This window comes from Embiotoca jacksoni, unplaced genomic scaffold (assembly GCF_022577435.1).
Source record: "Embiotoca jacksoni isolate LCO1_2020_lvr unplaced genomic scaffold, fEmbJac1.0.p SCAF_3, whole genome shotgun sequence".
NCBI lineage: Eukaryota > Metazoa > Chordata > Actinopteri > Embiotocidae > Embiotoca > Embiotoca jacksoni.
The window spans coordinates 5762662-5816026 of NW_027185381.1; the positions used below are offsets into that span (position 1 = coordinate 5762662).

A 53365-nucleotide genomic window follows, 5' to 3' on the forward strand; every position below is an offset into this window, starting at 1 on the left:
TTCTAATTCAAGAAGACACTTTTCCCTGACTCTGATGAGACATGAATATTTTATGTGTCATATGTTTTTCTTTTGACTTAGAAAAGTACTCTGTCTTGCTGGGGTTTTTTTTTTCATTTCAGAGAGCTGAAAATGATTGAAATTTCTTCCTTTGAAACTGCTTTCAGAAGTTGACACATTAGACTTCACTTTTACAAAACTCAAATTAGTAAGAAACAATCTGGCCAAACCTAGAAGTCAAATTCTTTTTGCTAAGAGATTAAAAGTGATGCATATTTTCAAGATTGCACATAAAGAACTGTAAACCCTTGTTTCCGCTGTCAGACCATTGTTGAACTGCACTTCAGATGGAGATCTGAGGCCCAAGGGCTCCATCAGCAACACGGAGAAGAAAGCTATTTTCAAGGAGCCCATTAAGAGGCACATTTGGACAGATTCTTTTGTTTTTCAATTCATTGGTTACTTTCGTACTTTTGCCGTAGTATAAATGCGTCCATTAAGTCCATTAATTCAATTCAATTTATTTCAATTAATTTAGCTTCAAGTCATAGCAAAAATTATAACATGGAACTTTACAATGGTCAAGACCTCACAGTATTACAGAGACAAACCCTACAATACCTTCTTGAGCTAATATTTGGCGACAGTAGGTAGAAAAAAACGTCCTTTTTAACAGGAATTAACTTCAGACAGAACCAGCTTCAGAATAAAAACAGAGCATTTGATTGGGAGAGCAGTGATGGCACAACCTCCAAATCCATAAGTATTCATTGGGTGTTACGGCCGTTAAATGGAACTTGTGAGGTTTTATTTTCAACATGAGAAGCCAGGAATGCTATGTGCTAGATATTTTATCAAGCGATTTGGTGATACATTCCAACAATCTCGGCTGAATGGGAAGGACAGGAAAATGTCCCATAATTTGGGACTCGAGAGCATTTGCACATTATGACAAGATGATAGCAACCATTGGAGCCTTGTGGTCACAGCTGATAAATAGCTTAAATACAGAGTTTTTCAATATATTTTTTTTATAATTATGGTCTCAACAATATGATGTGAACATTATAGCTGTTGACAAAAGAGTTAATCACCTCCTTTTTTAACTGAATAAAAACTATTTAAATACAGTTACATCACCTGATAATGTCTTACAGACATAGCTTATTACTATGAAATTACATTTATTACATATCAAACAAACAAACAAATAAATACAAAATAAATCTTAAAATAAACAGAGCAACAAATATTAGAAATTCTGGCTGGTGCCCTCTTGCTAGTTCCCAGTGGTTTGGAGCTGGTAGTGACCATATTTGGGCAAGCTGGGGGGGAGCGAGCGGGGGATCTGACTGGAAACCTGGCGATACTACGTTCCGTCCATCGATAGCTGTAACACAGCAACACAGGCCTGCCAATCAAACAGACATACCCCTAAAACACGTTTTTTGAAGCATATTTTATAGTTAATGCCGGGATTGTTTTAAGATGGACCGCCACAAAACTAATAAGAAGTAGCAACTTTAGATAGCATTTTGTCCCCACGAATGAATTAAAACATGCACACAAAATACTAAATTGAGGCCACGAGATACTAAATCAAGGCTACAATTTCTTATTTTGTGAGCACATTGCAATTATCTCTTGCGCACGAGAAATTAAATTGTGTGCACGATATAATTTTATATGTGATGATATCATTATATAAAGAAAAGCACAGCACAACAAGCTTTCTCTTCTCTACATGAAGTGCACTGCACCGGCTTTCAGTTTCAGTTGACCATCTGTGAAGTCAATAGCATCCTCAAATTGCATATTGTCAACAATATAATCCACAAACTCTCAATATCATAGTTAATTGCCTTTTACTAACCTTAATCCTTTGCATTCTTTGTATTACAGCTGTCCTTAGTTAACCGAGTTGTTAGTCAGACTGGCTGTGAAGCCTCGCCACCACAGCCAGTCTGATTATTTTTAACATATTTAAAGTCACAAAAAAGGCTATAACAGACACTATACTAAGTATAAATACATTGAGTCAGTAAACGATTGCTATTATCGTAGCATAAAATGTTTTCTCGCGGCGTTGATATTATTGACAAAGATGTCGGGGTGTTTTATCACTATGATCTTTGATGTCCGTATTGTCTGTATTAGCCTTTTTGGTGACTAAATAGCTGATGTCATCGATTAGTCAGACTGGCCATGGTGGCCAAGCCAACAACACCTAATGCTGTAGTGCAAGGGATGCAAAGGATTATTGTTAGTAAAGGCAATTAACAATGATATTGCGAGCTTGCTGATTATATCGTTGGCAATATATTAACTTTGAGGATGCTATTGACTTTACTGACGGTCAACTGATAGTTGAAGCAGATGCAGTGCACTACTTAGAGGAGAAAACCTGTTGTGCCGTGCTGTCTCCCTCTAACTTATCTCATGAGTGCAAATTAATTAATCTCTATGGCCACTCCACTATTTAAATACTTACATTTCCATTTATGTATTTACTATTTATTACTTGTTGTCTCACTGATCTAACTCTCGATTTATTTCGTTGTCATATTTATTAATGTCATTATTCATTTAATATGGACTAGAATCACATTCCATATGTCAGTTTTAATTGTACATTCTTTTCATGGTTTTTCCAGAGTGAAACAAACTGGTGTTGAGTAAAATATATTTTCTATGTTTGGTTTGGCACCATTCCTTTGGTTAAATGAGCTCATTAGAAAATCCTAAATCAACAAAAACAGTCTCTGTTTATTTACCTCAAACAGTCAATATCAACTGTTAAAATGTCTGCAGCTAGCAGAATACATAAAAACAATGTATTTGTAGAGTTTGCCTGTAACTGTTTGTGAGGCATGCATTCACCACACACACACATGCACTCACACACACACACACACACACACACACACACACACACACACACACACACACACACTCGTGTTCTCCTGCAGCACAAATATACCTCACAGTATGAATACTAATTATGACTTAAGTGTCATCACTGTTGGACAGCCAATTAAGAGAGTAATATCTCTTGTCCAATCCCCAGCTAGCTCCTTGTTGAAGACCCAGTGAGATTTTAATTGCTGAAATACAACCACAACAGAGTATAAATTAATATCAGCACTTGTGGTCACAACCTTTGGCCAAAGTCAGTGGAGGGTAAAAGCTTAATGTCCAAAAATGTCAGAGGGTTTGTGAAGAAGCCCTCTTTTCCAGTTTTATTCTATGTGTATAGAAATAAATCTCATGCAATAAAGACAAATCACTACAGGCTGAATTATGTTTTCTTATGCGTAGTGTAAACAATGTCAATTTCCACTTCTAAGTTGTCATTTAAAGATTTCTAACTGAGTCTAATTAAACAATTGCAGTCCTAAAGATTTAGGTCAGAGAGATTCATACTTGTATGCAGAATAAGTCACTCATTCAGGACACTTCAATATTGCAACAAAATGCCATAAATCAACCAAACTTAAATTACTTTAAAAACCAAATGCCTCGACAAAGTGTTTGCTGGTCACTAGTGACTCTTAAAACAGAATTCTAAGATGATCACTTGTTTTCTGTTCTTCTGTGAGGTAAAACAAAAAATGTTTTTTGTGTTCAACAAAATTCCTGGTGGACCGCCGTGAATTTGTTCAATTGTTGCCTGAGTGCACCTCAATTTGTTCGTGCCAGGCAGGACAGTGGGAGGTCGCTCTGTCTGGGTCAGAATTGAATCTCAAATTAATGCACTGCACCAAGCCTCAAATAGCACCTTTTTTGTTTTTTTTTCAAAGAACCGTGGCCTTGATCAAATTTCCAGCATATTCAAGCTGTAAAGTAAAAGGTAAACAAAGGTGATTAATTTTCAGTCAAAGAAAATTAACATTTTGAATCTTTTTCTTTCACTAAAATACCTCTTGAGCGTGGTGTACAGTAGCTCATTGGATATAGACCCGTGTGCTTGTGAAAAAAGGAATGAATTAATGAAACGTGGTGATTAAAATTTTAGCAGCCACAGTAGTTTCAAAGGGTGTTTTCATTAAGTCTGTATTTTTTGCCTATTAGTGTGTGTGTGTGTATGTGTGTGTATGTGTATGAGACAGCGAGAGAGAGACACTGCTGGCCTTCAGAGACCAGAGGAAATCCAGCAAAGAGCGACTGCCCTGAACATCTTGTGTAAACATATATGAGCACATGATGTGTGTACCTCCAAACGTAAGAGAACCCTCCATGACATGATTGATTCTGGGCTCTAAACCTCATGACTATGTAACACCAATCATTAACTTAAACTGTAAAAATAACTTAAAACCTCTGCTGAGAAAACAAATTTGTGTCGTTATTTATGTTATAAATACGAAACAGCAGTTTGACAAAATTTTCTCAAAAGTAAAACTATAACTCTTGAATGTCCAACAATTAAATTTGTCCTCATAACACAAACAAATACCCAATGTAACTTAATTTGGTTGTCTAATCACGTGTCCTCCAATAAGGTCTGAAAAAAGATTGCAACATAAATGCAAATCGAACCAGTGATTTTTTGTTTTGTTCCGACCATAGACTGCAAATAAAAACTGTCCGTAGACTGCGATGATGAAAAGGGGAACCAACACGGAAATGCGTTGCTGTGCAACACTACTGAGGGCCACCATGGGCTGGCTCCAAAAAAAAAACCTTGTTTTAATATGCAAGACAAATTCAATACATTTTTTATTAAAGTCATTATTTGCTAAATTCAATCCTTTTGATCAGTCCTTATGAAAATAATTACAGCATATTTTAGATATTGGATTCTAAAGAGAGGTCTGTTTGGGGGCTTGCATGGTTTGATTGACATGCCTGGGGTGCCATCAGGTTGCTGGTATAGGTGGTCATGTTCTGAGTACAATCGACCCCTCGTTCCTCCCCATCTCAAAACTCTTGCCCAAATGTGGTCACATCTGGCTCCAAAAAAAAAATCAAGATGGCAACAGCCAAAAGGCCAAACTCAAGGCTTCAAAATGTCAGATCACAACAATCAGGTGATATCACAGTGGGTTGCCATTTGGCCGCAGTCAGTATAACCCACTATAATGTCAGGAAGATGAGTGAAGTAAACCAACTGAGTTTATTCTTTAAAAGAAATCAAAAAAACAACTCATAATCTAGCAGGGCTGGGGTTAATTTTTCTCATAATATTACTTCTAAGAACTACAATTACTGCCTGATGCATTCCAGTTTCCCTCAGTTGTCAGCGCCTTAGATGAATGATGGGATTTTTCTGTACAGTTGCACATTAGTTCATCATCATCACATAAACAGGTAATCTGTCTCGTAATCAATAAAGCTAAGTTTAGACTCCTAGCCCTCAGGCTGTATTTTGAACTTAGTCAACGGTTACACACTGTACATTAGACATTTGCGTGATCTTGTAACTTAAAATATTACGGGTTCATAAGAATAGTGTAACATAGTTAAAAGTTGGGTAACTAACTGCTTGTTATTGTGGCTTGCGTGAATCCCACTGCTCAGCAATGACCCTTCCCTGTTTTCTAGTCACTCGGGGATTGTAGCCTCAAGCTAGCTTTTAGCAAATAAATCTCAGCACAGAACCCACCCGAACCCAGATTTGACCCAACATAGGTGGTTAACATGATTGCTAGTTTGTAGTGAGATACAGATTTTGTGTTCTGTTATCCGTTGACGATCTGAACTGTGTTTTCTTTTTCTTTTCTAGAGATTATCTACTTTTAGCAGCAGATGTATAAACACGCATGACAACAATTAGACATATTGCTTTTTCGCTTTCTATTACACGACAAGAGCACACACGCACACGCACACACACACACACACACACACACACACACACACAAAATCAATTTAGATCATTTAAATCAACCATTTTTTTCATTGTCTGATTTAAAAATCCCCAAAAATCCTGACACAAACTTGAACTTTTACTTGCCTCACCCTAATCTTTAATCAAGTCTTCACCCTAAAATTGAATGATAAACAGTTTTTTTGATGTACTTCTTTTCCCCCATATGAAATTAAATCCAATGTCCCAATATGACTGTAAACAGATTTGTGTCCCCATAACATGAGTAATACAAGTACACACACACACACACACACACACACAGACGCATACATAGACTTTCCTCACTCTGGTCCTCAGAGCCCCCTTCCCGATTAACAGGCCACCACAGCATGCATTCTCCATTTAGGGCTTCTGTTCCACCCCACCACCCTCCCCCACATACACTCAGACTCCTCTTTCCTCTCTGTCCATCCAGCATCTCTGAGGATTTGTGGAGAGACTGTTTCCCCTGCAGACGAGTAGGCAGCAGAATTGTATTTGTTTTTTCTGTAGCGTTGCCCGTAACTGCAGACAGCAGCAAACCGCTGGGCCACGTGTGTTAACTGTCTGTGTCCACAGTTATGACCGAGTATATCATGTAACAGCCTCAGCATCCATCGCCTGTAGGTTTTATATGTCCAACAAGGCTGATTATGTTTGACACTGCTTTGGATTGGCAGAAGCAATTTCTGGTCTCCAGGGTACAGTATATATATATTGAGTGGCATATTGTGTGATGCTCTTTTTTTTTCTCAAACTGCACTGGTTGTGAACAAATACCATTTAAAAAAGGGGCCTTTGTGTTTTTTGAGTGATTTATCTTATTTTTTTTTCTCCTCATCCAGTCATTTGATTTGTATTAGTATTAAAATGTTTTTTGTGTTTGATGTTCTTTGAATTCAAAGATCAATTCAAACACAGTATGTCAAAACAATATATTTCCATTTCCACATTTTATGATTATAAATGTATTTATATGAAAATAGTAAAAAGTAAAAGTAATAATGATAATAATAAAAAAGTAAATTTCCCTCAACTTTTCTGCAAGCATTAAATGTAATCTTTTCTGTACGGTATGTAACTACCTTTGTCCTAAAATGACTCCCCTAGTTAAACATTAATAATTATGTCTGATTGAGCTTGCCCTCTTGGAGTAGAACTTACGTGTGTGTGTGTGTGTGTGTGTGTGTGTGTGTGTGTGTGTGTGTGTGTGTGTTAGTGTGAGTGTGAGTGTGAGTGTGAGTGTACAGGTATTTTTCACTCACACAGGAGAAATAGAGCTGCTGTGTGTGAGGTTGTGAATGCTGTAATACTGAATAATGAATGAATGTGTCTCTATATTAAGTTCTGAAAGAAATGACTCAAACTTGCCCTTATATTGTTTGGATTTCATCAGTAAGTCAATGTTAAACAGATGTTAAAATGAGAACCTGTTGTCATGAGTGTGCCTTAAGCAGTCCAATGACAACATTTAAAAAAAAAAAATAATAGTTTAATAGGATGAAATGATGACATTTTATATCCAAAAGGTGAAAGGTCAACACTTTTCTTATCTTTATTCAACACCATGACTGGGGAACAAGGGGAGAGATTGTGATCATATTTAACATTTGGTCAGATACTAAATTAGTGACATTATGTCGAGTGGTGAGGAGGACCAACTGAAACCTGCTTTAAGGGAAGGGACCATTGAGTTCTGGAAAAGTGTGCCAATGGAAAAATACACATGAACATCACCCCATCCCTTCCACACACACACACACACACACACACACACACACACACACACACACACACACACACACACAGACCTCTGCTCAGCCAGATTTATTGTAAATGTCACACACCAACATGATAATGACAGAAATTGACTCCTACAGTACTAAGACCACAGGCCAGTCATTTTCAACAATGAACATTGTGTGCACTGTCTCACACACACAAACTCTCAGTTCAACCAAGTCCACAAACAAAAATATAATAATTTGCAATAGCGTTTTTCTTTTACTGTGCATGTTGCTTAGTGCGACTTCTGGCATTCCTTGCCTTGAACAATCCTCTTCAAATCTGGCTTGTATTCCGTTGTTGCCACTCGAAGCAATTCTTTCTCATGGGTGTCAGTCAGAACAGATCGATGCTTTGATTTCACGTGTTTCAGGGTAGAAAACACAGACTCGCAGACGTATGTTGACCCAAACATTGACAGTATCTTAAGCGCAGCCCATTTGACATTGGGGTATTTTTCCATTGGCACACTTTTCCAGAACTCAATGGTCCCTTCCCTTAAAGCAGGTTTCAGTTGGTCCTCCTCACAAAGATCGATCATCTCCAACTCAGCCGCGGCATCATCTGTGACTAGCGGGGCTTTCAAACAGTCCGTCTCCGCATTAAATGGCTTTTTAGCCCGTGCAATGTTCCAAGCCAGTTGATACGATGCAAGCGTTACGGTCTCTGAGTGCTTTGTACATTTTTTGAAAAACTGTATCTGCTTTTCTGCCTGACTTTTTAAAGTGACCAACTTGTGCTTGCGAAGTTCAGTCCACTTTTGGAAATTCCTGGTCGATGTTAGCGTGGAGTGAGCTGTAGTGGCGCTGAAGATTTGAAGCTTTGAAATGCGCTAATGACGCCTGACATATAAGGCAGAATGGCTCGCCATTACGTTCAACAAAAAAATATAAACTCTCCCACTCTGTTAAAAACGTCCTGTGTTCATCTTCATATTTTCGTTTTGCTGTGCATTTTTTTCCCTGCCATTTTGAGAGCGAACTGGACACAAATTGTTTACTCAAATGATCTTGCCCCTACTGGGAAACTTTGCGGTATTTTCATCTCACGCACATGCGCGTTTGACAAAAATACCGTATTGAACTCAAGCGAAGCGAACACGCACATTAAAAAAACCCACAAACACTACCTCCAAGAGACTTACAACTGAATGTACTGAATGTGTATATCCCAATTTTTTTTTGGAGGGGCAATCCTGTCCTACCTCTCTGTCTAAAGTATTTGCAAAATCAATAAAAAGATTTTAAAAGAAAAAACAAAACAAAACACAAACACAAACTTCGATATGAACGTAGGAGCCACATGAAACCAGGCAAAGAGCCGCATGCGGCTCGGGAGCCGCGGGTTGGCCAGGCCTGCTAGCTGATCGAATCTGGCACTAACCATGAAGCAGTGTCAGCTGTCATGTCTACAACTCTCCCAGATCTCCCAGAATTCAATTTATTGGGCAAGCATGTGAACAAATACAGGACTTCTTCAGTCAGTTCAATTCAATTCAATTTTATTTACAGCGCAAAATCACAACACAGGTTATTTCATAGCACTTAACACATTAAAGTCCTCACAACAGACCTTACTTAGAGCAGCATTATACAGAAAAAACAAACAATTCAACAATTCCCACTTAAGCTAGGAGGGAAAAACTCCTCTTTAGGGGAGAAAAAGCTCCAACAGAGGGAAGGGAAAACTCTCTCTTAATAGGAAGAAACCTCCGACAGAACCAGGCTCAGAGGTGCCTCGACCGGTTGTGATGAGCGGAGAGCAGAGAGAGAAAAGGACAGCATAGAGATACAAGACATGAACTGCTGGTGGGACCGACAATCACAGAGCAGAAACGTGCAGCTCCATGGCCGGAACTGTACGGAGAGGCAACATACAACAAGCAAAACCTATGGGAGAGAGAAAGCATGAAGTAAATGAGATGTCATTTTTTTTTTTTTTTTTAAATTTTATTTCACTTTATGAGGGGAAATTTCTTTGCTACAGCAGGGGGGCTCTCAGGGGGGAGCTGCTGCAACAGGCTGCCACTAGCGCGGCGCCAGGTAACCTGACCTGAGGTGCATGTTTTTGGATGGTGAGATATGAGTGTATAGAGAATGAAAGAGTGAGAGGAAAGAGTCTGGAAAGACATGCATGCAGCTTGCAAAATGCAACTTGACTGGTTGGCGTAGGTAACAAATCATGAAGCGAGAAGTCTTCTTATCTCTGTCTCTCACGTTTTCTGCTGTCACCTATCATGACCCAAAAAGCATTTCAACCTGGTGGCCAACATGTTTTATTTGGTCAATTTGACTTTCTTTTTCAGTTTTTTTTCCCTCTGTCTGTATACCAGCCACACATGACTTAATTTAATTTACTGCAGTAACAGAAAAATTATTGTTGTTGACCTCAGCTGCTTGACAGAGCCTCCTCTGCTGTGCTGGTGCCCTCTGATCTAACCGGGTAGTGACTTTACCATGTGTAAATCGTTCCTCTAAGACAGAGACAGGGGGGGGAGGGATGGGGAGTTGTATGGAGGGGGCAGAGTGTTTGTCTAAACCCCTCCACCCCTGCTCACACACCCTGACAGGGGAAATTACAACAGCACTGGTCTGCCCTTCTGTGTCAGAGACATTGTGCATGTTTGAATGTCTTTTCCAAGTCACTGTTATTTTATTTGTGTTTAAAATAAGATGACAATATTCTGACTACCGGCCAATGACTGTCCTCATTCTTTTAATTATTTCAACTATTAATCGCTCCCTTCAAGCTTATCATATACGTATATTTTCCCTCTCGATCTATTAAGGATTAAAGAGCAGCACTCGTTACCAAAACAGGTAAGAACATGTAGATATTAACAAGACAGGGCACTTCACAGATGTTTTTCAAATACAGTACAGCGCCCCCTCACATCCCTATCAAAAGAGACCCAAGAGCAGCATTGAGTGAAGATCTGTGTGATTTTCTAGCAGATGAAAGTGAATACTTAATTAACATGCTATAATTGCTGGCAGTCTCTCTTTTTATTTCAAGATGGAATGATGTGAGCTCTCCCCCAAGCCAAGGTCAGAGGGCCATGCCCATGCAATACATATTTAATGGAGAAAGACAGAATGTGACCATGTGTGTCCGGATACTTGAATGATACTGTATCTTAACTATCATCCACAGCTGCTGTTGCTCATTTTGGGTTGTGACACAAATTGTATTTTTGTGCATTCGTAGACAGCATTATTTATTATTTTCAGTGTTGTTATTGTGTTTTTTTTTTTTCCAGTTTGAAGAGTGATTGTTCATTTCCTCCACTTCCAACATAATTCAGTAGCCAAACCACAACTAGAACACACTCTACTTAACATTAAAGTAAATGGGCTACCTCTGCCTCATGTGCTGACGTGGTTTTGTGGCTCATTCTTCATTTCTAGATTGCTTTCAGCGTTATGCCATGCACTATAAACTAACCACCGCGCTGCTCCTTGCAAACGAAATCACAGGCGCAAACTCTCTATGGACTTAAAACGTATAAACTGAGAACGTTTCCGCTTTACGAGCAGCTTTAACAATCCACTAAGGCTGCAACAAGACAGTATTGTTGGATGGTGAACACCCCAAAAGAGTGTGGCAAGAAACGGAGCTGATTAAGCATCTCTGCCAATGATATCAGATTAAGCAGAGCTTTCAGGGCCCGTCCTGTGCTGGCGACATGGATTACCTCATCAGCTGCGGCTCAGTTGGTTTGGCAGCAAAGGAGCGTGTATAAACTGTGGCAGGAGATGACAGAAAACACTGCAGAGAAGTTTTCTGTAGAAAAAAAGGGGTGTGTTGGTGTTGACACTGGCAACGGTTTGACCCTCTGATTCTTTGTTTATTAAGCCAGGAGTAATTCTTTGGAAGCAGTTGCTTATCTAAATCCTTTAAACACATCATGTAATACTATTTATTAATTTTACTAATACAAAAGCAAAACAATGCATGGTCTCAATGTCATTGTTTTGTGTGGATGAAAAAAACAATCCAGAGTATAAACTCAGCATATGTTTTTTTTTTTTACAAAACATAATGCAGAAAAAAGATTCCGGGGATACATTAGAAATAGATATTTTTTTGACAAAGTTCAGTGCACTAATGCCAATATTCGGCCTCAATTACACATCTTTGTGACACGTGTCAAAAGTGTTTCAGAACCATGTTTGAGCTTTCATTGAAAAAAAATTGTTTTATTACACAATGTATATAAAGAATATTGGCAAATATATTGATATTAAAATGTATTTATTGACTGCCTATTATCAGTATTGACCCCCAAAATCCAGAATTAGTCAAGCTATAATTTGTAAAATAATAAGATGATTGAATTACTAATCACCATAAATCCATAGATTTAATTAATCATTGAGATACACTTATTATCTAATTCCCTATAGGTCCTCTGATTTCCTATTTTCCTAACTTCAAATTGTCAAATGTCTGTTTCTATTAGTGAAGAGTCAGATGTCATGCAAACAAGATTGATGAAAATAAGTTCAGCACTTTATTATTTTACACCTGAGAAAGTCAGATATACAATACATGCATGTTGTATTTTATTAATGTATTAGGATGATGTCAGTAAACCAAAGCTCAGTTTTCAAAATGTAAACTATGATGCATCAGTGATTCTGAGCAAAATTCCCAAACTGGAAATAAGCTTGAGTATTTTACAGCAAAGTGGTGATTTTTAACTGGACAAAACTGAGGCACAATTTAGAGCAGTCCCAAAGTGCAGCAGTAAACATCAGCTAAATGACATACGGTGACTGCAAGTACAACGCTCCTGCAGCTACTCCAAGACGTAATGCACATGTCACTGCAAAGAAAATCTGACAGAAAGTGTCCCATCCACATCTCTGATCTGACAGCGAGGGGACAATTAATTGCAGTTGCAAAGTATTTTCTTTGCCCATGTAGATCAACAATGTCTCAGGCAATTAGCCCACCATCCCCCTCTCACTGAGGGCTGAGGCCTCAATCCTGCATGTCCCCCTCTTCACATAATGAAGAGACAGCGGGTGTCATGTCTGGACTTGGCAATCTGCTACTGACATGAGAGTTAGAGTATTAAATGGACTAACTGCCGGCTTTACTGCTGAAGAACACCGGTGCCTGAGCCCAATCATTACCACAGCCCCAAACAAAAATGACATTTGTCTGACAATAAAATTGGATACTAACCTGTCTGAAAGCTGTCTCCATTTGCCTAGAACAAATGTTGGCGTCGGAAAACAGTTTGACACACTTTCCCCCTTGAATGCATAGAGAAGGCGAAGCCATCCTTTGGCTCACGGTAATGGCCCCTCATTGTTGGCCGCAAAGGATGTGGCGCTATTCATACCGGTGGATGATTGAAAAGAAAATTGAATCTCTTTTGATGTGATAAATGTGTCTATTACTGCATTTGCACACAAAATGTCGGTGGAAATTATAGTGGGGAGGCAGGGCTCAGAGGGGAAAATACATAGGGATGGCATATTGGCTAGCTTTGATTGGAGCTGAAATATAAATATACTGTACCGGTGGTGAAATGAGTCCAAGCTCCCTGATTTTTCCACAGGAACTTCACAAATGAAAGGCCTTGAGAGCCCCAATTGTAAGACTATATAAAAAGGTTAAATGTCTGCATAGCTCTCTCTCTCTTTCCCTCTCTAAAGAGCTATTTGATAAAGGACACCAACAACTGTTTGCCTTGTAATAAAAGAGAATTTTCTCCTTTCAAAAACTTCTGAAAGACAGAAAGAAGCCCGGGGAAGAAAGGAGACACTGTGTTTTGTGTTGTATGAAGTGAGGCACTCTGAAGGACAAATTCATTTGAAATTATAAAGACAGTTGGTGAAGTGGTTTGATGTACACATCTATCAAAATATCCTGTTGGTGGTAAAAACAAACAACTTTTTTTTTTTTAGCATTTTGCTGTTTTTTTTTTTTTTTTGCACAATATTGACCACGTGCACATCTTCTCGTACGAGTATTAGTATGACATTTATGTTTGGAAAGACATTTTACAGAGGAAAACAATAAGAACTAGCAGGTCACTCAGAGCGCAGACCTTAAAGAAGGCCAATCTTCTGATATGCAAAAACTGTGGCGATGTCAATGTAACTGTTAACAAATTCTTTACCACTGTTGATGAAATGTTCGTAGGACTCCAGGGATGTAGTTTCTGAACTGTTCACATGTATCCGCACAAGACATGTTATAATGTCCAAGTATGAGGTTGGGGTAGCAATACAGGGTCCTCATTTGGACAGGTTGCGTGGAAAAAAAAAATAGTTTACAGTGAGCATTTTTGCCAAATCATAGCCTTTAGCATCTCTGCTAAGTTTGTGTCAGTATAGAATTCTCTTAGTTTTCTTCTGCTTTCCCAGTTTGAAGATTTATTGGGTTGGATAACTCACTTGAAATCGCTGAATTGTGCCCCTCTGTTTACTTTTACTGCACAGCTGGATGTACTGTAGCTACCTCTAAAAATGGTGTATTGATGACTGTCTGAAACTGATTGTACCAGTTCCATTTTTTCACCTGAGACCACTGTCCGCAAGCTCTCCATGACAACTGCTGTATTAAGTTTAAGCAAGTACGCGTATATCCCAGTGTATACCTGGTAACTCTGAATGTGAATTGTAATATGGAGTCATTGTAATTTGAGAATAGCCTATGTTTTGTCACTATTGAAATTTACTCCCATCTACTGGATTTGAAGATATATGGCATTTAGTAGGCCAAACGGCTTTTTCTTGCATTTTTAATGAAAATAAAAAAATCATGGATGCCCCCATGATCTGGATCTGCTCCAAATTTAATAGGTTCTTCCTTGGCCAATGCTACACCCTTCCACCAAGCTTGATAAAAGTTGGGCTGGTAGTTTTTCCATAATCTGTGGATTTGTGGGAGGCTGTAGCTCAGACGGTAGAGTGGGTTGCACAACAATCAGAAGGTTGGTGGCTCAATCCCCAGCTCCTCCTGTCCACATGCCTAAGTGTCCTTGAGCAAGACACTGAACCCTAAGTTGCTCCTGATGGTGTACCATCAGTGTGTGAATGTGCTCCTGATGGCAGCACCTTGCATGGTGATCTGTCTCATGAATGGGTGAATGGAAAAACCATGTTAAAGTGCTTTGAGACCAAAAGGTGATAAAAGCGCTATACAAGTACAGACCATTTACCATAATCCTGTTGACAAACAAACCAACCGTAAACATAATCTCCTTGCCAGAAACAGATAAATAAAACAAATAGATAAAAAGCAGAGCTATAACTAAACATCACTTTAAAAAAAAATAAAAAAAATAATGCCAAAACATTGGCTTGTGTTCTGTAAGACTTTTTTGGTTGGAAAAAAGTCCATACTAGACATGTCCAACTGCAACCCTGTGTTTGGAAACAACATTTATATCTAACTGTTTAAGTTCTATATTTAGGAACCAACAAAACAGTTAAAAATATGTCAGATACATTTCCTCATTATGCTCATAGAAACTGTGATCTGCTCCCAACCACCCCCTCAAAACCTATTGTTAAAAACACACATGTAAACTTTCTATACTTTTGTTTTGTATCTTATTGAAAACTAGTAAAAAAAAATAAAAAAATACAAAAAAAATAAAAAAAATCTAATTATTGAGACTATCTAACTCTCTATAGCAACAAACTTCCGAAAAAAAAGTCCCCAGTAAATTCAACACAGCTCGGCTATTTTAAGGAATTTTTTAGCCCTTTTTAAAAAGTGAATATTCATTCAAAGTAACCATGGCCTCGAGAGGTCAGACAGAACTGAGAAAATAAATCACTCTTGGTTTTGGTCTTTTCATGAGATTTGTTTACAGTAAAAAAAAATATAGACTCTCGTCAGTTTTATCCTTTATACGGGAAAGCCCAGACTGTGTATAAACCACAACCTGCTGATGTTTGAATCACTTCTGATTTGTGCCTTACGATCCTTTATCCAGAAATCTCCGAAAAAGTTTTTGTTGACGTTCCCACAGGAAGGAAAAGTGAAGATCAACTTCAATCTGCAAATAATGAAATATTTCGCTCCTTTCTTCTACTGTTCACCCTCTCCTCATTTTATTTTCACATCCTGCTAAGTAGAAAAAGTTTGTGGTTCTGTTACTTTAATGACTTGAGTTAAAAAAGACCCATAATGTCAAAAAGTCAAGAGAAACTTCAGCAACATTAACTTGGTTTTGTTACTCTTTCATGCTTTCTTCAACACAACTGGTACTTTGTTGATCCTTTCATAAATGATTAATTTTCAAGGCTCAGAGGACTTACTGTTAATGTCTGCATTCACAATATTAACAATCATGAATAAATGGAGGAGAGAGAATTCAGACATACATTAAAGTAATCCGACTGAAAAGTGTCATAATAGTATAGGTATGCACGAGTTATTGTGTGTGTCATCTGTTTTTCAAACAGCCCACTTGTTCAGTGGTACTCAAGAGGTACAGACAGTAACACAAACACTGACTCTACTACTCTATTCTACCGCCTGACCCTTACATTTTTAATCAGGACACTCATCTCTCTTTCAATACACAACATCTTTGATGATGAGATGCTCTTTGATGGCAAGTGAATTTCATTTGCCTCTAAAAGCTTGCAAAGTATTCGCTTCAAGACGATCACCACATTCGTGACTTCTAGGCAATTACTGTAATGATGCAAAATGGTAAACATTGGCCCAACATCTAAATAATTTAACAGCCTGAAAACATGCTGCTCCAATGTTTATGAAATTCATTTTGTGTTTACAGAGTGATCATGTTGAAATGTTCCATGGCATTGAGCTAGCATGAGAGGTCATGTTTGAATGGACTAATTGTATGATATTTAAATGGAACTTTACATTACGTTATGACTCGGGTCAGACAATAGACTCTACCCTTTGAAGTTCTCAAGGGTGCACATGCAGTAAGCCAAATTTAATGCATCTGAAAAATATTAAGAGACTCAAACGTCCTCTTTTTTGCATGCATTTTGGTGTATGATTACTTCTCAGTTTGAATAAAGCTCAACAAAGTGTAAACTAAATTGTGCATTTGGAGTTGCTGCAAGTGATGTTTGCAGCAGGCTCAGTTTTAATGTTAAAACTGTGTTGTCAGGCATCAAGTGGCAGAGAGCTGTGCAAAAACTGACTGCAAGCTCAGTTTGTTGTGGGTTGAGCTTCATTTTGACATAAATGTAACAACGAATATTTGTATGTAAAATGGTTTACATTTTTTTCTTAAAGTAGTAAGTTTAAGTGCATATGTTTTCACTATTAACTTCAATTCTTATTTATTATTATTGAAGTTCTACTGACAGGCATAATCAGTGTTTCTTTCTTCCAGTGACTTTTCTCATTGACTTTCAGCTTAACAGGACACGTGCCTGCTGCAGAATTTACCAGGTTAATATATAAACCACAGCTGCTGGGATGAAGATGCCCACAGGAACATTGTCCCCAAGATAAGCAAGCCAGACTGCTGCTGAGTCACTGGACAGTCACGTGGACAATTTCAGTGACTTGCAAATACCACTGATGGCTCTTCAATTGTTTTGACAAATTAGATGTTAGAGATGTTAGAGGTTTAAGTCACCATCAACAAGACTTTTCATATAAGTTTGTTTTGTTTATGTTTTTGCTGTTTTGATATAAACCTCGTCTGACTATCCTGAATTTGGATCTGACTGGCTGTAGTTTGGATATTTTTTATCAATTGTTTGTCCTGTATAAAATCGTACAACAGACCTGCTGGAGAGGTCCAGGACGTTTACATTTTTCAAGGTAAAATTTATTTGCTTTGTTTAAAATGGACAGTGGGTTTGCTGTGGCTAGGAATCAGCTTCTCCATGTGGAAATCCTCATCGATGAACATGAACCTCGAAGAGGAATCCTGGACCTTCTGAGTGGACTACGTCCTCACTGGAAGGCACAAGACATTCAGATGAAGGCAAGTGAACATATGTGTTACCAATATATGGATTATCTGAAATTGATTATGTATTTTTATACAACTATGTTTTCAAAAAAGTTGGGATGCTATGTAAAATGTAAATAAAAACAAAATTGTATTATTTGCAAATCATGCAAACCCATATTTATTGGAAAATAAGAAAAAGACAACATATTAAATATTGAAACTAAGACATTTTGTTATTTTATAAAAAATATATGCTCATTTTGAATTTGATGCCAGCAACAAATTTCAAAAAAGTTGTGACAGGGTCAACAAAAGACTGGAAAAGTTGTGTAACGCTAAAAGACACACCTGGTTAAATATCTCACAACTAATTAGGTTAACTAGCAAAAGGTCAGTAACCTGATTGGGTATAAAACGAGCATCCCAGAGAGGATCTCAGTAGTGAAGATGGAGAAGGGTTCAGCACTCTGTGAAACTGTGTGGGTAAATAGTGCAACAATTTAAGAATAATATTCCTCGTTGTAAAATTGCAAATAATTCAAACAGTATTCATCTGCAGCACACAATAAGACATGCCCCTTTTGGTTGGTTGTAATGCCAATCACAATTGTGTTCACCCAATCACGATTTTGTAGGCATTATCTCACATACAGAAGTAGTTGGGAGAAGTTTGCCCTCAGGATACTCTTCTACCTTTAAGCCAGAAATGCAACGAGGCAAAACGGTTTTGTTGCCTAAAATTAACCAAACTGCAATTCAATAATGCAAATAATGATAAACACAAAAAAGGTTAACTTCATGAAGGGATTTCTCAGTTATGTTTCCTGTCTATGTAGGCCAAAAGCATGAAACATGATGAACATGTCCTAAATGTTTGAGCCAAACTTCTTTTAACATTATTGGCAAACAAAACATATTATGCATAGTTCTAAAGTGCCTTATATTGACCCCAAACCAACACAGTTGTTCAAAGTTTGAAATTATGTTCTGTAGCACCAAACCATTTCTGCTGCAAAGATATTGCTATGTTATCACACTAACGTCTAAACACTTTCATATACTGCATGTTATGACTATTGAAGACTACAATCTGATAGTCAAAACCATCCTAGCTGGTGGTCAGGATAGAATTGTTGTTGAAGAAATAAACATAATAAATGATTTTCAGTGATCAGAATGTAATTCAATCATAAAACAATTGCATTAAAAATAACAGCCATGATAAAAAGAGCAAAGGGTGGAAAAGAAAAGAGGGTATGGGGTGTTATGCCAGTAGTAGACAAAAAACTGTCCCAACTGCAATATCAAGGGAAGTCATCTTCAGAGTAAAAGCCCTGCAGGAATTTTTGTCATCCACTTCATGCCACCACAGTCTGCTGAGAGAGTGAAAAGAGATCTTCACACATACAGAGACCTAATTGTTGCGCTCACAGATTGAAAGGCAGGAGGGGGGAAGAAGGAAAGACACCTACTGAACTCACCCTCAGGCCAGCTGAAATACATAGACTCAATATGACATCCTTCAGAGCTTAATATCATTTTAGGTCTCTGCTTTCATCAAAACTAAAGCAAACTGTAACTGAAAAATGCCAATGACCACCCTCTTCTGAGATTTCCACTCTGTATGACGCTGCTGGAAGTCAGGAGCCTTTGAGAGGAAGGCGTCCTCGGACTTCAAGGAATGAGATGCCTGACAAACCACAACAGACAAAACTCATACAGTAATGTCATGATCATGATAAGTTTTTCTGTGCAAGTTGTTTAGGCCTGTAAAAATTTGGCCAGTCAGACTATCAGACATTTTAGAGGTTACGCTAAAATAGTGCTAGTTGTAGCTTTTTACACATTCAAGGTGACATTTATAAATTGTGTACTGTGTAGAGAGAATTTTGTATAAAAAGTTCATCATAATCTGTTTTTCTTGTGACAGTGTTCACAAATCCCTCAAATAAATACAGCATGGGTAACAAATTCGAACAGTTACTTTTGACAATTACCTTAATGTTTAGCATCAGATTTGTTATGGGTCTGCATTTGTGCCCCTGAAGTATGGTATGGTATGGTCCCCTTCATGATAGACAGCAGGAAGTAAAGAAAACATTTAAATACAAAAATGGAACATTTATGTCCTATTTACACTTAATTACAATAATATCTCACTAATAACTTCGTAAGAGATGATCCTGAAGAATATACTAATTGAGTTGTATAGCTGTAACCAAATCCTGAACCCAAGATCAAACTTAAGTCAAACTACTTATGCAAACCATAGGCGACTAAGTACAGCTAATCATTTACTCTTAACATGTTCTAAAATGTGACAACATGCCTTGCACAGCAATGCTAATAAATGTTAGTTTGTGTCTCAGGGAACTAACATTAACACAAATATATCTGGCTTGCATCAAACCAGGCAGATTTCAACAGTTGTTAAGTGAAGGGAGGACCATTCAGCTTGTAATCAGCGCACAGTTCAAAAGCCAGCATTCATGATGGTGGTAGGGTGCATTAATGCACATGGCGTGGGTAGCTCCGAATCTGGGAAGGAACCACTAATGCTGAACAATATATACAGGTTTTGGAGCAGCATATGCTACCATCCAGAAAAAAAATAATTCAGGGAAGGCCTTGCTTATTTCAGCAAAACAATACTAAACTGTATTCTGCATGTTTTACAACAGCATGGCTCTCTAGTAGAAGAACCCGGGTACTAAATCGGTGTGCCTGCAGTCCAGACCTGTCACCCATTGAAAACATTTGGCGCATCATTAAACAAAAAATAAGACAAAGGAGACCTCGAACTGTTGAACAGCTGAAAATGTATATCAGCCAACAATGGGACAACATTTCAAAGCTTCAGCAATTGGCCTCCTAAGATCCCAAAGATTTACAGTGTTGTTAAAAGACGTAATGCAACATTGGTGTAAACATGCCCCTGTGCCAACTTTAAAAAAACCTGTTGCTGATATCAAATTAAAAATTAGCATACACTCACCGGACACCATTAGGTACACCTGTTCAACTGCTTGTTAACGCAAATATTTAATCAGCCAATCACATGGCAGCAACTCAATGCATTTAGGCATGTAGACATGGTCAAGACGACCTGCTGAAGTTCAAACTGAGCATCAGAATGGGGAAGAAAGGTGATTTAAGTGACTTTGAACGTGGCATAGTTGTTGGTGCCAGACAGGCTGGTATTTCAGAAACTGCTGATTTCCTGGGATTTTCACACACAACCATCTGTAGGTTTTACAGAGAATGGTCTGAAAAAGAGAAAATATCCAGTGAGTGGCAGTTCTCTGGACAAAAATACCTTGTTGATGCCAGAGGTCAGAGGAGAGATGGCCAGGCTGGTTCGAGATGATAGAAAGGCAACATGAACCCAAATAAGCACTCGTTACAACCAAGGTATGCAGAAGACCATCTCTGAAAGCACAACACATGGAACCTTGAAGCAGATGGGCTACAGCAGCAGAAGATCACTCCTGTCAGCTAAGAATAGGAGACTGAGGCTACAATTCGCATGAGCTCTTTGGACAATAGAAGATTGGAAAAACGTTGCCTGGTCTGATGAGTCTCGATTTCTGCTGTGACATTCAGATGGTCGGGTCAGAATTTGGTGTAAACAACATGAAAGCATGGATCCATCCTGCCTTGTATCAACAGTTCAGGCTGGTGGTGGAATGGTGTGGGGGATACTTTCTTGGCACACTTTGGGCCCCTTAGTACCAATTGAGCATCATTTAAACACCACAGCCTACCTGAGTATTGTTGCTGACCATGTCCATCCCTTTATGACCACAGTTTACCCATCTTTTGATGGATACTTCCAGCAGGAAAACGTGTCATGTCACAAAGCTCAAATCATCTCAAACTGGTTTCTTGAACATGACAGTGTACTCCAATGGCCTCCACTGTCAACAGATCTCAATCCAATAGAGCACCTTTGGGATGAGGTGGAACGGGAGATTCACATCATGGATGCTTTTACAACTTTTACAGTTGTGACTTAAAATCCTTTAGAACCTGTGCTGCTCTTTTTGAGCAATAATGCAAAATACATAAACTATGTGTAATATCTAAGATTTCTTTGCAGTTATCTGGCCAAACTTGACAATCTTAGTGCAGAGCTTTAGGGCTTAAGTTGCCAGGAGTGTTGGCCTCTCCTAGCCTGAGCAACATCCACTATAAACAGAACACCAGCTATTTAAATTAGTGTGAATTGAACAGCAAGGCAGCGGGAGATAATCTCTTTTAAAAGAGAGTGCTGTATACATTTTTTGGGAGCTCAAGAAAAAAAAAAATGATGAAAGATAATGAAGATACCAGGGCAATATTTTATTAACCCTTTAAGCCCTAGAGGCCCCCCATTGGCCAGGAAAAAGACTTAGCAAGCGAAACTATTATTAAAATATGGACATACAGTATATACTGATATTTACACATCTGAACAAATCTGACAAGTGTTCCCTTTATTATTAAAAATAAAGAAAATTTATAATTTTTTGTTGTGGTTGCAGAGATATACTCTTTCTATTGCAATATGCAATTTTCGAGCAGAGCCCTAAAATTAAGTGTGTTTTTAAAAGGTTAATTTCTATTTCAGGCAGGAATCCTGTCTCTCTGTCTTTAGTACATAATATACTGTAGTTTATATTGGGTTGAACCCACAGTGCACATCGTCATGCTGCTGTAAATAGGCTACTGAGTGGTGCACAAAATTCTGTCGCTAAAAAATGAAATGCTTCCTTTGTCTTGACATTAAAGTATATTTGGAACCTTTTCTGAAGACTTATGTCTTTCGCTGTAGTGCTGCCAGAGCTTACTGGTGACCCAAGAGATAATACCATGTTCAGTTCGCTCGATCCATTTGAAATTCATTTAATTTTGTTTCATGCTTGAAGATCCAATCATAACTAAAGCATGTATCACGTGATAAAAATAAATGGAATTGCTAAAGTTGTCATATCGACCTTTAAGTTTTAATAACTGATTCCAAATTTCAGTTCAAAGCTTTGTCTTTATTCGCTACTGTTTGCCCTGTTAAAGTTATTGAAGTATATGTATAGTATATTTGTATTCATTTTAAATTAAAATTAGACAGAAACTCGTAATTTCTTAACAATACTTTTATTCTCAAAGATTTGCAAAGTGTTGTTACAGACAATCTCACTCGAGATGAGTAATTAAGTAAGTGAATAAGTACCAGTAGTTGAGTTTTATAGGAACAGTGGTTATACAACCTCAAACAGAGCAACAACTTAACCATGCACCCACCCATGTGTGCACTTGTGTCAGCGCACATTACAGGTGTGCTCGAGTATACTTCAACAAAAAGCAGGTGTTTAGCTGTGAGCCAGTTACTGAGGAAGCCAGAACCTTTTGTCTTTTCATGGGATTTGTTGTCAATAGCAAAAACATGAAAATATCATCAGTTTTTCTTTTAAAATATGAAGTTATTCTCTGAATTGTAAAGAGCTGATATAGGAATTGGCACTGGCGCAAAAAAAAAAGTCTAACATGTTTGCCTATATTTGTGTAGTAAATTAGAATGTTTTGGGCAAAAATCACTCTAATATCTGAACTGTAGGCACTCATATCTGTCCGATCTTGTGTACATAGTGCACTATACTGTATACTGTTCACAGACACTTTTCCACTATAAAACCAGGAGAAAAGTCAAGGTAACTGGACAACAACAGTAGACCTTTAGGAAGACTCTTTTAGTGGTGTTGCAAGAGCATCTATTCAGAACAGGATAATTCCAACCTGGTCCCATGTGCAAACACAAGCTCCAATCTTTCAAAGAAATAGGGTTTATGTTTGTTAGGTGACCACACAGCGGGTAGGTGACCTCTCAATCTTCACCAGGTCCAGTAATGTACACAAAGGAGTAGATGTTTCCGTTCTGCTCTTAGATCCCAGCAGTCCCTTTAATGGTGTGGTGTGTTCATCAGGGAGAGGACAGACAGTTCCTGCTGCGACACCTGTGTTTGGACTGAGCAGTATGTAAAATGTGTTCCATAAAATGGCTTTCTGTCATGTCTTTAGTTGTCATTTTTTTGTTTTATCTCAAATGACTAAACAACTTTAAGGTGATCCAATAAACCTAAATACATTGAGTGATTTACGACATACATACACTTTAATGATTAAAAAGGTACAACAAGAAAAGATACATACATTAGTACTTTTAGTGCCTTTAGGAGATGTAGAGAAGTAGTGTACATAACTGCCACACTGGGATGTGCATTCCTACTACATGTGCTCAGAAATAACATTCTGAACTTTTCTTAACTGTGACTTTTTGGTTTTTAAATGAATCACCTAAATCACATCAAAGACAATTCTGAACAAAAATATATAATATACAGCGTGTATATAAATTAGACACGAAAGAAATGTAATAACTATGTCAAAACTAGCCCTCCAACCACAATATAAATACTTGATCAGATGTCAAGGTGGGTATGTTTGTTCACTTTCCATTTAGATGAAAAACTGTGTTGTGTACACGTCCCATCTGACACTCAGAAAACTCCTTGGGGACTGTGGCACAGAATAAGAGACTTTTGAGAAACCACTCAATGACAACAAATGTCAAAGGAAGACGTTGCATACAAACAGTGGTCACTGTGGTGATGTTGTGTACGGAGCCGTAAGAGCTGTTCTGGAAGTGTGATCTTCAATACCAACCAGCTCTCACAGCTGTAAATCTATAAACATGCACTCAGTTAGTTACTGTTACATTTTCTGTGCAAAATACAGCTGTGCAGATTGATCTTTTCTGTTTTTGTTAGTTTGTTTTAGTTTTGAGGGAAGGTTACATTACTCAAAAAACTTTCATAGAGAACAAAATGAGCTTCCAGTATTTTCTTTTAGTTCTCTCCATGTCAGTCTTGTATTGTCTTATTCCCATTTGATCTGTCAGACAGTTACAGATTTACTTTTTCATATCAATATGGCCAGATTAATTTATGGCCAAATGAATTAGCTCCCACCACCCACCTCCTGTGTATTGAAAAGGTGCAGTCCCTAGTACTCCAGTACTGCAAACCGGTACCACTGCAAAAGTGTGGAATATTTATAATGTCTTTGCCTCATGAGATGTATCACACACATGCTTTAGGAAAACAAAGCCACGTGGAAATCCAAGTGGTGAGGCTTAGAACAAAAAACTCCCACAGAAGTCACCTCACAGGCTCGAGTCACGCCTTCGCATTTGACAGCCCACGACTTAAACCATCAAGTAAACCCTTCTTACAGGGACTTTAGTGTCCTTTGTACACCATCTCTTTACCGCTGACAATGGATGTTTGTCTCCTGACCTCTGTCACGTGACCTGTCGTTTACATTTGTGTTCTTATCACAGCTAGGCGATGGCCTGTCAAAGACAGTTCCCTTTATGGACAGGCAGGTGTCTTAGAGGCTTTGCCAAGATACTGGAATGTGCTGCGCTTGAAAAATACTAACTGGTACAAGTTTGTATGTGTCAGTTACTTTCTGATCAGAAATATGTACCACATGAACACCACACACTCTGAAATAAAAAGCTCTTAAAAGTACATTTTGATACAGGGTCTGTCTACAAGACCTTGCGACAATATTAATACAGGACCAAAAAAACAGTGAATGCATAGTGAACCTGTGGTTCATTGTGGTCCGTCCACAGTCACCCACTTGTCCTCCTGCCTTGTACATTGTCTTTAAATATGTTGTAAATCACACTATTTAATTAACAGAGTCCATTTTTGGTTCACATACAAGGAGTGTAAATATTTGACTAAACCATTTATTTATGACAGTAAATAGCTGATGCGTCACACTCTGCACATTGTGGTGTCATATTTATATGTGAGATGAAATTCAAGATTAAATATGTTGTGTTGCAAAGTACATATGTTGTATTTTGTTGGGTTTGCTTTCAAATATACAAATCAGAAATTTCTGGCAAACCATCCCTCTATTTCTGTACTTATTTTGTTCCCTTTTTCTAAACAATACAGTGTCTTTAATTGCGGGTCGGTGAAAAAAATCTAAGTAAATGAGCCATAACGATGGTAAATTAGTGGCTTATAAACTGATATGGTACCATAAATTGTCCTGAAAACAATCATATGGCTGCTTTTGGCTGACTGTTACTCTATTTACTGTTACTCTATTTTACACCATGTACATATAGTGTAATTTGTCCATTGTTATACAGTAAGAGGAACTGAGAATGACGTTTTTAGGAGAGTAACCAATTAAAGTGTGCACAGTTACAGGATAATGATCTGTCTGTTGTACGAACCAGAATGGCAGAAACATGCCATCATTTCATGGCCTTTTTCCAAGAGCTTGTGTTGTCACAGTGTTTGATTTAGAATTTTTTTTAAGAAAACTGATTTGTGCCATGGGCTGTCTGAAGACTACATTATGCTGAAATATGCTATGCTAAAGTGTTTCATTTGCTTTGTTGTAACTATCAAAACTCTAAGTATTCGTTGGTGTTTACATTTCTTTGGATTTCCTTTCATTCCAGATATTTACAGAGGGCATCACCAACCAGCTGATTGGCTGCTACGTGGGCTCTCTCCAGGACCCCGGTTGTGTTCTGGTGCGACTATATGGCAGAATGACGGAGCTCTACGTGAACCGAGACCGGGAGGTGGAGATGTTCCAGGTCTTCCATGCCCACGGCTGTGGTCCCGAGATCTACTGTAGCTTTCAGAATGGCATCTGCTATGAATTTGTCCGAGGAACAGTGCTGGACGATGAGCTGCTCCGGCAACCGTCCATCTATAGGTCTCTGCCACAAAAGGCTTCACACTTTCTAATAGTTGTTCTTCAGAATTTGCTTTTAAAGAGTTATGTCTGAAACAAGCATGCTTACTCGAACCTACGTGAGACTGCGTAAGAACCTTTGTAGAAGAATTTAAAATGAAAAATATTAGGGAAAAACAAACAAATACAAAATAGGATTGGGAAAAAAAAAATCTGAATAACACTTTTTGCTGTTTAGAATATTTACTTATTTTAAAATGTCTTGGAAAATGATCCAACTTATTCAGACATTGATTAATCTTATATTATAATAAACTTGATTTGGCAAAATTCAACCTCTGACCTTAATAAATTAATTTCACCTGCCAAATAATTTTCATTGGGAAGTGAACAGTTAAAATTATTAGACATAAAGAAACTTGTACAATCCTGTTTCCAAAAAAGTTGTTGCATTGTGTAAAATGTATATAAAAACAGAATGCAGTGATTTGCAAATCATGTAAACCCATATTTAATTGAAAATAGACCAAAGACAAAATGCTGACACAGAAATCTTATTGTTTTATGAGATAATATATGCTCATTTTGAATTTGATGCCAGCAACATGTTTCAAAAAGGTTGAGTTTACCACTGTGTTGCATCTCTTAACAACACTCTGTAAACGTTTGAGAATTGAGGAGACCAGTGGCTGGAGTTTTGAAAGTGAAATGTTCTCTCATTGTTGCCTGATGTAGGATTTCAGCTGGTCAACATTTCAGTGTCGCCTTTGTCATATTATTTGTTTCATGATGTGCCGAATGTTTTCAGTGGGTGACAGGTCCGGACTGCAGGCAGATCAATTTAGCACCTGGACTCTTCTACTAGAGCCATGGTGTTGTAATACATGCAGAATGCAGTTAGGCATTGTCTTGATGAAATAAGCAAGGTCGTCCCCAAAGAAGACATTATCTGGGTGGCAGCATATGCTGCTCCAAAATCTGTATATATCGTTCAGCATTTATGGCTCCTTCCCAGATGTGCAAGCTACCCATGCCATGTGCACTAATGCATCCCTATAGCACCACGGATACTGGCTTTTGAACTGTGCACTGATAACAAACTGGGTGGTCCCTTTCTCATTTAGCCTGGAAGATGCGGCATCCATGATTTCCAAAAATAATTTCACATTTTGATTGGTCAATCTACAGGACAGTTTTTTTTTACTTTGCCTCAGTCCATCTTTAATGAGCTTGGGGCTCAAGAAGGCTGCTCTGTCCATTGATCATGTTTAAATAGGGTTTCCACTTTTCATGATAGAGTTGTAATCTGCATTTGTGAATGCAGCGATTAACTGTGTTCATAGACAATGGTTTTCGGAATTCTTACTGAGCCCATGCACTGATTTACAACCTTGGCTATTTTTAACACAGTGCCACCATATCATGTACCACAGATGAGGAAATCCCAAAATTCTTTGCAATTTTATGTTGCGGGACATTATTCTTAATTGTGCCACTATTTTCTCACTATTTTAGTCTTTGACAGAGCGGCGAACCCATTCCCATATTCACTGCTAAGTGACTCTGCCTCTCTGGAAGGTTTTTTATGCACAGTCATGTTACTAATGTCATGTTAGATGTTCAACCAGTAGCTTTTTGTGTTGCAACTTTTCCTGTCTTTTGTTGTCCCATTTTTTTGGAACATGTTGCTCACATCAAATTCAAAATGAAAACTTTTCATAAAGCAATACAATTACTCCATTTCAACATTTGAAATACTTTTTTGGTCTACTTTCAATTAAATATGGTTTAACATGATTTGCAAATGATTCTGTTTTTATGAGCATTTTTTTGTACACAAGGTTGTGTAAACACAAACATAATAAAATGACGCAAATGATGATTGTCCAACCCAGTATCACTTCAAAATGTGTTATAGCTTTTTTGGTCCAGAACGCAAGACATTTTTGTTTTACAATAACGAATCACAAATTATTATATGCCTACGTTGCTCTTGGCCTATTCTTTTATACTGGCTTGCATTCATGCCAGATGACTATCCAACAAAAGCCTATTGCCATCATACTGCCAAACATACGCATACATTGCCTTAGATTTTGACACCAAACCACAAGGTTAAGTTTAGGAACAGATTTTGGGTCAAAGAAGGTTAGTCACTTAAGTAAGGAACCTTACTTGTTTAGTTATGTTACGTATGTTACATAGATAACCAATTAACCAACATAGGTTCACTTCAAATACATCCAGTTGGATTTTAGCTTTCTTGTGGACTTAAACAGCTGTCTACTGTGTGAAGGTCCTGTGTTTGATCAATCCCACTATACACAGCCTCTTCACTGAACAGTTTGTTACTCTTCATATGTTACATGACTTCTTTTTCAATAACCTACTCGTTCAAGCTGTCATTGTGTAAATGATACATTTTGTGCTATGGACCAATGCAGCTATTACACATTTTGATGCGAAACTGGGGTGTAATTGTCTGGTATATTCAGTTGCAAACTCTACATATGTTTCACTGAGAATAATGTGCAACCTTAAACATTTGCTTTGTTTCTGTTGTAAGAAACAGGCTGTGATGATTGTTGGAGATCATTTGCTAGGTTAGCATTTCATTTCATTTGTGCTGATGTAGGTGTAATTTTTTATTATTCCAATTGAGTCATGTTTCATGTTGAGCAATTTAGTTTATTCATGCCCCCGTTTCATTCATCATTCTAATGATAACAGTCCGCCGTCATTATTCACACCACAGGACAGTAGAACCCACCACAGCCAGCCAAGGCTGAAGAGCCAGGGCCACGATTCACATCAATCACCTTGCTCTGCCTGATACCCTCTGTTGGGTAAAGCCAGAAAACCTTATGTCACCAATAAGATGCTTGGAGAACCAACACAAAAAGCCATAAATGTAACATGGACCATTTTGAGAAAAAAAATAAGAACAAGATAAGAGGCTAAATGGAAAGGGAGTAGTGTTTCTGCTCTGATAATGGTTGTTTGTGCAATAACAAAATCAGCCAGGCTCATCTAAGCAAATGTTTTCTCTCCGCAGATTGATCGCAGCTGAGATGGGAAGAATTCACTCGATCCAGCCAAAATGCGGTCTGTCTGCTGAACCTCTACTTTGGACAAAAATGTCCCACTTTCTCACACTGATGCAAAGCAGCAGCTTCCCAGCTGAGCAGCGGTGTACAAAAAGGTAAAAGTTATGATGAAGATAGTCTCCAAACTTAACATGTTTGTTAATATACGGGCACAGGTACTTATATAGCTCAAGATAACCTGAGATCACTGTGCTAAACCAAACTACATCTTTCAAGCTCTGAACTACTGTAATTGATTTTTAGTGACCTGTTGGGCTCAGTCAAGGGATTTTTAGTTGATGACATGATCCTAATCTTAAATCATAGCATCATTGTTACTTTGAGGAAATAATTGACTTCAACTGTATGGCCTATTTATCACCTGTATTTTGGTGGACAGTGGCAATCACTCTGAGGGGCAGTCAAAAAGGTGTCAGATCAAATGTACTACATGTATTTTAGATTTAGGTGTTTACTTACTAAGGGTTGTTTGAGGAAACCAGAGGTACATTAGTCACCTAAAGGGGTATTGAAGACAGTGTTAAGTTTTGTTCCTTTTCAAATCAAAGGCAAACCCAATAACTGGAGGCTACTATTTGCTAGATACTGTACCTCCCCTGATCCTTAAATGTCCAATCACAGGAAATAGCAACTGTAGCTAAGCTTTGGATTTTTTTTCGCATGTTGAAGCTGTGTGAATGGGATGGAAACTGTATCACTCGTTGACTGTCCATCTAAATCCTTTCCGGATGGTAGGGTTAGGGTGTGCACACTGATGCTTTGTGGAGGAAACTATAGAAATGGTGTGACGTGAAACATTTCGCCTAGGGCACTGAAATGTTTAGAGACAGTCCTGTGTAGACGTCATTTTTTGAAAACTGAGCTATGGAATAAGTCTTTTTGCATAGCATAATGTATGCAACCATCAAGGGCTTATTTAAGACAAAATTCTTGTTTTAAGATGAGCCATCTTAATTAAACAGTCAGATAAAGCTATGGTTAGATTAATTAGCAGTCAACAACAGTTGTGCCATTTTATCAAGTCCTGTCTGACATCATTATTTAAAAAAAAACTTTGAATCAAGAAGATTAATATACTGCTGTTATCACTATAAACTGTAGAGTACACGAATATTGACAGGGGGCAGGGCTTAGTAAATCAGCTTTTATGTCAGTAGGAACGTTTAACATTAATGTGTGAGTTGGGGGAAAAAAGGAGTTGTCAATTATCAATGATACCAAAAAACTAGATGTTTTAAACAAATACCTGTTGAGCTGAAGATGGGAGTTTATGTCAGTAGTGGATTTTTGGTGTTATCCCTTTGATAGAAACCAGTCACATTTTCCAAATTTGTATCCTGTAGGCAGCAGCACTTTCACCCTTCCCTTATCATTTTCTCACATTTCTCAAACCTGCCACGGCGCTCCCCTCCGCCCATACGACGCCTTTTAAGCAACTGAACAATCACTTCTCCGGTTATATTTGCACATTCACCTCTCTCAGTATGTGGCTGTAGACTGTTACGATGGGCTGTCATTGGTCAAAGGGATGAAGCGGGGGAGTGGCCTCATTGGCAATGACATTGTATTATCTCTGACAGGGGTCATGGGGTGCGAGGCGAGAGGGGCCTTCCAGACACTACAAAGAAACAGATGCTTGGCCACGAGCTTCCAGCAGAGCTCTCTCTTATCGGTCAAACGTTCAACCTTGTTTGTGTTTGCAGCGGAGGGGTCAGAAGTCCACACAAACTAAAGCTGGAAGGGCCCGAGTCTCCGGGTCACTTCTTTTTGAGTTTTAGCAAGTGGGCAAGGCCATTAGTTGTAGAGTGAGTCATCCATTAGATGGAGGAGAGGTACTTTCGAGAAGGTCTTTTAGGAGTAGTAGTTTTAGGTTCCAAGATTCAGCAGGACTAAAGTCAGTGAAGACAACTATTCTCATTTTAAATCACAATTTCCAGGTTATTTAACTATTCCGTCATAAATCAAGTTGGAAGGTCTTTCACTACAAAACCCACACAGATTTTGATTTTTGAGATTTTCTGTGATTCAGGGACAATTTGTTTACAATTGAGCCTGAATGATTTTGCTTGCTCTGAGACAATATTTAAAAAAAATGTGTTTTACTGTTTTACAATAACCTCCTACAACATAATGAATTAAAACAACCTTAAATTACTTCCAAGGTGCTGAGAGTATCATTGCTCTTTTTTAATTTCATCAAGTCCATGGACACGTAACGTGTTCAAAATTCAGTCAACACAAAATTAGCCATACAAAGATACCCTGCCAATGAAATATAAGGCCACTGAGACTATTATTTTAGATTCACTGTTTCATGTCTCAAGCTCAAGTTCACCTCTATTTAATACCTTTTACACTTTGGTTTTACAAAGAGCATTCTTTTTAAAATGTCCCATTTTACACATGAAATACTAATAGAAAAGAGTACATATATAAGAAGATGTATAGAAGATGTATAGAAGATATAACATAACTTAGGATAACTACTGGAATGCACATCTAGAGGAGCAGACTGCACCACATATAGAAGCCCAATAGATGGTGCTATATTGTGAGGCATTTGTGTGAGTCTGGTGCTGTTCGTACAGACACATACAGAGCAACTTAAAATGATCTGGAATTGATCAATATTTAGGATATAAATGGTAAGAGTGTGTGGAAGCTATAATACAATGATGGAACATCTACAGCTGAATTTGAAGTCTGGAATTGAAGAAATTGGATTTTAGATGTTCATTTTAATGTTAAAAGTATCTGCGGTGTATGTCTGAGCTAATTTACTGGTATCCTGAGAGTGCAACTGAGTGTGACATTACACAGAGGCAGAAACAGAGAAAACCAAGAACGAAATATAAAAATAAGGAAAATTAATTTAAACAAGCATCAGAGAAACTTTTGTACTTGAGAATGTATGAGTGCTGATATGAATGTGCTCTTCAGAGGAAATGGTAAAAGAAAGGCAGCGAGAGAGCAGGAAGAGGCTGCACCTGCAGAGGAGGTCTTATGCTCTCAAGCCACCCGCTGTGCAGAGAGAGAGAGAGGCACATAGACAGAAGGAAAAGGGAGAGGGGGTTTGATGGAGGGAGCGGGGTGGGGGCGGGGGAGGGGGGGGGGACGAAAGAGACTGCTGCAGCTGCAAGGTTCGGAGAGAAAGTGTACTGTAGAAGTCAGAGATGGGAGAGAAAAAGAAAGAAAAGCAATGGAAAGCAAGAGTGCAACCTCTTCTCTTCCCAAAGGCCCCCTGCTACGTCTCCCGTTTGCACTCCCACAAATCACATAAAACTGCAAAAAGAAAAAAAGAACACGTTTTTTTAGCATGGCTCGGGTGGTGTTTGAAATCATATGTAAATAAGGCACATTGATAATGAAGCGCCAGAGGAGGAAATTCCACTAATTACCTTACAGAGACTTGACAGGGAGCAGGAGGCGAATGTACTTGACGCACTGTTTTTCATGAAAAGGACAGAATAGAGAGGAAAATATCTGATGGCAAGACGACAGGTTTCCATTTAAAGTCAATGGAAGTCTTTCATTTCGCTTTTGACTCCGTGTAATCGTGGGTTCCTATCATAAAGTCAGTTTGTGAGGTTAAAGGAACGGATGGGTTGAAAAGGAATCAGGGTCATTCACCATTCAACGGCATGTTTTAATTCATATTAGAGAGGAGATAGATAAATTATGCATGTCAGAGGGGGTCGATTTTAAATAACGAAGATTTCACAGGCAAGTAGATGTGAATCGAGCACTCTATTCTCGGCCTATATCTCTTGAAAATGCAATTTGGAAGTAGAATTTACAGCATTCATACAATTTCAACTGAGAACCATTAAAGAGATGGGAATTTAAACACATCTTTACTAACTTGCTGTAAAGTACAAACATAATTATCCATATCTTAACGTTCTTTGATTCAAAGATTCTGTCCTCAAATGATTAATCCAAGCAGGAAGACAGACTGACTCAATGAACTGGAGGAAGATAATGTACAAAACTGACATGAGTTGTTGAGAATGTGTAGGCGGAGATTGTATAAGGCAGCAGAATCTCTGTATCACAACTATAAACAAGGCTCCTCTCCTTTTGTTTTTATTGTGCGTTCCTCACAGGCCTCACTAAATTATGTCTCCAAGTGTGTATAATACCGGAGCATCTGTTTGTTCCCTTTTGAATAAATAGGTAGTGTTTAAATTACACTGTTTAAAGTACCTACTTGTCTCAGCAGTCGTCGTGACTAAAAAGGAAACACGAAAATTAATTAGGAGACGGATGCTTGCGCAGCATTTCTTCCAGGTGCATTTTGCACTGACGTCTAAGGACATTAGTGCCTCCTTTGATATATTGAGTAATCAACAGAGTGAAAACAAGGCATGTAACCTCTCAATGAGGTACGCGGAACTGCACCAATTTACAAACACGTTGTTCCAAGAAGAAAAAGTGTGGAGTTCATGACAACTTTGATCTTCTAAATCTGCATCCTCTCAGCAAATGCTCTTCCTCCCTTTGCCAATATTGTCACGAGAGTCTTGTTTTTCCTTCATTTATACAAGTGCAGGTTTTCCCCCTTCTACAGCTACTCTGTACCGACGCTGACTGGATGAAATACTATTTGTGTCAAAAGTTCAAAAAAATTCCATCAACCCATGAGGATTTCAGAGCTTCAATCCTCAAATCCAGACAAACTTTTTTTTTAAAGCCTGCGAAGGATTTACAGTAGACTGTACTGAAACATTTACTGTACATTGTACTGAAACATTTACTGTACATTGTACTGAAATACTTACTGTACAGTGAAGTGACTCTTGGGTTTTCGAACTCAAACCACCAATTTGCCCAAAAACCTTGTACAGCTGTGTATCAAACACACCCCTCATTCATGAAACATTCCTCAAAATGTGGGAATGAGAATATTTGCCCCTCCATTATAAAAATAGAAATGCAATTCTAGTGGTTTTCCCCCTTGCAGGCGTGCAGCTCTCAGAGAGGTGCCCAGCTTTGAGACTTTGTCGGTGGAAATGGAGTCTTTGAAGAGACACCTGTCACAGGTTGACTCGCCAACTGTCCTCTGCCACAATGACCTTCTGACAAAAAACATCATCTACAACCACAAAGAGGGTGAGAAAAACATGCTGGTTTTAAAACTGAAATGAGAATTATTTCATGTGGACATGTAACAGATTTACATCAAACAGCAATTAAACCAACTGAATCCAGTTGAAAATAAAAGGCCGCCTTACGCTACACTCACTTCTTTGTAGCTCTGTGACTGAAGAGTCTCAGTCTGTTACTGAAGCTAATGTTGACATAGATGAATGTGTTTCTTTTCATTAGTTTAAAATAACGCAGCTCACGGTCCTCACATCTCCTCCCTTTATTTTTCACACAGAGATTCCCACTTATTAAGTATCTTACCTAATGTGTGATATTCTTTTCTGTACCTTCAATAAAGAAGAGGAGGGTTTTCAGTTGTACCTCCATAAGATGTGTTTGTCATGTTGTACTGGTAACCACTGTTGCTTTCCCTCTCCTCCATCAGGAATGGCGAAATTCATTGACTACGAGTACGCTGATTACAACTACCAGGCTTTCGATATTGGCAATCACTTTAATGAATTTGCTGGTAGGTGTAGTGATGAAAAGAGGTTCAAAATCTTTAAATCTCCAAATCTTTTGGACAGCCGGAACAAATAAGATTGCTTAATGTGGAATGCTTACATTCCACATTAAGCAGTATATTCAGTATGTGATGTGCATAATCATTGTCCACTATGAGACCCATCTCATATATCATTTCGTCTTTCTGCCATTATTGACGATGAAACAATCTTCTTATTGCAGTGCAGCCAGAACAAATTGCTTTATTCAATATGCATTCTGTTCAGTGATAAAAGTGGCTTTGGTAGACCAGCTGCATTACAGCAAAGCTTGACAGAGACAGTTTGAACATTTGTGGAACTAATCTCAGTGTAACAATTCTTCAGCTTGCAAGTTGGAATGTGCAAAATGTCCACAAGTCCAAATGATAGTTGAGTGAGGGTGTTACGCAAATATAGTCCAACCTTAGAAAGTTGATCAAGATGTCAAATAATTACTAGAATTAGCCAAAACTCATACAGAAAATGTTTCCTGAGTCCAGCACAGAATGAAGGATGCTAACCCTGTTGATTTTGAAAAGTACATTGGAACTGCTTCTGTATACAAACAAAAAAAGGTGTGCATACCGTATATCTGTCATTGAAATTTAGTGCATTTTATCCTTCAGCTCAAATAAATAAGGATGGAACAGTAGGACAGTAAATTCAGGAGCAGGTTGGACCCAAACGCAAGACACATGGTTCAGAGGGGTAAAAGATTTATAAAGGCAACAAAAAAACCAGATAATATAATATAATAAGAAAAACAACAAAAAGCAAACCGATCTGGGATTGATCTAAAAAGTAAAACCAACTCATTCAAATTATTAATATTGAATATGAATAAATTGATAAATTATGCTGTAGTATTGAAGATTAAGCTTCTCACCTACCCTAACCCTAACCCTAATTAGAATTAGCTCCAGCTGCTAACAAGTGATGGACACATTATTGAATCAATAAATATAATCTAAAAATATGTGATTCTCAAATGGGCCATTCCGCACGAGTATTTTTACTTTACTTACTTTGAAGTGGCCTACATGTTGATTCTGATGCTTTTTGTACTTTACAAATATAAATCCTACTTTGAAGTAGGATTTTAAATGAAGGACTTTTACATTTAACAAAGGATTTTTGCTACTTTTACTTGGTGTAAGGGTCTAAGTACTTCTTTCACCACTGTATGTGTTTGTAACAGCGTTCACTGATGGGGAGCAATCATTTGAAGAATGTAAGTGGAATTGACAGGTGTTGACTGAAGTGCTGTTATTCCACTTCACTCAGTGGCAAGACCTCAAAACTAACAGTTAGTATAGGCATTGTGTTGAATTTTATCGCTGACTGTGTGCGTTGTGTTCAAGGTGTGAACGATGTTAACTACAGCCTTTATCCGAGCTGGGAGCTGCAGAGGGACTGGCTGACAGCCTATCTGGAGAGTTACAAGCACAGCACAGGACGGGAGGTCACTGTTACAGAGGCAGAAGTTACACAGCTCTATGTTCAAGTCTGCAAATTCTCACTCGTAAGTGTCTGCTCCCACTGACTTTGTTGAAATGTTGAAATATGTCATTATTTAGTGACTCAAATCTTTGGAAAGACTTTGGAAAGTGACAAATCTCTCAACGGTTATTTCCTTCTTTTAAGTTTTCAACTCGAAGGGACTTAAATATCTCAATATTATGAGATTAGCGTGTGCATTTCAACAATATCCATATGTGCAGACCTCTGAAATGGCAGGGTGGCAACACCTTACCGTCACATTTTAACAATTTACTTTTCCATCACCTCCCCCCCAAAGAAAACCAAACCATCCACAGTTGACCCACCACTGTTCAAAGTTTGATGGACTCCATCTGAGTTGATTAGAAACTACCACAGGGAAAAATGAAAGATAGAAACCAAAATTATTTTTCTTATGACCACAATTTTCATTCTTTGGTGGCTCAAGTTGTGCTGGGCTATCTGTCTTAAAGTGCTTTCATAGCTCAACACAATATGCAGAATTGTCCAACCAATTTTGGGGTTGGTGTGAATGTCTCTTGAAATAGCCCAGGAATGATGAGGAAGCATATTACTTTTAAAATAACTTGTGCCTTGGCCAAAAAACTGAGAGGAGTGGAAGGAGGTGGGGAGGGGGGATATGGCCTGGAATGGAGTGAGAGAAGCGATAACATCATGTTGATTGAAATCAGATTTTTTTTTTGTGACAAACCGAGGAGGACTCTTGACTTGAGGGAAGTGGGGGAAATTGATCACTGACGCTTAACAAGCCAAGTTTCCAGCTCGACTCATTTTGACAAGCCGTGTGTCAAAATGAAGGATACTGAGCCTGTTAACTGAGAAAATCGCTTTTCCAAATTTTAAAGAAACTTCTCTGCTTCAAGATTTTTACAAATAGCTGCAAGTTCCCCTTTAAATATAATGTTTTAATTAAAGGACTTTAATCTTTAGTGTGTTTTATTATCCGTTATCTGTCACTTGTGGTGACCCGGATACAAAAGAAAGGAAATATCCAAGGTTTTTTGTTGTTTCTCTTCTCTGCTAATGGCATGAAATATCACGATGAGCTCAAATAATTAAATATTCAAATTCTGTCAATCGACAGAAAATGTAGTCGATAATTGATTAATTGTTTCGGCAAATTCGCAAATTTCTTTCTGAGAAAATAAGCCATTTCTGAGCTAAACTGTGTTGACTGTTTTGGACTATTTAGACTATTTGCTGACATTTCATAGATCAAAATGTTAATCAAGAATGTTATTGTCATTGTTAGTTGCAAGCCGATTCTCTTTGAACATAAGTGGCACAATGAAAGTTGTGTCCACACACTTCTGACCATTCATTTGCACCACAGACAGATTGGAAAATTGGTTCCCATCACATCTGATATAACCAGAAGATATAGCTGTAACAGGCTTTGAAAAATTTCCAATAATTAATTTCACTCTGCTTGTTCTCCCTGGTAATGTTTTTGTGTGCGTTTTATCAATTTGTAACACTTAACAATAGCTTTATAATAATCAAAATACATTGAATTCACATTGTAGTGAAGTGTCAGTAGTTAACAATACAGATGAATAGTGAAAATGTAGGAACCAAGGAAATCAGCTTGCACCGAAGGAAGCTGTGTGCCATCGACAAAGCCTGGCCAATTGCCAAAGCTCTGTGGTGTGAAGTTTCCTCTCTCAAATCCTAATCCCTGGCACACTGTGCCAAGACACAGTGGGGTCTTTACGACTCGTCCTCTACTATGCAGGGATCCCCCGTGATGTCGAAGCTAAAGCATGCGGCTCTGTGATGTCACTCACCCCTCACGTCTTTGTATCCGTTTTTCTCAATGGCCCCCTGTCACAGACACTCTCTGCTTAGTGTTAGATTAATGTTCTCTTAATAGAGACCAGTTATTAATCATAATGGAAACACGCTCAATCTCTCTTACCAACTAAGGACAGAGATTAGAGATGAAAATCTGCCAGGGAGGGGAGTAAAGCCAAAGGAAAACCGCACATTACTCTTCAAGTATTTCATTCCACCCTTTATTTGATTATCAAATAAAAATGTGATTATATCACTGGGCCACAGAACAGAGGCCCGTCTGGATCTTATTAGGACTTGCTATTAGTGGCCTTACCATGAAGATTTACAATAAGGGTGGAGAACAACAGAAATTTATGGAGGCATGGAAGTCCGCAAGCCTAAGTGAGCAAAGCCATTAAGGAGGGATTCATTCAATATAGAGGTTTGTCATTCTGACTTAGCAGCGTGCAACTGGCTTGCAGCAGCAGTTATGGAAGCTGTTACAACACAACAACTGGAGGTCACTGTTTTTACAATTCTGCACTCTGGCATAGGAATATATAGCAAAACATAAAAACACAGCACCTATGATTCTGCACTGCAAATTTCCATCGCAAACATTAGCATTTTTACACTTTTAAACCTCTCCAGTCCCTGGGGAGTATCACTTACTGGCTGCGTGTAATTAATAGGCCTGTCATTCAGTTAGATGCCTCCGATTCAGAGTCTCTGTCAGTGTGCATAAAGTGTTCTTGAGCAAGACACTGACATCTGACCCCGCTGTGGCCTCCCTGCAGAACGGCGGGGGCAAGAAGTGTGCTTTAGAAACTTAATTGGATCAAAAGGGTATATGAGAATTTCACTGTGTTGACGCATTCGCTCTAAAGACAACATCAAGTATTGTATGCAAGCGCATCATATTTTGTGCATTTAAAAATATCAGATCAGATAACATAAATGCAGAATAAAATACCGTCCACTAAACAGAAGGCAGGTATTATTAATTTATTTTTCTTTTTTTTGCTTTAATTTCCCTCTGTTCTTGCAGCCTCTGGCTTCTCTTCTTTTATGGTGCAAAACTCAACATGTAGAAGCATGTTACTTCACTTTGGTAATCCAGTGCTACAAACTTTAAGTCAACCCTTGTTTGTATAATATTCTGCACTATAGAGTTTTAATTAAATGTTTTTCTTTGTAAAGATGCTTTTCAAGTTTGTATTTTTCATTTTCATTTGGTAATACAGTGCCTTTTTTTTTTTCTCTGCTCCACCAGGCATCCAACTTCTTCTGGGGTCTTTGGGCCATCCTGCAATCACGCTTCTCCTCCATTGACTTTGACTTCCAAAGGTTTGTACTCCTAAAAAAAAGGCATCTCAAAAGTCCCACATTTAAGTATAACTTTGCATTAACATTGTTAAAGTTTATGTAAAGATGTTTCGTTCATGAATTTTTTGGGGAAATTTCCGCTATTCAATCTGATGTCTTACTGACATTAGGTATCACCTTAATATTAACACCACCTCAATAACTGTTCAATGGAGAAACACATGAAACCACAAAGAGAATTATGATTTCAGGGCAGTTTCTTGGGACGAGCTTAATTACAGCACTTAACATCATCATCCATCACTTAAATACTCGCAAATGAAAAATACATCCTGCCTATTGAATTTAGGCACTCAGTATTTTAGTGCAACGTTTAAACAAACAGGATTTTCATTTGGACAGCATGACAAAGAATATGTTGGCAAAGAAATTGCAGTAAAGGATAGGGAACAAACTTGAGCTAAGACCGTGGAAATATATTATTTTTTTGGCTGGTGTTTTAAGACTGTGTATCTATGATCTGGTATAAAGCAGGCAGGACAAGCACACTTCTTCCACCCTTCTTGTCACTTCTAAACACAGACAAAATATTTACACATGAAATCCTCTGCTTTCCTTCAGTATTAAACCACACATCATGATAAGATGAAAATCTCTGCTTTCACAACAACTTTCAAAGGAAATCAAAACGTATTTCTTTTACTTTTCGATAAATAACGGTCCACATAAGGACTAGTTATCTTAAACAAGCTCAACAGACATGCCTCGCAACCAGAAAGTAAAGTTCAGGAGGGCAAAATGTTTCCCTCCACCCCCACTTTTTCTTCCTTTCTCCCTTCTCTGCGTGCTCCACACCCGCAGCAGTTGTGATCGTGATCCTAATCACTATTGACATACAGCACCCTCCCCTCTGTGTGGCTTTCTCTGCCCGCTTGCTAGATCAGCGACAGGGCCTCCACCTCATTTCGATCTGGACCTCGGAGGAAATGTGATCCAGAGGGGTGCAGAGGCACAGAGGCACTATTGTTCCAGTGCCGTCGCTCCTGCCTTACATATACGTCTCTCATCCCTGGCTGGGCCACATGCGCCTGCTAGACGTCTGCTCCTTTAAGCCGCCAGCTGAGGTTGTCCTAAAGTGCGTGGTGAGGGTTAGGTTACCTTTCTTTAACTGGAAGGTTAAACTGAACTGAGCTTTAAGAGCAACAGTTACTATGGAGAACTAAGTCTAAAGTTTGAAAGCGGCATTACGCTGCTGGCCTCTGCTGCCCTACCCCAATTGACACATGCACACACACGCATCAACGTATGTGTATAAATTTCCTCTTTTAGGATATCCATTCCGTACCGAAAAAGGCAATATGGATAAGAACAGTCAAGTCAGTTCTCGCCTTCATGTTTTCTTTTAAATACACTTAAAGTGGGTGTTTACCACAGCAAATAATCTTATGAGACTGTCCTTGTCTTTTGTTTAAATTGCATAAAGCAACCTATAGTTACATTTAATAGCAAAATTGTAAGTATGTATCATATTGTATCATATTGGATGGATAAACGCTAGGTCACACCAGCATTTACAATGGCTAACAGTTAGAAAGCTTGTTTAGTTTTGAGAGACTTTTTCATTTTTCATTTACACTGAATGATTTGATGATCATGAATGGCATAGAACTGCAGTAAATGACAGTACACAGAAAGCAGAATAAAGCCTTGGGAGATTTTGTGATTGAGTGCTAGCATCTCAACGCTCACTAGCCTGTTATCAGTTAAGTTGTGGCTCACAGGCTGCAAGTTCACCAACAAGTCCTGAGATTAGTAGGGTCTCTGCACCAGGGTATACGTGTACAAAGCATTCAAAGAAAATAATAATATATCCCCCCCCCCCCCCTCAGTGTCGTAAAGAAACGCGCAGTGCCCAGTCGGTCCAGGAGTTCGTCGACCCGGGGCATTGGGTACGCATCAAATCGTGACACATCATTCACCCTGCAATAGTCCACACAGAACCGTATAGATCCATCCTTCTTGACAACAAGAACAATGGGGCTACACCAGGCACTGTTGGACTCTTCTATTACTCCCATCTCCAACATAGCAGCCAATTCCCTCTGAACAATTTTTCTCTTGTGTTCAGGTAGCCTGTAGGGTCGTGACCACACTATCACACCCGGAGAAGTCTCAATGTTGTGCACCATGAGGTTCGTGCGTCCTGGCAGGAGGGAGAACACATCAGCAAACTGCTTCTGCAACTGGGCAACGTCTGTTCTCTGGGTCCCGGAGAGATGGGTGTCATAAGGGAGTGAGGCAGGATTGGTGGACTTTGGAACCTCTGGTCCCAGCTCCTCTCTCTCAGATACCGCGGACACCAGAGAAACAGACTCCGCCTCTCTCCATGCTTTTAAGAGGTTGAGGTGGTAGATCTGTGTAGCTCCGCCCCTGTCAGAACGCACCACCTCATAGTCGACATCCCCTACTCGCCGTGTGACCACGAAGGGCCCTTGCCACTTGGCGAGGAGTTTCGAGTTGGAAGAAGGAAGCAATACAAGTACCTTTTCTCCCGGTGTGAATTGGCTCAGCTTGGTGTTGTACAGCCGTTGTTGACATTCCTGGGCCTGGAGCAAATTCTCACGTGACAGCCTTCCCAGTGTGTGTAGTTTTGCTCGCAGGTCCAGGACGTATTGAATTTCGTTTTTCCCGGGCTCGGACCATCCTCCCAGCTTTCTCTAAGCAGGTCGTGGCTCTAAGCAGTTCAAAGGGAGAAAATCCCGTGGAGGCCTGGGGGACCTCCCGCACTGCAAACAACAGAGCATCAAGCCATTTATCCCAATTACGTTCATCTTCGTGGATAAATTTACAGATCATGGACTTTAAAGTCTTATTCAGACGCTCGACCACACCGTCGGTCTGTGGGTGGTTTACACTGGTCCGAATAAACTTAATGATCAGTAATCCGTAAAGTTCTTTCAGTGTTCATGACATGAACGAGGTGACCTGGTCAGTCAGAAACTCTTTCGGGATTCCGACTCAGAAGATGACCTGAAACAGAGCCTGCGCAATACTCTTTGCAGAAATGCTGCGCAATGGCACTGCCTCGGGATATCGTGTTGCGTAGTCCACCAGAACTAACACAAAGCGATATCCGCATGCACTCCGGTGAAATGGCCCGATGAGGTGCATTGCAATCCACTCAAATGGGACCTCCATTAATGGTAGAGGGCGCAAAGGCCCCCTCGGAATGGCCGGCTGGTTTACCAATTGACACCAACGGGCACACCAACGGCGCACATCCCCCCGGATCCCCAGCCAATAAAATCGGGTCATTATCCGGTGCAGTGTTTTTTCATATCCCATGTAGCCAGCCATAGGGTTATAGTGAGCAGCCTGGAAAATAATTTCCCGGCAGCTTTTCGGCACCAGCAACTGGGCGTTTTCCTGTCCTGTCTGAGTGTAACGACTCACTCTATACAGCCTGTCCCTAATCAATGAAAAGTGTGGATATGACTGTGCTGCGTCCGGGCGCACCAATTGACCATCAATTCTTATCACTTGGTCAAAGGCAAAACGTAGAGTGTCATCACGAGACTGCTCAAGTGGAAAATCCTCCATGGTGTGCAATTCGGGAATCCAGCGGGGAGACTCCACCGGTTCCCCCTCCCCGTCTGCAGTGTCGGACAACCTCGCGTCACTGCTGAGAACAGCACACATATCGCATGACCCTGTCTGCCGTGAACGCACCCATGCCACCGTTTTGGCTGGGAGACCCTCCAGGAACTGTTCGACCACCACCTTCTCCAGTAAGTGTTGCTCCCCCACAGAGCTCCCCGGTCGCAACCGGCTGCGGCATCCCTCAGCCACTCGGCATGCGTGAAGGGCCGGTCCTTTGGCTCCAGCCTGGCCTCGCGGAACCTCCGTCGGTGCTCCTCCGGTGAAAGGCCTTGCCGGTCCAGGACGGCTTTCCTCATGGCCGCAAGGCTGTTCCGGGCAGCCAGTGGAAGCCCCAGGGCCGCTGTTTGTGCCTCCCCCGACAGGAGAGGCAACAGTTGGTTGTTCTGTCAGAGAGGATTGGTGGAGCCAACACAACAAGCTCACTTTATAAATCACTTGTATGTGAAGTTGTTGGGTTCTGCGAAGAAGAAGAAGCGGCATATTGTCTTCGGTCTCTGCTAGCATTGCAAGTAAACGGTTACTGTAGCTGAATAAATAAATAAAAGCTCAATACATACAGACAATTAAAATTCAAAGACAAGTACAAATATGAAGAAAGACAATCGTCACATTGGAGACCCTGTTTGGAAGTCTGGCAAGTGGTGTCCAATAGCTGCAATTATCACTTGTCGCCATAGATGCAGCCAAGGAGAATAAAAAAAAGATTGAGAATGGTGCGATGAAACCACACAGTAAATTTGCCATAAAACCAAAAGGATGAAAAGCTGTTGAAAAGCTGCAGAGTCAGGTAATAATTATTAGCGAGTTAATCACAAAAAAGGCCCTTTCAAATTAAACATACTCTTTTGATTTCATGTAAGAAATAATGTGTTTTAACCATAATTTTCTTGACATTACCACCTTTTCCTCAGCGAACCAAATTGTTTTATTTCCCTTAACTTTCCCTTAACTTAAGAAAAAACACTCAATGCACTGCTTGTAATAAACTAGTTCTTTTGAGGAAAGAGATAAGAAGTGATAGTTAAAGCCGGAGTGTGTGTGTGAGTTTCCGCCCACTTTTATTCCCTAGAGCCAAATCACAGCTAGCTTCCCGACGAGTGACAGGCGTCGCCGAGGCCTTGTGCTTTAACCAGGGCCAGATGTAGATGTGACAATAGGGAGCCACAAGCGGAATGCAAACTCGCCCGCCTTCTATAGTCCATATTTACTTTCCTTATATGATTTTATTCATGTGTTGAAAGTGTCTGCAAGTCAGCGGTTTAGATTTGTGGACGTGTTGGCAAGGCGAACTGCTATTTGACAAAGACATTATTATGAGGAAATGAACGAGGAGGAGGAGGCCCACTGTTTGGAATAGCCTGTCTGCAAAATTTAGGGAATTGTGCACAAAAGCACATTGTGAAATGGAATACCTGCATTGGCGGGAGTTCATTTTCCCTACTTCTGCTAAATAGGAAAACGTCTCAGTTTCATCTCTGATGATGATAAACGTTAAGCACGCTAGTTTAAGGTGTCGGCCTTAATAAAAAAAAGGGGTGAATGGGATCGTCTGTGAAGCTTGCTGTTCTTTTAAATGAGTATACTCAGATATAATTCTATGAAGGGTGTGGGTGTGATGGATAATTAGGTTAACAGAACAAAATAACTAGTGATTTTTCAGTTTTCTTTTTTGCATAAACTGACAGTGAAACTGTTTTCAGAATTTATTCTAACAAACTGAATCTACATTCATTGAGATATATCAAGTGGTTTTGAAATAGCAGCCATCTAAATGTGACAAAACCTTATTTTACACAAGCTACTTGATCCAAATCCAGAAGGTCCTGTTTAAAAAGGTTACATTTGAGCTCGACAGGGGGAATACGTCACCTGATGTTACACAATTAGACAGAGAAAAGACGCCTCACTTCTGTTGGATTTATTGGCACTATAAAAACCCTCTCGATGGTGTAGCAGAGTGGTGTTTCTTTACTCACAAATGATCTTTAGTTGCGCATGACACAAACACAACCCCAACAACAGCAAAGCTCATTTTAAATGTAATTTTAACTGTTAAAAGCCTCAGTCTGGATCGAAACAAGACACTGTTGCCTGGAATGTTTTATGAACTGCTCTTTGCTAATAATAAATTGGAAAGGCGATACCATTTTTTTTTAAATTATAGATTAATTAGCAGGTGAGTATTTTGTCAATTTGAGGGTCTGAACTGAAATAATTTTTGGCATTTACACATTTAAATCTTCACTGAAATACGCAGTGGAATCATTCCAGTGAGGCCGGTTATTGTGAAAGAGAGTAATGCTGCTACACTTGGAGGCAAAGGTGGACACAGTGCAGAAAATAAAGATATTGATTTGGATTTATTTCAGCTGATAAAGGTTACTTAAAAATTGCTAGATTTACCATAGTACTGATCTTTTGGAATGGATTGAAATACCTCTAATCTCAACTGTAGCATACATTTTAAACGTGGTTCTACAAATGCTCGGCCTATCTTTTCAGTAAAAGTCAACAGAAACTGATTGTGGAGGATCTTTATTTGCAACTGAACAACTAGGAGAAAATATTTTACTTGATGAAAAGCATGTTTTTGTTTTTGTCCAGTCAGGATGAAAGAGGGTTCACTCCTCTTTCTGAGTCATCCACTGTAGACAATTTACTTGAAATTTTGTTTGTCCAGAGAAAACACCTGTCGAGCCTCCCCATACCTCAACAAGTGAAGTGAAAATTACCTGCTGGCCATTGCCAGGATAACACCAAGGATTTCAATTACCATGAAATTATCAATGTTAACTATTTTTCAGCGGCAAGTTACAGATACGGTTCCACCTATTTCTATCAACAAATAGGTGTTTATTTTATATCTAAAAGTCACCCTTCACTGAGCCCAAAACTACAAGAAAGAAAGAATTGCAAGAAAAGCAGACAGCAAAAGCTTGACACTAAAACAATAATTAGAGTGTGTTTTTACCCAGAGATGCAGGGGGGGATCAGAGTGGAATACAAGTAACTAAAAGGCATGTGTCTGAATTATCTTTTTGCCTCACTCGGCAATAAGAGAGAGAAAACTGATTCGGCATTGAGGAGTTCAGTGAAAGCACTGATTAAAGGACAAACTCCTCTCTGTGCCTCCATTTTCTGTGCTTTTGAAACTTCACTTAATTTGAAAGAGTATAGTATAATGGCCAAGGGCAACAGTGTACTCAGACATCAGATTTATTAAGCTGTTCGATAATATGGGTTGAAAAAAAAACACAAAACCACTTTTCTCGCAGTTAAGTTCTGAAATGCACTGAAGCTTTGGCATAGCTTTCAGACACATGGCTTCACTGAATAGAGGCTTGGTGTTATATTGTTATGCAAGTTTTGCAAACAAAAACACAGTGCCCACCTTGAGCTATGAGCAGGACCTATAGTGAACACCTTACAAACACATTATCATATATTAACTTCTAACCGAGGAATAGCCATCTTTAATCATTTTATAGCACTTTTTACCTTACATCTTTTATATTAAGCAGGCTGAGACCTGATCTTAAACGAGAGTCTTAGAAATGTCATTACAAGTATGTTCCACCTAAGTGAATGGTCTGAAAGTGGCTATTATTTTGAATGCCAGATATGGACTGCAACAAATGTTAAATACAGACTAAATAGTTCATTAATATCATTATTAGTATTACATATTTTACACGTCTATTGACGGCAAAACCGTAGCACTGTCACTTCACATTAAGAAGTTTCAGGGTTTGAACCTTTGCTGGAGCCTTTCTGTGAGGAGTTTGCTTGTTCTTCCTGTTTCTGCGTGGGTTTTCTCCTGGTGCTCAGGCTTCTTCACAGTCCAAAGATATACAAGTTAAGTTAATTGTCGGTCTTAGTTGGTCATAGTTGTGATGCTGTACAGGATACAGACTTTGTGGCTTTATAAAGTCGATTTAGTTTTTTGTTGTTGTTGTTTTTTGTGAAACACTAATGAACCTGTATTTGTTCAAAAGAAACTTTACAACCAAGATTGAAAACATTACTTTTAAGTCATTGTTTAGAGGCCTGAACACTTTTAATCTATTTTTGACACAATATATGATGACAACAGTACATGCCACCCCAAGACAATGTGAATTTGATTGTAATAACATATTCTTAAATGTATTTTGTGGAAAAGTTGATTTATGTATTTGTTATCTATTTAAAACCCAGAGGAAAGAGACAAGGGAAGTTAGATGGGAAGACCATGTGTCCAGAACAAGTGAAATGTTGTTTGTGGATTGTATATAGAGCTTTGTGTTCTATGATTTCTTGTTTTTTCTCCTCCCAGATATGCCGTGGCACGACTCAACTACTATTTTGAGAAGAAAGAAGAATATTTTGGGTTGACAATGAGCTAATTACCTGCTCTATGTTTGTAGAAGATTTTTGAGTGATTGGGTGATTTGGGTATTGTCACATCGGATAAGACTACGTAATCTGTTATGGAAATGGAAAGGCATAGAATAAGCTTAGTGCTTCTTATTGTTTGTTGTTTCATGCTGTAGTGTGAGTTAATATGTTTTGCTATCACGGTGATTTTTAAAATATTTGTTTTACCACAGTCAGTAGGCCGATAAGCTTATTTGGCAAATTGAGATGACGCTCATGCCAGAAACGCATTAATTGTTCCCACATTCAGCCGACTTGCATAAAGCCACAAAAACTGAGCTTGATCATAAAAACCATAAGAGGGTTATTTGCAGGCTTTCTCAGTCTGTAACCACAGTTCTGATGGAAAACAAATTTTCATTACAATTCATTTACTATACAAAATAGAGCATTGTTTTAAATCTTCCTCTTTCCTACTGTAGGAACATGTTGTAAAGTTATGTTTGTATTTGCTTTATAGGGTGGTCACTCTTCTCAAATTGCAAATTTTGTTGAATTATTTTAAGCTTGTGGATGTTATTTGGGTGCTCAGATTGGTGGAGCCATATGTAAAGCATGCTCTAATTTTAGTAGCTAGTAAAATGCACATAAAACTGCCAATTAAACATATTGTATAACATGTCTTTGTGCACTGACTAAAAGTGCTGGTAAAACACTTGTTGATTGCAACTTAAAACACAATTGGAGCTTATCGAACTAATAATGTGAAAGTTGGGGGTACATGTGTGTGACAGGCATCCTGCTATCACTGTGGGTTCTATCAGCACGAACGGCAACAACCAGTTCTGGTACAGTTCTCGAGGTGTTTATTTCACTAACAAACAATACATCAACAACTGTGTGCTCTCCTGCCGAGCATCCGAGCACATGCCACACGTCTGTTCCGCAGCCACCCTGCTGCTCAGTGTCCCTAGGAGTGACCCGTCTGGTGTCCTGCTTGTGGCTTTTATGGGGCGAGAGAGACAATCAGTAATTGAAAGCAGCTGGGCTAATTAAGCCTCTTTATAGCACTGTTCCATGAGCCACTCCCCCAATGAGTCCCTCTTGCAGCTGAGCCAAACCATCCCCCGCCACCACATACCACCACCGCCCAATTTAGGCAGGGTAACCATCCGGCCTAACCTACTCCCCCTCCCCCCGAGAGCGGGAGAGGAACTCGGCCACGGTCATCTGCGCCCCCAGCCTATGGACCACTTTGAAATGAAAAGGCTCTAAAGCCAGATACCACAGAGTGATCCGGACGTTGGTATCTTTCATGCGGTAGAGCCATTGGAGTGGAGTATGGTCCAAACAGAGGGTGAATGGGCGTCCCAGGAGGTAGTAACACAGGGAGTCGACTGCCCACCGGATGGCCAGCCACTCCTTCTCCACCGTGCTGTACCTGGCCTCCCTCTCTGATAGCTTTTGGCTGATGTACAGAACGGGGCAGTCAACCCCCTGCACCTGCTGGGACAAAACGACCCCCAGCCCCCTGTTCAATGCGTCAATCTGCAGGGTAAAGGGAAGAGAGAAGTTAGTTGTATGAAGGAGTGGTTCCCCACTGAGAGCCTGTTTCACCCTCGCAAACGCCAACTGGCACTTCTCCGTCCATTGGACCGGATCTGAGGCACCTTTTCGGGTCAGTTTGGTCAAGGGACTGGTCAGATCGCCAAAGCTCAGGATGAACCGTCTGTCAAACCGCCAGCCCCAAAAACCGCCTCACCTCTTTAGTTTTGGGCCATGGGCAGGCTACGATAGCAGCAGTCTTGTCCACCTGAGGGCGCACATGCCCGCCGCGCAAGTGGTACTCCAGATATCGTATCTCCCTCCGTCCAACTGCACACTTCCATGGGTTGGCAGTGAGCCCAGCTTGCCTCGGCGGTGAGCCCAGCCTGCCTCAGGGACTCCGGCACCTCTGCCCAGGTGGTGCTGTCGATGATGACATAATCCAGGTAGGCAGCAGCATATGCCACATGTGGACGCAGTACCCGGTCAATGAGGCGTTGGAAAGTGGCTGGGGTACCAAACAACCCAAGTGAAGTGTGGTAAATTGGTATAATCCAAACAGTGGAGAAGGACGTTTTTTTCCTTGGACTCTGGCGACAGAGGAATCTCTGGTTAAATCCAGCATCATAAAGAAATATGCAGTGCCCAGTCGGTCCAGGAGTTCAGGAGTTCTCCAGCATAGCAGCCAATTCTCTCTGAACAAATTCGTGCATCCTGGCTTGGGGGAGAACACACAGCTCCTCCCTCGGATATCGCGGACACCAGAAAAACAGACTCCACCTCTCTCCATGCTTTTAAGAGGTTGAGGTGGTAGATCTGCATAGCTACGTCCCTGTGAGAACGCACCACCTCATAGTCGATGTCCCCCCCGTGTGACCACAAAGGGCCCTTGCCACTTGGCGAGGAGTTTTTTGCTGGAAGAAGTAAGCAATACAAGTACTTTTTCTCCCGGTGTGAATTGCCTCAGCTTGGCCCCTCTGTTGTACAGGCGTTGTTGACGTTCCTGGACCTCGAGCAAATTCTCACGTGACATTCGTCCCAGTGTGTGGAGTTTTGCTCGCAGTTCCAGGACTTATTGTATTTCACTTTTACCATGGTTTGGACCGTCCTCCAAGTTTTCTTTAAGCAGGTTGAGCACCCCCCGTGGTTTCCTGCCAAACAGCAGCTCAATGGGAGAAAATCCCGTGGAGGCCTGGCAGACCTCCCGCACTGCAAACAACAGAGGATCAAGCGATTTATCCCAATTGCGTTCATCTTCAAGAATAGATGTACGGATCATGGACTTTAAGGTCTTATTCAGACTCTCCACAAGACCGTCGGTCTGTGGGTGATACACACTGGTCCAAATAGATTTAACACCCAGTAATCCGTACAATTCTCTCAGTGTTGGTGACATGAACGAGGTGCCCTGGTCAGTCAGAATCTGTTTCCTGTCTGTTGTGAACGCACCCCCGTACAGTGCCCCATTAACTAATGAAACCCTGGCCAATCTGTTCCCAAGATCAGGGGGTGCATAAGGGGGAGCTAACCGCAACCTTTACTCAATGCTTTTTTGTATGTATCTAATTTCCACTGACACTATGGGATAATTGTGAACATCCCCATGCACACACCTAATTTTCACCCACAATGCCTCCACCAATGCCCCGAGCCGAACCATGCTCTGGTGAATCATAGAATAGGTACAGCCAGAATGCACCATTGCCTGATGTACACCCCCCTGGATCCTTACCAGAACGTGGTACGTCGCCCCTGGACCGGGGGAGGGTGTTGGAGGGCCAGCAACCTGGATCACCTGGCCTTCGTCCATGAGTGGAAACTCCTTCTGGCAGTGCCCGGGCTGCCCACACGTCCAACATTCCTGCCCTGATGTCTGAAGGGCCCCCTGTAGGTTGGGAAGGGTGCCTGTAGCTGCTTGGACCTGTGGAGACAAAACTTGAGGGAGAGGGTGAGACTGCAGAGATGGTAGGGGCCGAGCCAGGAGCTGTGGCTGGAACCTTCTCCGAAGGGCAGGAGTCGGCCGAGCTGGAGCCAGTGGGCGACCGCTGTCTTCCTGACCGCTGGGATGGACAGCGAGGTGGTCCTCTGCCAAGGTGATCACGGTCTTTAGCGCCACCCCTGCCATCGTAGAGGGGGCCGGCACCGGTGGAGATGCAGCCGACCGTGCCGTGAGCTGTTCCAGTGCGTGGGCCTGCCTCTCTGCCTGGGCCTGAAGTGCTCCCAGGAACTGCCTGTTGGTCTCCACGTGGTGGATGGCCGTAATCTCCCCCAGCATCTGTCCTAGGTCAATGACCGGCTGTGCTGGCATGCCCGTCTGCTGTCCGTCCGTCTCCCTGCTGAGTCCAACATTGGTCGCCAGTGTGACAGACATCCTGCTATCACTGTGTGTTCTCTCAGAATGAACGACAACAACCAGTTCCAGTACAGTTCTAAAGGTGTTTATTTCACTAACAAACAATATATCAACGACTGTGTGCTCTCCTGCCAAGCACACACCACACATCCGTTCCGCAGCCACCCTGCTGCTCAGTGTCCCCAGGAGAGAACATGCAAACTCTGTACAGAAAGGCCCAGGCCCAGATTTGAACCCAGAACCTTTTTGCTGTGAGGCGACAATGCTAACCACTGCACCACTGTGCCGCCACCCTACAGTACTATTCAGATTAATATTAATAATATATCTAACCACACCTCTTTTAAGTTCAAGATGCTTGAAAACACACAATACACTACAACATGCATATGTATGGGAGTTGAAACAGGTAGGTGTTACGGCTTTAAAATTCACACATAATGTAAATCATGTCCTATCGGTGAAGATGCACACCATCAGCTGGATGATGACTAAACAATGCTGTACAGTAAATATCAATTGACTTATGCTGCAGCTAAATGCTTCATCTGTCACTAGAATGCAATTAGTAATGATCAAGTCATTCATCTTTTAAATAAGATCGCTGTTAAGGAAGCATGTTTTGATTTATTGTAGAAGACACCAGAGTCTGTGTGTCCTTGAAGTGGCTCTATTGTCTGTATCTAACATGACAGAAACTCACATATCTAAGCGTCGTTACACTCATTCATGTGTTTACATTTCTGCTTCTAGTGCAGTCTGTTGATGTACCATATGCAATCCAAGAATATGTCAACTGCTCCCGGCAGTGTGACTCAGTAACAGCAAGTATACATTTTGAAGGTTGCAAGTGACCAAGCAGTGATTTAGTAAGAATAATTTTACTTGGGCAAAGAAATGAGAGTGCAAACCAGATGTATTTAAGTGCACTTAAACTGTAACTATCCGTTTATTCACATTTTAATTGTCCCAACCTATATAAAGTTCAGACTATAAATTGATGATTAATAGGTGAGACAAACAAATTTAACTCTTTCCTGTAAGATGTGTTGCTGCAAGAGCTTTTGAAATATAAATTTCCCTCGATTTCTGTTTGCAAGAGGCTCTCAGGTACTTCAGTGGTTCATCGTGTGGTTGATGTGGTTTTTCCAAACTTGAATCAAGAGATGCATACTGTCAGAAAGGGGCACTAGCACAGGTAAACATAGCACTTCATAATTGTACAGAAGTGTCATTACAGTACCACAACCCTGCCAAGTATCAATAAAGCTTTCATATAGTTAGGAATTGTATATCAAACCTTTAGTATGAAAAGCAAAACCACCTGGATCATGTTCACTGGCAGGACATGATGTTGTCACTCTGTAGGGAACATTTTTGAAGAGGAAGGCAGGCTGGATGGCAGATGCTCCAAAGCTTATTAGTTAGACTGTCTAATCCTCAAATAAGCATAGACTTTTTCAATATTCTACCAAAACCACATATTTTCCCAAACTTGAACCAAGTGCTTTGGTTGCTTATAGCCTTGTGATGTATTTGCCACCACCACAATATTTCCAGAACTTTATCCAAGTGCTCTGTTGCCTAACATAATCATGAAGTCTAATCATGCCTTAGTTGCCAGAGGGGGATATTGTAAAGAAAAAAACAAATGAAAAGTTTTGAAAGTGAAGTTGAAATTCATTTAGCGAAGTTCATAATTGAACATGAAAACTGCAATTGTCCAAACAGTTTCAAGCTTCATTGAGTGACTGTTCTACA

At 39.8% G+C, this 53365-nt stretch overlaps 1 protein-coding gene across 1 annotated transcript; it reads left to right on the forward strand.

The window, feature by feature from the left end:
- The first annotated feature begins 17284 nt into the window (after positions 1-17284).
- On the forward strand, positions 17285-48385 carry LOC138206690 (ethanolamine kinase 1). Its single transcript, XM_069163578.1, has 8 exons — positions 17285-17588; positions 26086-26348; positions 29383-29529; positions 34398-34546; positions 34968-35051; positions 36429-36589; positions 39638-39711; positions 47666-48385. Exons 1-8 carry the CDS (start codon positions 17448-17450, stop codon positions 47733-47735), a joined length of 1089 nt encoding a protein of 362 aa, XP_069019679.1. The 5' UTR covers positions 17285-17447; the 3' UTR covers positions 47736-48385.
- The last annotated feature ends 4980 nt before the right edge of the window (positions 48386-53365 follow it).

What these genes read in the sequence shown, in the direction of transcription:
- LOC138206690 (XM_069163578.1), top strand. Translation starts at nt 17,448, where the DNA reads ATGGACAGTGGGTTTGCTGTGGCTAGGAATCAGCTTCTCCATGTGGAA. An exon ending in CGGCAACCGTCCATCTATAG is followed by an intron (nt 26,349 to 29,382) that starts GTCTCTGCCACA and finishes TTCTCTCCGCAG; the next exon opens with ATTGATCGCAGCTGAGATGG. An exon ending in ATTGACTTTGACTTCCAAAG is followed by an intron (nt 39,712 to 47,665) that starts GTTTGTACTCCT and finishes TTCTCCTCCCAG; the next exon opens with ATATGCCGTGGCACGACTCA.